Source organism: Rutilus rutilus (assembly GCF_951802725.1).
Source record: "Rutilus rutilus genome assembly, chromosome: 11".
NCBI classification, from domain to species: Eukaryota; Metazoa; Chordata; class Actinopteri; order Cypriniformes; family Leuciscidae; genus Rutilus; species Rutilus rutilus.
Genome location: NC_140216.1, coordinates 32333048 through 32405136, shown reverse-complemented (window position 1 = coordinate 32405136; position 72089 = coordinate 32333048). Strand labels below are relative to the sequence as shown.

The following is a 72089-nucleotide window of genomic DNA, read 5'->3' as shown; positions in this document are numbered from 1 at the left end:
TGTGGATGTGACACTGGATGTGGATAGCAATACAAAAGACGTAACCTCCTTACTGATATGTAACAGTGCATTGGTACAGTGTGGTTCTAAACACTACCAAATGGCTTCAGCTTGTAACAATAGCCTAACCTTACCTGTATCCCACCTCGTAAGTGTTTTGGGTAAAACTTTATTTTACAGGGTCCTTGTAACATGTTACATGTAGTTACTGTAGTAATGCAGAATTACATGCAACTAACCCTAAACCAACCCCAATTCCAAACCCTATAAGTACATGTTGTTAATTATTGTTAATTACATTTTATAATTGTATAATTGTATATTGTATAATGTATAATTACACTGCAACACAGGCACCTTAAAATAAAGTTTTGCTATAATACAGCATGAACACAAAGTACATTGTACTTATTTTCTGACGTAGCCTAAGATAAGTCAAATCAAGTTAAGTCACCTTTATTTATATAGCGCTTTTTTAAATACAGATTGTTTCAAAGCAGCTTTACAGAGAAAACAGGAAACTAATGCAACAAAGTTTGTTTCTGGTGTACAGCAGATCTAGAAGAAAATAGTGTCATAGTCAAGCTTAAGTAAGTTTAGTGATGGTTAATTTTTGTTGTAAAAAAGTTAATTTTATTATATATTCATTAAAAAGTACAGACTCCTAATATAAAGTATGACCAAGTAGGCCAATGAAGACCAAGCTGACCAGTGAAATAGCTTCACCTATATGGGTGTCTTAGGCCATCATTTTGGTGTAATTGAGTGGCAGTTTCTCTCTGCAGATGATGAGGTTGTGAGATGTGACAGCCTGGGAAGGAATACACAATTAAGTTTAGAGTTATAGTGGGTCTCTTCAATTTGTTTATGTAAAAATTATTATTTGAAAAGTAGCAAAAATAGACAATGAGCCATTTACAATATAACAGTGAAAGGAAAAAGTGATATAAAGTCAGGGGAAGACTTTTTTTAATATATTTTTTTATTTTTTACTGGGTATGTTTATGTCTATATTTTGCAAATTTGCTCTGTCGCCGATCGAGACAGGGGTAGCTGCAGCTTGGAGTAATGGGCGTGGCGAGAGGTAGGGGCGTGGCAAGAGGTAGGGGCGTGGCAAGAGGTTTCTCATTGGTCAAAGGAGTTTCCTCCTGGACAGAGTCAGAGCCATAGAGAGAAAGTTGCGACACTGCAATGGCGGCTCGTGGAGCCTCTCAATATTTCCCGAAAGCAGCAGCAGCGCGGTAGAACAGACCGTTTGTGATGCACTTTTAAAAGGTAAGACGTTTAAAGAATAAGATTGTATATTATCAGTACATCTGAATCAAATTAACTTGTGTATTAAAGCATGCTAGTTTACTATAGCTCTCTAAATTTAATTAGTAGTTTTAGGGGACGTTATCAGATAAAAGAAAGGTCACTGGATAAAGTTAGTAGTGCATAACAAACCACGAACAGCCTAATGGTTAAAACCGTTCTATTAATGCATTTTATTAAACTATGTTTGAGTAACAAAAACGTATGGGTGGAGTTTTTTAGGCGTGTTTCTGTAAGCTACCTGTCTATATTATGTTTCAGCTCAGCTGATTTTTGGATTGATGGGAAAGGGAAATGGAAGTTTATTCGTGAGATTAAAAACAATGCTTAAAAGCAGCAAGCCATTTACAAAAACAAATCACACTAGACTAAATGGGGAATAATACTAAATACCACAACATGTAATATATGCTACTATAATTTGTCCCGTTTTTGTCTCCTTTATCTCTTTCAACACAAGAAGCAGAAAGGGATTCAGTGGATCCTGAAGACTCCCTGCACTGACGCTGTACCCTCACCTTCAGTTTCAACTCCTTGGATTTTAGAAGACTTTCCTTGCTCCTTATTTTTAATAAACATTAAACTTCCCAGTGTTGGTCTTTGTGAAAAAGTTCAGATGCACCCAAGTATGATTAGTGCACAATATAGCATAAAATGTTTAGTTCTGTTTAGACTGCTCCTCCTGCTGACTCGAGCATATTTACTCTGTGTCGGACACTACAAGAACAACATAGAGGAAATGACAGACTGAGTACCGTAGAAAGGTCCCATATAGGGACTGTGGGAGGTCTGGGAGGATTCAGTCTCTTAGCTCCTCTAAGGAAGCGAATGACTAAATCGTTCCTTCCAATAGACTGGCCAAGCGTGGTCGAAGAGAACACTGCTAAGGCCGCTACATAGACTTTGAGCGTGGAAGGGGACCTGCCCTTATCCAACAGCTCCTGTAGGAAGGAGAGAACCTCCGTCACACCGCAATGCAGGGGTGACACACCACGAGCTGTGCACCAGCTAGAAAACACAGACCATTTGGAGGCATAGAGACGTCGCGTAGACGGAGCTCTGGCCTGCGTAATAGTGTTTAACACTCCCTGTGGGAGGTCAGCGGGTACCCGTTGATGGCCCACACATGGAGGGACCACAGCTCTGGGTGAGGATGCCAGATCGAGCCGTTGGCTTGAGAGAGGAGATCCCTCCTCAGAGGCACTGGCCACGGGGCGGTGCTTGCTAACTGCATCACAATTGGGAACCAAGGTTGGCTCGTCCAAAGTGGGGCTACAAGCAGCACTGAGCATCTTTCTTCCCTGACCCGTTCTACCACCTGAGTCAGGAGGGAGACGGGGGGAAAAGCGTAGAGAGGACGGCGAGGCCACTCGTGGGTCAGCGCGTCCTTGCTCTTCGAGAAAAATTCTGGACAGTGAGCGTTTTCTTGAGACGCGAACAGGTCTACTTCCGCTCTGCCGAATTTCTTCCACAGCAGCTGGACTGTCTGTGGGTGCAAAGACCATTCTCCTGTCGGAACCTGGTTCCTGGACAGTCTGTCTGGCCCTATATTTAGGAGCCCTGGCACGTGCGCTGCTCTCAGATTTATGTAGGACACCACTGAGACGTTGTCTGAACGTATTAGCACGTGGTGTCCCTTTATCAGGGGACAAAAGCGCGTGAGCGCTTTGCTCACTGCCAACATTTCGAGGCAGTTGATATGTAGGAGCTTCTCCTGCTTTGACCATTGGCCAAAAAGCGGTCTGCCCTCGAGCAGCGCTCCCCATCCCGAGGTGGATGCGTCCGTGGACACCACCATCACTCTCGAGGAAGTCCCCAGGCTTACACCTGATTGGTACCAGTCTTTTGCCTCCCAAGGTTTCAAAGCTGCAATGCACGCTTGATTGACCTTGAAGCGAAGCCGACCGGAGGCCCACGCTGTGCGTGGCACTCTCTCTCTGAGCCAGAACTGCAGTGGGCGCATGCGCAGAAGGCCCAACTGGAGAACTGATGATGCTGAGGCCATCAGACCTAGCATCCTTTGAAATGTCTTGAGAGGGACTATCGCGCCGCAGCGGAACGAGCCGGCTGCGCGCCGAATGTCCAGTGTGCGCTGAGATGACAGGCGTGCTGTCATTAGCAGCGAGTTCAGTTCTATTCCCAGAAAAGATATAATCTGTCTGGGGAATAGCGAGCTCTTTTCCCAGTTCACTGCGAGACCGAGATTCTCGAGGTGATCGAGTAAAATGGTCCTGTGCTCCACGAGCTCCGAGTGAGATTGGGCTAGAATCAGCCAGTCGTCTAAATAGTTCAGCACTCGTATACACCGCAGTCTGAGGGGTGCGAGCGCTGCGTCCATGCACTTCGTAAATGTACGGGGTGCCAGGGAGGGACAAGCCGAAAGGCAGGACTGTGTACTGATATGCCTGGCCCTCGAAGGCGAATCTCAAAAATCGCCTGTGACGTGACGCTATCTGTATTTGAAAATACGCGTCCTTTAGATCTATTGACACAAACCAGTCCCCTCGGCGGACATGCGCGAGGATTTTTCTGGTCGTGAGCATCCTGAACTGGCGCTTCACAAGCGCTCTGTTCAGCTGCCGCAGATCTAGTATGGGTCTGAGACCCCCGTCTTTCTTGGGCACCAGGAAGTATCTGCTGTAAAGCCCCCCTTCGCTTTGAGCTTGAGATAGGGGTTCTATAGCCCCTTTGCTCAACAGTTTCAGAATCTCGGCTCGAAGTAGATGAGCTACTTTCGATTCTACCGTGGTCTCGACGCGCGCCATGTAGCGGCGAGGGCGCCGGCGAAACTGCAGCAAATAGCCTTCTTTTATGATGTTCAGCACCCATCTTGAAACCCCGGGAAGCTTTTCCCACGCAAGTGCGCGAGTAGCTAGGGGCTGGATGCGAAGCACGCTCCGATCGGCTCGCGATACAGCGGCTTCGGTGTGCTGTGACATAAGCGTCGCGCTCATGACATCTGAGGCAGGGGGCGCGCTGATAACAGCGGGCAGAATGCCCGCGCTCGACTCCTCTGTAGTGTTTAACTGAGAGGGGGAGGGCTGGGCTAGTTCCATGTCTGTGTGTGGGCGTGGGCGCAGGGCAGCGGGCACATACACCACTTTTACAGCATTGCTCGCGTGAGCAGAGCGTATGCATACTGGTCTTGTATTTACAGAGACCGTGAGACATGTGGGAAGTAGCGTTTGTGGGCACTGGGTAGTGGACACGTTTGCTACGTTTAATGCGCAATCGATCTGAGTCGATTTTATGTGCGCGAGCCCTGTGTGAAGGGCTGTGCTTGTGTGTAGGAATGGGCACTGAGTAGTGGGCATTTTTTCTACAAATGAAACACCATCGGCCGTGGCCGGGACACCAGAAAATACACTCTTTAAGGGATTTATCTGGGTAGCCGTAAAAACGGCTTTTTTGTGCAGGCAAGCGGGCAATGGAACCGGCTTGTTGGCTGCTAAATACGCTGGACCAGTCACATTTCCTGGAACTGGACGAGCGGCAAGCTTTGGTGGAAGTCCGGCCGCAGCGGGACTTGGACACCGTCGCTTTCCTAGGCGTGCTAGGACGATTTCGGGGCCTCTGGCTTCAACGCAACCTTTGGCCGCGGGCCACGCGGGGCGGGGCGGGGCGGGGCGGCGGCTGGATGAGCGAGAGCGCGGTCTCGAGCTCTGGGTCTGGCGGCGTTGTGAAGAGGAGGCAGTGGGCGGAGGCTTAGGCTGTGAGCTCTGAGCAGACGGTTTCGCACGGCCTGCTGCAGAACTGGAGCGCTTCGGGAGGAAGTGCCTCATGGCCTGGGTCACTTTCTGCACCTCAGCGAACCTATCGGCGAAGTCTTTGACCGAGGTTCCAAAGAGGCCGGCAGGGGAAAGCGGCGCGCCGAGGAACGCGGTGCGCTCTGACTCAGACATGTCCGAGAGCGTCAGCCACAGATGTCTCTCAGACACGGTGAGCGAGGCCATGCTCCGTCCAATGGCCTGTGCTGCCGACTTGGTAGCACGGAGAGCGAGGTCTGTAGCGCTCCTCAGGTCCGGCACGCAGATTGCGTCAGGTCCTTTCTCATCCAGCTTGCGGAGGAGATCGGCCTGGTATATCTGGAGCATGGCCATGGTGTGCAACGTTGACGCGGCCTGCCCGGCGGCGGAGAAAGGGCGGCGGAGCAGGGCTGACGTCGTGCGGCAGGCTTGAGGGCAGCGCCATCTTAGCACGCCGTCCGGCGGAGGGCGGGCATAAGTGCGCTGCAATAGTCTCTTCGACCGGCGGCAGGGAGTGGTAGCCTCTGTTCTTTGCGTCGTCGACAGCGGAGAACGCCAAAGAAACAGAGGATCGTGTCCTGGCAGAAAAAGGGGAGCTCCAAGACTTAGCGACTTCTTCATGAAGCTCAGGAAGAAAAGGCGCTGGCTTGGATGCAGGTGAAGTGCGCTCCCCAGGCAGGAAGTAGCCGTCCAGCCGGTTGTGAGCAGGGTGCTCAGGCGTAATCCACTCGAGGCCGAGGCTCGCCGTGGCCTGAGTGAGTACGCGCATGAACTCCGCCTCAATGCTTGCTCTCTTCCCCGTTGAAGCACGGGCAGGGGGGGCGGGATCCTCAGAGCTCGCCCAATCCTCACTGCCTGATGCTAAGAGAGAGCAGGAATCCCCCTCTCGCAGCAGCACGTCGATCTCATCAGCGTCGTCGACAGAAGCGGTGGCAGACCGCGGCCGCTGTCCGTCCGGAAGTGATGCTGATGAAACCGGAGAAGCAGGCGGGCGCACCAGCGAGCTTTGACGGCTGGGAGAGGGCTCCGGGATTCGCTGAGCGCGGCGTTTTTTATGGCGCGGCACAACAGCAGTTGTGGGCGCAGTCTCGTGAATAATGGCAAGCGAGTCCTCAGAGTCGCTAATGGCAACAGCTCGCAGTGAGGGCAGCCGCCGTCAGCGAGCGCGAGAGCTGCGTGATCTTGACCCAGGCAGGAAGCGCATATAACATGGCGGTCCGCGTCGCTGAGTGAGGCTCTGCACGAGCCGCAGGAAGGCATCTTAAAAAAGACGCAGCTCTTTTAGACAGTGTGTGTCGCGCCGGCGAACACACACACAGTGCAGAGAAAAAGGATATAGGCGCTGGATAGCGCAGCAGGAAGGCGGTGAAGGCGGCGCGGCCAGCAGCTTCGTCGACTCGTCCCGCTGAAGTGCTTCTTCAACAGCGCGGCTTCTTCTCGGATCCAGCGATGTGAGTTGCTTCGCTGAAGGATGAAAAATCAGAGAAATAATGCCTGCGAGCGGTATTTATAGACCTAAGCCACGCCCGTTTCGGCGGGACGTGACGCAGAGGGCGCGAAGCGCCCTCATTGGGTCTGACGTCACTCTAGGTCTCGCTCGATAGGCTTAAGCAGTTGCCAGCAGACCAGCCAATAGGCGCGCGAGCTGCCTTGCCTATGTCTGTATGCTGCCGCAACGCGTTTTACATTAATACAAAATTAAGGATAATTTTTTGGCTTCAGTATTCTCGTGGAAAAGGATTTTCCCGGAATGAGTTTTGACTTAGAACACAAGCCTTTGATGACAAATTCTATTGACGTTTCAAAAACATTTATTGTAAAAATGACAACTGAATAAATGTTTTTTGGATAAAATGGTGTTTGTTTTGCTTAATTGATTAATGCCACTTAAAAGAAGTTTATTAAACCGTTTTTACTTCATTTTATAATTATATGGTGAGTATTTGATCAAACACGTATATATGTATGCCTTTATACAGCAAAAACATTTGCTGTACCATTATTATAAAAATAACATTACTATTAGTTTGTATGTACTTTAAATGAAAGTACAAAACTAGTATGACTTTAATAGTGTCAGGAGACATTTTTTTCTTTAAAATAATAATTTAATTTGTTTTTTAATGATTTAATAAAAAAAGTCGCGGTGGTGATGACGTCATGTAACCCGCGCCCTAAATTTCGAAGGTAACGTACTTTTGAATGTATTCTCAATATCATTATTGCTATTTTCACAGTGAAAGAAATGTATTTGGTCTTGTATAATTGTTTGTTGGCCAAAAGTGATTAAGTTTATGGCTCGCTTTTATGCGGATCAGGAAGCTTTCGCGTCCGCCCCATTCCTTTCCGACCTCCTGGCACGCCCATTGCTCCAGCCTGCAGTTACCTCTACCAGCGCCGATCAGCACAGTAGAGGAAATTCCGCGTAGTAACATGTGACGTTGAATCGTGTTGGAATTTGTACTGGCTGGGAATTCAGAGCTTGTTTAGGCGGCGTAGACTACAGACCCTTTACTGTCTATGCTACAGACATCTTTAACCAGTTCGAAAATTAAGATCGACGTTTGTTACAAATATTAAAAATGATTTCTCTAAAACGTTTTTTTCATCTAATAAGAGTTATCTTTCAGGACTAAGAATGCTGGTATTAGTGATTCTGCTTCTCGGAGTTCATCTCGCATATGCTGGTGAGTAGCTATAGTCTTGGTTATTTTCATTTTACAGTAGGCTATAGCCTATAGTGCCAGTGTAAGCTTTCTCTTATAAAGTATAGTGTCATTGTATGATACGTCTCGTATCTGATATCTTGAAAGAGACCTTTATAAAGAGCATAAAGACAAGAGTTTTGTTATTGACATTTTTCCCGGAAATAGCCTGCATGGAACACATTTTAATAGCATTAAATATTCTTATTTAATATTCCGTAAAAAAAAAAACAATAATACATGTAGGCTAATTTATTATTATTATTATTATTTTCTAAATTTTTATGTAGGTTATTTTAGATCGTATTTAGATATTTCAATTTTGATGCCATATGAAATATTTTAATGAGGGAAAAACAGCACGTGAACAAAAAATATTATTTGATTAGTAGCCATAGGCCTATAATGTTTTATTTTATCAAATAAACATTGTATTTGTGGCTTTATTGTTTTTGGGTTTGTTTTTAAATGACCAGGCTAGGCTCATCCATCAAACATTGATGGTTCGGCTATGTTTTGTTAGTAAAAGATAACAATGTTGTGGCCAAAACAGCTATCTTCTGTTTCGGGGAGATGGTTCTGAAGGGCTGAAAGTAGTGTACAAAACAGACGTTTAATAAGCGCTTAATTCTCTGATGGCACGTTTTGAATGTTATTGCCCAGAACACGGATAAGCTTGTCAGGTTTGTGGACACCAGCTCTGGGTTGACAATATTAGCCTAATTTCTCGATTTTAATTGGTAGGCCTAATGATGGATTCTGAATTGCTAAAACACACTTCTCAAAACTATCATCCACTTTGTAAAAACCTTAAACACAAAACCAGATCTTCAAACTTACATTCAGAGAACCTCTGGCTCCTCTGACAAAATCAAACAATTGCCTTAAAACCATTTTATCTGTGCTCAAAATCAAACAATGCTTTCAGATCATGCACTGAAAAAACGAGTTTGTTTAAAAAACCGAGAACACAGAATCCAAAGCATGCAGTTACAGAAAAAAAGTATATTGTTACAAAGTAAACACATTTTTGCAATTATGCAAAAAAACATAGCAATGACAACTTACAGTAGTAAGATGAATAAATTGTATACTGTATGCACTGCAGTATTTTGCTGAATATTGTATAGTATTGAATGTCTGTATATTCAGCACTTGCATACTGTGAAAATGACCCAACTGCAAAAGCCAAAAAGGTTACAGTAAAAAACTGTACATGAAAAGCATGTTACAATATAGTACATTAAGAAGAGTTGCGCAACTGCAAAATCAGAGCGAGAGAGATTATATTCTGCTTCAGCGTCATGTCTTTCGGTTGGGTCCGGCCGGAGAATGTCGTCTCTGCAGGAAAAGGGAAAAACCTTAAAGCCAGATCCAGCCTTGACAGCATCCAGCCTTGCTCTTCCTCATCCTCTTCCTGCTTGTTCACCAGCTCTTACACGTACTCTTCCTCCTCTCCATCTTATATTGTTTCCATCCATTGTTGGTCTCAACATTCAGTGCAACATTTTGAGTCAGTTTTGGGACTCTGAACTGACTTGTATTATGTACAGTTGGTTTGGTCACATCATTAGAATTGTGTGAACAATTTTGAGTCATTGTGTGTAAACGATGACAACTCTGTTTAACTTTTGCCTGCCTGTGTTTAGCATTTTGAAACATAAGTGCATCACTGTAGAGTTTTGCAAAAAAGAATGCATGAGATTTGCAAACAGTGTTTTAACTACATGAACCTGTTTAATGTTTTACAGAAAGAGATAGAGACAGAAAGAGATTTATTCAACAGATCGGTTTAGACCATTTTGAATTTGGTACAGAAAATGGGATAAAGTGTTTTAGTAATTCAGAAAAACTGTAACTATTTGGCCAGTTGTATGATGTATGTGTATTGGTGTGTTAAGAGTTTAGAAAAAGTACTTTAAGTATTGGTAAACGATTAGCAATTGAAAAAAAGGTACGTTTACACAATAACTGTAGAGCTCCCATTAGATCTGCAAAAACAGCTCTACCAAATTATCTTTCAATTACGGGGGTGAAGGAATCAATGGTTGTCATTATCGTGGCATTGATTTTTTCCCCCTTCTTTTTCTTTTTTCTCTCAGGAACACATTCCCTGCAATACTTCTACACGGCAACATCTGGTGTACCAAATTTTCCAGAGTTTGTGTCAGTAGGAATTGTAGATGGACACACTTTCACATATTATGACAGTATTATTCACAGAATGATAACCAGGCAAGAGTGGATGGCTAAATCTGTGGGAGAAGACTACTGGAACACAGAGACTCAGATCTCAGTTATGACTGAACAAGCCTTCAAGAACCACATCAATGTTGCCAAAGGTCGCTTTAATCAGACTGGAGGTGAGCGCTGCTGTATGCGCTGCTACAAAGTCCAGAAAAGAACATTCTATGTATTTTATTTACACCCCCATCAATAATAAACAAACAAATAAATAAATAAAGGGATTTTATTGCCCAGGAGAGTATTGATTAATATGCAAGATTGGCATAAATAATTTTCTAATACTCTTTTTTTCTAAGACTTTTTTACAAATATGCAATATGAATTATTACTCAGTATTACTTACATTTACTCTGTTTAGGTTAATTTGTTTGCAAAGTATTTCGTTTTGCCCCTTTGTGCATTACTAGCAACAGAGGGATTGTGGAATATTCATTAATTTATTATTTGACTCTGACTGTAAACAAAAAGAATCTGCCACATTATTGCCAATTTATTGCAAAAAAGGTTATTTGCTGCACAGTATGATTTGTAAATGCTCTTTTATGCAACCGGTAAAGACAACAAATTCAGTCAGTTAACTCACAATTCAGCTCAAATATTATATATTCATTTTTTTTATATAAAATGGGGGCCAAAATACCAAAAATATTTTCTGTCACATTAATTTGATTCTGAGTCAGACATGATACATTCAAACCATCTCTTTTCCTCAGGTGTGCACACATTCCAGCAAATGTTGGGTTGTGAGTGGGATGATCAGACTGGAGCAACAGATGCGTTCCGGCAGTTTGGATATGATTGAGAGGACTTTCTGTCTCTGGATTGGAAGGAGCTAAGATATATTTCCCCAGTGCAGCAAGCAATGCCCACAGTACAGAAGTGGAACAAGGACATAGCTGATCTTGAATATGAAAAACATTACTTCAGCTCTGTGTGCATTGAGTGGTTGAAGAAGTATGTGGAGTATGGAAAGAGCAGTCTAGAGAAAACAGGTACATCAGTTCTTATCCAGCATTGAACCTATAGCCCTACATGTTTTGTTAAACAATCTTGTACAGTAGACATTGTAAAAAAAAATCATATTTTAAAATGCAGTTTTATTTATTTCAAGGTAGATCGTTGTGATTATTTTAAGTGATTCAGATCATGTGGTTGGTGAATAATTAAGTTAATAATCTTTAAATGGATTACTGCACAAATGTTCAGGAGGAGCATGTTCATCTAATCCTGTCGATTAAACTGGCTGGAAAACTATAAGATATGCAGATATGTAGGCATTATGTGTTGTAGTGGCTAAGCTCAGTGTTCAGTTACTGTAAGGATCTATTTTCTTAAATGAAGAGGTTTGTTGCAACGACCCCCAGAGCTGGTGACTGTTAGTCTGCTGATTTGAGCCCTATGCCCCTGATCAAACCCTAGGTTATCATTTAGCATTAAAGCATTAGTTAAAAGATTACTTGTGTGTTTATTTACTCGATGTGACAAAGTTATATTGTAGACCAGGCACTGCAGGAAGACTGACAGTAGCCGAATTTTGAGATCATTAGAATCTGGATAAGCAGCTGTTTAGAGATAGATAGACGAATCTGATCTTCCTGTTAGAGCACAAATCCATGGCTGACCTAGAGGACTTTACTGTTGTCAAGCGTATCAAAATGGGTATGTTTTGATAAATTACTAGTCTGGCTGGGATGACAAGGAGTTCTGTGTTCGTTCTAAATATTGAAATTCTAAAGAAAATTATTACATAGAGTGAATATACAAAACTTTATTCTTGCTTCTGCCTTAGTTGAGAAAAGAGCTGTTAAAGCAAAATCTTTAGCAGACTCTTATAGTGCTGGTATTTATCTGGACAGTTCCACCACACTTCTACTACACATTATACAATGAACTGGATGAAGACCAACATTCACAGTGTGGTTGTGGTTTATAATTGGAAAGACCTCAAAATTGTGTGGCATGACGCGTCTCTCTCTCTCTCTCTCTCTCTCTCTCTCTCTCTCTCTCTCTCTCTCTCTCTCTCTCTCTCTCTCTCTCTCTCTCTCTCTCTCTCTCTCTCTCTCCAGTCTCTCCTCAGGTGTCTCTGTTGCAGAAGTCTTCCTCTTCTTCAGTGACGTGTCATGCTACAGGTTTTTACCCCAGTGGAGTAACAATCTCCTGGATGAAGAATGGAGAAGAGCATTATGAGGATGTGGATCTTGGAGAACTTCTTCCCAACGAGGACGGAACCTTCCAGAAGACGAGCACCCTCAGAGTTACACCTGATGAATGGAAGAACAACCAGTTCAGCTGTGTGGTGGAACATCAGGGCAAGAGTGTGACAGATTGTGGGACCTGCATAATTCCGGGTGAGACAAATTAGATGAGTGAACTACGAATGTAGTCCCTCCTGTGATCCCCACTTTTGAGTCTGTTTAAGGTCTTGACTCGCCAGAAAATAAATCCATAAATCTTTTTCATTAAAAACAGACCAATGCTTTATTAACAAGGATGAGGTCCCATGGCATGGATTATTGTATAATGTTTCCTGGGGTGCCCTTAAAATTTTAGCATGTTTTTAGATCAAAATTTTTAATAATTTAGAAATAAAAGGCATTTTTCCTAGCCTGATTTTAGCCTCTGATATTAAACGCTCTGTTTGAAGGGGCGTGTCTGCTGTGCCTGTGAGACTTCAGTGTAAACGCCCACTGCTGTGATTGGCTGACATGTCCGCATGTGAAATAGCTAGCATTACATGTAGAACTCTCTCTAAAACTTTTACTATTACAGCTTGTAGAATTTAAAATAATCCAAGATATTTTAAATGAACAAAGATATTTGCTTGACTGTTTTTCTACCCCCTCTTTCAGAGACAATGACCATTTGGAGTTCCTAAGGCACAGAGGGGCTGATAGTGATCTAGGCATGCAGGCCAAATGTTTGTACTTTGGGGGGTCGATGAATTGTCACACCTTTAGTACAGTGGTGGAACTGTAATTATCTGATTGGTCAGTTTGAATGTCTCACATTTGGGTTTTAGTCACATGGTCAAGGAAAGGATAAAACAAGATTGAAACTGTTGCTCTGGCTCTTTGATGCTCTGGCTATCTTCGTCTCTGGGTCCCTTTCTTGGGGGCTCTCTCTCTCTCTCTTTCTCTCTCTCTCTCTCTCTCTCTCTCTCTCTCTCTCAGGTAACATTTTTCACATATGCTGGGTACATTTAATAATATAAGTTATCATCATTTCAAACATTTATTTTGTAACTATTTTAAGTGTAACCATAACCATATTTTGTCATTAAACCTTTTCAATTGCAACTAATGTGCTAACTAGTTTTGTTTTGGTATTGACTTTGAAGTGCTACATATTGCAATACAATATCGTCACTATCTATAGCAACGCTCTCCCACAAATATTAAGCTATTGTAACTGCACTTATTTCCGTCGTTGGTATAAGTGGCAGTGGGTGGTTAAAGACAAGAAATGTGCAGTTTTCTACCATCTTGCCAATAACGTTTCTTTAGTCATTCGGCAGTTCTTGCAGCTTGAACCACTGCAGGAATTCCACCCTTACAGATGGTGCCGAAACCCGGGATCCCTTGCAGTGTGTTTTCTGAAATTCACTTTGATCAGAATGAGGACATTTTTTCACAGTTAATTTTGTGAATGGATTAAAGCTGATCTTCTGACCATGGAATGGGTAAGTCTGTTTTCATTGTTTAATGGTATAGGAAATGTCTCCATTTGCATGAATTGAATGAAACAGAATTTAGAAGGTTTTGAATAGCTTTAATAGTCCCATTACTGTATAATTTGTAAATATTGTGAATATTCAGAACTCCTCGGGGATGGAAGGGAAAAAATCTGATAATAGTGATGTATTGTTTGCTTTATGGAGCAAAAAAGTTGAGCCTACCTTGAGTAAACTCAAGAAAGAGTACATTGGAATTAAATGTCCAGATGAGGAAATGCTCCAATGGTGGGACACAATAGGCAAACATCAAAAGAAATCAAAACATGCTGAAATAATTGAGGCTTTAAACTTCATAAGTTTTACACATCTACGTGAGTTAACAACATGTCTATCTTCAAGTATAGATGCTAAATGTAAAGAAGTGCAATCTAAAAATGCAGAGGCACTAAAGTCTGAGGCAAAGATTCAAGATCTTCAAACACAGCTAGATAAATTGCTAGCTGAGCAGTTTGCCCTGACTGAAAAGTGTAAAAATCACAAAGAGACCATTGCAGAACTCAAGGCTAAGCTAAATGCTAAATTGTCTCCCAAAATGCTTAACAGCGATGGGACTAAGAAGCATGTTCACTTCTTAGAGGAGGTGACTAGCTCTAATGAATCTGAAACGTTTAGTTCAGAAAATGCATGTGCAACTGACCAAGAAAGTGTGCCTATTTCAGTTCTTAAGGTGATGCAACACCATAATAGCGCAGAGTCATGTACCAGAACGCATGGTGTGCAAGCATTAGAGAGTCGCGAAAACCCTGAAACTCCAGGAGAATGTAGCAAACATCCCTATGGTAAAGAAAGCAGGTTTTGCAGTTCCTGTCAGAAAATAGGCCATAAAGAGGGAAAATGCTGGTCACTGGGAAGGGGTAGACCTCCTCCTTATTTTCAGAAAAATAGTAAACCACTTTCTAAGGGCAAAAATCAGAGATCTGCACATACAGGTAAAACTCTTAGTGCGTTAACTGCTTTGTTCATGCAAGGCCTTCAGCTATTAACTTCACTTGCTAGTGGGTTAGTAGCCCAATAGCAAGAAGTTTAATATCCAAATTGCAATGATCCTGTTTGTATTTTCAAATGTGTAATTGTGCGTAACACATTGTGCTCATAGAACACACTTTATAGTTGTTTGTGCTACATGTGCACATAGGCTAATTAAGTTTATTCTTTAAAACACATGAATGCTTTACTGTAAGTGTTGTATGAAACACTTAGGTTAAAAGGCTGTAGATGCTAAGAATTCTAGGCCATGTATCTTGTGTAAACTGAATAATTGTTGCACTGGAATTGCATAGCAATTTCAAGTTGCATGTGTGACTATATTGAATTTGTTTGTCTCCTTAGTGGAAAACTCTGCTATTTTTCCATATAGCTGCAGTGAAACCACGTAAAGGAGCACAGAATTGCCATGTGGCCACAATGTTAATCACGATTTGCATTAACCATGAAAATGCTTTCCTCACAACAGGATTGAGTAACTCTGTACTTTGCACTTTTATCATGCTTCTCAACTGAAACATTGGTGTTGGAAGATTTTGAGCCAGATCACACCTCATACTCACAATCTCAGGCTGGCTCCCTGTTACAACAACAGGACCAAATTTGCATCACAATTGTAAAACCTCCTCACCTTTGTTTTGGGGCATGATGAATTTACACATAGCCACAGGTAAATGCAGCCACATAATCTGATCCCACACAAAGTCAAATCTGCATCTGATTCTGCCTCACAAAATTAATGCATACAATGTTATTTAAGTCTTTACATCTAGACTGAATTATAACTGTGAATTGCATCTAGTAATTGTTTGTTTTGTTTTTCTTTGGATTTACTTTATCACTTAAGTAATCATTGTCTCACCAAGTTAAATTTTTAAATTGAATGTCAGTATTTCTCATTTTTACCCAAGTACAAATATTTGTATTCTCATTCATGCATTTGAAACATTTCTGAAACTGATTTGATTTTTGCTTATTTGTATTTTGTCCATTTTACTTGCAACAATGTTTTGGACATTCATTCAATTGAATCTCTGTGTTTGGTTACACTGAATATTTTGCTGATACTCTTCATAGAATGGGGTTTTTAACCAGCATTTGTTGTTTTGTTGAAATGCAATTTATTTAAATGTTTCCAGAAACAGTGTAAGAGCTTGTTAGATCTTATTTTATTCTCCCTTGACCATATTTTTAAGTACATCAATTTAAGGGCTTTTTGCCAGAGACTAATTTTAATCTGACCATATCAAACCTCTGACCAATGTCAAATGCCATGTGCCTGCTTTTGCTGTTTGTTGTGCTATATGCTCTTTTAAGATAACAGGATCCCTGCAAGCAAAGTTCACATCCTGTGACCCGTCTTATAAAGAAGAACCAGCGTTCCCAGAGTCAGTGCCTGTTCTTGTGCAGGTGTGAAGTGTTCGATGGATGATTTGCATATCTATGAACGGTGCAACACCATTTGTTGGAGCCTTCCTCATGCAGGGCTGAAGGAGAACAAAGACTGAACATTGACCAACTGAGATTGCAACAAGCCTGGACGAAAAGTCTGAAGATACAACTAAACGCAACAGAAAGCATGTCTTTATGGATTGTGTCACCTTTGGACTCCATGTGTTTGGCCAACGGTGCCAAGGGGGGAATTGTAGAATTTAAAATAATCCAAGATATTTTAAATGAACAAAGATATTTGCTTGACTGTTTTTCTACCCCCTCTTTCAGAGACAATGACCATTTGGAGTTCCTAAGGCACAGAGGGGCTGATAGTGATCTAGGCATGCAGGCCAAATGTTTGTACTTTGGGGGGTCGATGAATTGTCACACCTTTAGTACAGTGGTGGAACTGTAATTATCTGATTGGTCAGTTTGAATGTCTCACATTTGGGTTTTAGTCACATGGTCAAGGAAAGGATAAAACAAGATTGAAACTGTTGCTCTGGCTCTTTGATGCTCTGGCTATCTTCGTCTCTGGGTCCCTTTCTTGGGGGCTCTCTCTCTCTCTCTCTCTCTTTCTCTCTCTCTCTCTCTCTCTCTCTCTCTCTCTCTCTCAGGTAACATTTTTCACATATGCTGGGTACATTTAATAATATAAGTTATCATCATTTCAAACATTTATTTTGTAACTATTTTAAGTGTAACCATAACCATATTTTGTCATTAAACCTTTTCAATTGCAACTAATGTGCTAACTAGTTTTGTTTTGGTATTGACTTTGAAGTGCTACATATTGCAATACAATATCGTCACTATCTATAGCAACGCTCTCCCACAAATATTAAGCTATTGTAACTGCACTTATTTCCGTCGTTGGTATAAGTGGCAGTGGGTGGTTAAAGACAAGAAATGTGCAGTTTTCTACCATCTTGCCAATAACGTTTCTTTAGTCATTCGGCAGTTCTTGCAGCTTGAACCACTGCAGGAATTCCACCCTTACACAGCTATTATACATTTTTAATATTACAGCTATCGAGATGAACGAATCGTGAGAAGTTTAAGTATTTAGATCTATTCCCATCACATAAAAGGTTGCAGTGATGAGCATTGAGCAGATGACAGCCTGTTGATCACGTGAATGAAGATCTTATGATTGCAATGCAGTTTCTGCACTCTCACTAATGATTTCACCAATGCAAACATGAGGTAAGTACAGTAAGAGATTCGTTGTGCAGTGTGACAGCATCGATTTCATAATGAGTTTTGGCAAGTGTCCAGATAAACTCGCGCTGTGTGATTGACAGCTTGCCGATTGGAAAGGGATTGTTCTTTGATCGCTTTCTGTATATATTTTATATACAGCAACTGCCATGCTTCGCTCGTTTGCAAGCCATGATGTCTCTCGAGGAAAAAACAATATCGTGCTAGTGTAGCTCATTTTCTCATGGGTGGGCAAAATTCTCTTTGCGGACAAAGCAGATAAATGGGAGGTAACCTTTGCCCTTATGACGACATAGGGGGACGATTCCAGATTCGCCTGGAGCGTCTGAGCTTTCATTTTCTCAAAGGCGAAGCAGGATACCCAGGGCTTGATTTACACCTATCACAATTTCTAGCCACTGGGGGACCAAAGGCAGGCTAGGGGAACTCATATTAATGTTAAAAAACCTCAAAGTGAAATTTTCATGCCATGGGACCTTTAAAATTAAGAATGAAATGGGTGAATTTAGATTATTTCTCAAAGAAATATGTCGTGAGTGTGGTCATTCTCAGTCACAGTTTGGCTTCTTCTCTTTAACAAACTTCTTGACCTGCAGAGAAGAAACAATTACAAAACAAACAATAGAGCACAAACACAATATGATTATTCCTGTATTGTTTTTATAAAGCTGCAGATTGTCAGTGTGCTGTTAATATACACACGCACTGCTGATCACAGTCACACACACTGTTTGAGATTTTCCCCCAGTTCTGGTTAGTAGCATTATCAGGCTCTTTGAGTAATCTGGAGTTTTCCTCTGATCAAACAGGAAGAGTAGATTCTGTTCCCATCGTGCCGATTGTTGGTGTTGTTGCTGCTGTCGTCCTGTTGATCGCCATTGGTGTCGTTGGGTATGTGGTGTACAAGAAGAAACAAGGTGAGGACACAGTTTTAGGCCATACAAAGTCTGAAATACCTTAAATAATACATAATAAATATTGTTTCTGACTTTAAATTCAAATTGCATTGCATTTGTGTGCTGTAAAGCAGGTCTTGTGGTTGAATATTAGAAGATAAAAATATATTAGTGCTGTCAAATCGATTAATCGCAACTGACAAAAAAAGTTTTTGTGTGTGTATATATGTCACAATTATGTTCTGTCTTGTCTGCACCTGTTCTTGTTAGTCCCTGATTAGTTAATCTTCCTCTACCTGTGTTTAGGTAGTTTCCCCATTTCATCCTGTGTATAAGTATTTTCTATACTCCCTGTTATGTTCAGTCTCTGGTCGGTTCTCGTTAATGTCAGAGGTGGTTGTGTCTCTCCTGCCTGAGTTCAACCAGTAAAAGACTTTGTTCAACTACCATTATTGGTGGGCAGATCGAGGCTTGGTGAAACACTGAAACAGTAGAAGCAAATGTGCCGTATTGTGTCGATGCTTCGAAAGGACACCCGTTTCCAAGGAGACCTCTAGTGGTCAGAACAGTGTAAATACAAGAGAGAAAAAAAAAAAAAAACGGGCCAAGCTTGCATAAAAACACCTTTTACAAATCTATTGCAAAAGTTTTATTGAAAGTAAAATCTTTCAAACGGAATTATCTAATCATCTAATAAGATTATCAAGTGTATATAGGCTTATGTTCTTTTATCAATTGTCATGTTTTGTTTGTTTTATAAATGGCTTAGCTAAACAGGTGTGAAGTAGATATCCCGCTGGGTAAAACACACACACATGCTCCCTTACCACACCGCACACATGTACTCACCACACTGCTTTTTCCGTCCTCCAATTTCCATCCGATTTTGACAGAGGGAGCGAGTCCTCAGATCTCATCTAATCACCACCACAACAAACAACTCTATTATATATTAATTCTATTTTTTATTTTATTTAAAACAACTCAAACAGACCTATAAACATTTGGATACTGCATTAAACAAATTCTTAAAGGGAAAAATAAATAAATAAACAAATAAATTAACTCCACAGCTGATTCCAAGTGATCAAGGTCTTAGCACGTTCCAATTCAGCCCATTGCAGTTTCCGCCAGTAGTGGGCACTCGTGCATCGTGCAATGACGTACATCCAAGTGAACGAGACGGAGGGAAGTTAGCGAGTAAAGGGCATGACAATTTTGGACTGGAACGCAGCATGGCTGGTGGCACCAGGGGGGCAGGGTTTCATAAAATATTGAAGTTTCTCCGGGCGCCGCCATTGATTAGCGGACCCTCACCTGCTGTTAGCATGCCATTGACTCCCATTCATTTTGGCGTCACTTTGACAGCTAATAACTTTACATCTGAGGCGTTTAAAGACTCCATTTGTCCATTATTTATTTCTAAAGAAACACGAAAATGTATAAAAGGCTCCATTACCTTGTATCTTACGTTATGGCCCCGTAGAAGCAGTTTTTGTAAAAATAGGATAACGATTGCGTCATAACCACGCGACTCTCTGTCGCACAGTAGAGAGATTACCGTATGGACAGGAGGAGAAGCTCGCGGGCAATCGGGGGGACGTGGAGGCAAAGTGACAAAATAATTAATCAGAATACTTAACAAAAGTTGCTCCTGCTCCAAGCTCATGGACACCTCCTACTCACACTCTCCGTCTCTGCAAGTGTCGGAAGGGAATGATTCAGATTTCTCTTGGCACAGCTACTAGAAGACAGACGGTTTGCTCACGTTACATCTATGTCGTCAAGCTCAGCTTGAGTCTGCGCAGTACGGTCAGCCATCAGGAAGTGAGAGCTTCTAATTGACTTCACTTTTCTCTGTTGAATCCAGTGGGGTCGCTGTGTCCAGTTTATATACTGTCTATGGGCCAGACTCAAATTTGGCACTTGTTTAACCAAGTCGGACGTGAGCGTGCAACTGTGGTGCCGTGAGCGATTTATTGAAGCGAGTATATTGAGGATACCCTTTGTGAATATTTTATTTATATATTTTGGTCATCTTTATTAGTTTATTGTTTCTTTGTCACTTTGTATTTTGGGGTTTTGAAGCTACACTGTAAATATCTTCACCCCAGCACTCGTGGAGTTTCTTTTGTATATAACTTTTGGTGCTGACAATAAATTACACCTTGCACAACAGTGCTGTTTTGGGTAGAGCCATTAACGGGCCCTCATGTTTCCCAAATCAGATCTTCGGGGGTCGCTTTGTAACAACAGGCCAATAAGACTATAAACTACCATTATTCATTTTAATTATTCTAATGTCCAAGTGAAACATCTACAAATGTATAAAACTAATCAGAGATCAGGTAAAACCCACAGACACTTATTCATTGATTCATGGGTTGACAGAGATCATCATCAAGTGTTTCAAAACGTTTCGGAGCGGTAATGATGTAATAAAGCCTCGTTTATTGAAATCACATGACTCTGGGAGTTTGATACACGCTCAGAACCATCGATTCGGAACAAAAGATTTGTAAAGGCTTTGAAGGTTCATGAAGCATTGTTTTGAAATTGCCATCACTAACTACCACCAAGACGTTACTATATAGATAGATTAATCATGATTACTCAATTTGACAGCATATATATATTTATAACATAAATTTTATAACATAAATTTTATAACATATATATATATATATATATATATATATATATGTTGTAAAATTTATGTTTTAAATATTTATTTATAACATTTATTACACACACACACATATATGTATATGTTCTTCTTTCCTTTGTATGTGGTGTTCATTGATTGAAATTGCTGAAAATGATTGAAACTTCTTACTTTTATGATTGCTGAACATCTCACTTTAATGATTGTTTTACAGGCATTAATCCTTCCTATGGTAAGTTCCTCATAAACACAAATCATAAAATTATAACAAAAAACAAGTTCTGCCATTGGTCATGATGTGGTTAATTAGTATCTTCATATCTAAATCATTAATATCTTCATATCTAAATCATTAATGTAATGTTTTGATAATGTAAAATAATACAGTAAATAAAACAGAAGTTTGTCCTAAATATTTTGTCTCTAATATGAACTTATAAATATGATATGACTGTGACAGTGACTGCTGTGCTGATCTAGTCTTGTATGAGCTGTGTGATGTTTTTATTTTAATGTTTTCTGTTTCAGGTTCTGATGACGGTTCGATCAGCTCAGCTTAACCACAAGCATAAAGACGTGTGTGTTCTCGTTCATCAGTCCAACTGTCTAAGTCGTGTGAAATGAATGAAATGTAACATGTTTCTTCTGGAGACTGGACATGTGGGAGAAATCAAGTAAAAAAAAAAAAAGGATGCTTGTCGTGCTGCCCATCTTACAAAAATGCACATTAACACTCAGAGAGAGAGAGAGAGACAGAGACACAGAGAGAGAGAGACAGAGACACAGAGAGAGAGAGACAGAGAGACAGAGACAGAGAGAGAGAGAGACAGAGACAGAGAGTCATAGATTTCTGGGATTTATCTATTTGTTATAAATTAAATACATCTAAGTAATGTTTTTGTTTCTTCACACTTTCTCATCATAGAATGAACATGTTGAAATACAACTCATTGTTCACAGAACCTAAATCAGAAAATGTGTATATTTCTCTTTAGTGACGAAGAAAACAAAGAACACAAATCACTGATTGACAGGGTTGATTGACTTGTAGGATTTGAGAAAATGTATTTGTTTGTTTTTTATTTTTTTATTTTTTTCAAATTGCTTAGACAATAAAAGCTGAACTTGAGGCTCACTCTGTGAAACCATTCACTCGTACCGAATCTTCAGACCTAGTCTGCAAAACTACAAGCACATTATACACTTTACACTCAGTTTGCTATTGTAAAACAAACTTTTTTGCAAAACTCTAAACTCAGTTCTCTACAATACACACATAATTCAAAACTAACAGCTCTTTTGTTTCATTTAGAAAACACTGCCATTTAAATGGCACATTCATTTACTGATGACCTACACTCAATGATCATGTGTGAAAACACTTCCACATAAATTGATAACTTACAAATCAAAACTCAGTGTTTTGTGGAATATATAATTTTGACCCCCTTGAATTTCTGTTTGACTTTCTGACTTTTGACCTGGCTTGCATATTAAGTGTGTGTGTGTGTGTGTGTGTGTGTGTGTGTGTGTGTGTGTGTGTGTGTGTGTGTGTATATATATATATATATATACATACATACATACACATACAAGATACAATATACAATATATATTTCGCAGCAGTTTCACAATAGTTACAAATTCAAATTCTGCTGTAAAGCAGTTCTAACAAGCCAATAGTGTCATTATTCAGCTCAGTCAGTTCAGTATTGATTCAGTTCAGTTCCATAACTGTGAAATTCATCAGTACTGTATATACAGTGTATTTGCGCACATACATATGTGTGACTAACTCCTGTAACTCCACTGCACACTGAACAAGCAAAAGACACAAGATAGTGTTTTACGATTTTTTTACATCTGTGTGCATGTGTCTAATCAGTTGATGTTTGTGTGTAGAGTTACTATGCAAAAACATCATTTTTAGTTAAAATAGTTTAGAATTTTTCAAATAGTTTTTGAAATAGCTTTTTCAAGAGATGTCTGATGTTTTGCATGTTGTGTGTGTGTTTTGTGTTTTTTGTGTAGAGTTTCAAGAAATGGAGCTATGGTTTCAGAAATTATGTGTAAGCAATTTAAAAAAACTCCAATATATACAAATGTATACAAATAGTTATTAATTCATTGTCACTGTAATTAGCACAATTATTATTGTTTAATAAGCTCAGTGAAGACATTAAAGTTAAATGTTTATTAGGTTTAAATAGTTCTCACTTTAGATTAGAAAATGGGAAAATGTCATTAGGTGTTTTAAACCAACCTTTATTAGACATTAACTGCATTCATATTCAGTGTTCCTTAAAATGTTTACAAATACATTACAGTTTTTCTCAATTGCTAAAACGTAATTTCTGAAACCTTGCTCCATTTTCTGAAAACATTAAACTCAAAACCTCATCTTCAAGCACTATTTACAAAACCTCTGACTCTTTCTTTCGAAATATGATTACAGGTCTAGTCATTTTCTGTTTTTAAGAAGGGGAAATAGTGCACCGTAAAAAGTGTGAACGTGCCATTGTTACTTCAAAGAATTATTTCTACCTGATCTGACCTGTGAAAATGACAGGAAACATATATTTTTACTTCAAAAAGCAAAATACGTGAATAGAACTTTCTATTAACAATAATGTATAGTCATTTATGTAAATTAATTTAGATGTGTCTGATTAATAGGACTTGCTGCTTTTTGATTCTAAACTAAACTCAAGTGGCACTGAGAATTGAGTAAGAGTCAAACATAAGTTACTCTGAAAATGTTAATTGGGAAATTGAGAGATGAAACCATGTTGACCATTGATTAATTCCTTTCTGTGTAAAGCAATTTGAATTACCATAGTGTATGAAATGTGCTATAAATAAACTTGCCTTGCCTTGCCTTTACCCCACAGTCAATTTTAGTCTCGTAAATTTAAATCATATGAAAACAAGTTACTCCAACAATGCAGGTATTTATAGCATATTTTGTTGGTGCTCAAAGTTGAAATTAGAATTGAATAAATAGCAACAACAAGTTTTACTACAAGCATAATTCATTTACCACAAACTGTTCTTTGTGTGTCCCCATGACACCAGTACTGAACTTCATCACTATCTGATGGACAGATTCTAAGGCAACAGACTATTGATACAATAAATCACAATTTGTAAATAAAATTATTGAAATTAAAATGTAATTTCACTGTCTTTTTAGTATGTTTCCAAAATGCTGTATTGCACTAAATTTGTCCCTACACTTTCTGTTGAACCCTCTTTATGTTACGACTAAGGACAAAAAACAAAACCTAAACAGGGGCTAAATGTGTCCTCCAAAATAAGCAGATTAAGATATTTTTTTATTTGCTAAAAAAATTAAGCACAGAAAATGCAATTCAAAGAATGTTTTTTTGATTTGAGAAGTTTCATTTTTATTGTGTCAGATATAATAGTAAATCAGTAAATTTTGCATGAATGAGAGATCAAGATTATGAAACCCTATTAAGAACATTATAATAATATTTTATGGTTGTGTTTCATTTTTTACAATTGCTAACAAGCGTATATCAACACTTAAAGTACTTATTCTAAACTTAGCACAGCAACAAACATACATCACACAATTTGCCAAATAGTAAATTTTCTGTGCAAAACCACATTTCGTGAAATAAATACGAACTCTACATTTCTAAATGCTAAAAACCTTTTTCTACATATAGCCTACTAACTCTACCAAAACACAGCAAACCTGACTCAAAATGTAATAATTTTGTCAAAACATTAGCACTAGTTTTCTATCCAACATGAACATATAGTCAATCACACCACAATGACTGTCAAAATACTAACAATGGCATTACAAAAACTGCATTACTTGTCATGTTTCAGGTCTACCTGCAGACAATATGAAATCCATAGTTTTTTTATAATTAATTTTCCTTTTACTGAAAGCCATTCTACATTTTTGGTTGAGTGTTGAATGTGTGCATTCTTGGAAACATATCTAAAAGTGAACGAGTTATTACTGTCACGGCCGGCTCGCGAGCCGCGACAAAGAAGGAGACAACACGTTGGATCTTGCTCAAAAGGATAACATTTATTAAGTAAGAATAATAAAATAAGATAAAGACGAGACGAAAAGCAAGCAAACAAACAACAGAATCCAAAGACGCAAACGGCACGAGGATGGGAGAGCGCGCCCCGTCACAGCCGAAGGGAGCTGCTTTAATTGCCGGCAACAGCTCCAACACAGGTGTAACTCCTTAGTCAATAATGGCGTACTCACTCCAGCTCCATCTACTAATGACGTATTCACTCCAACTCCATCCTGTAAACCAAACAAAGAAAAACACACAAACCACAAATATAACCCATACTGGGTTCATAACACCTTCCCCCATAGAAGAGGGTTTACATTTATGAAACCCAACCTTAACCCGATAACTCCCCACATTACTGTATAACACCAACTTCATCTTACTTACAATCTCCTCAGCAACTACGGCCCTGTAGAAGCAACTTAAGAGAGTAAAGCAAAGCAAGACAACACTGTTTGTCGACAGTTAAGAAGAGTAAGGAGCTCTAGACAATGCGTCTGCCACCACATTGTCAATACCTTTGATGTGTCGAATTTCAAGAGCATATGACTGCAGAAAAAGGCACCAACGAGTCAAACGTTGATTTGGGCACCGCAAAGAATGTAAATAAATAAGTGGATTGTGGTCAGTGTACACGACCAAAGAATCTGACACCGATCCCACATATACCTCAAAATGATGTAGGGCCCAAATCAGCGCTAAGGCCTCTTTCTCAATCACCGAATAATTTAACTGATAAGAAGTGAACTTCTTTGAAAAATAACTCACGGAACGGTGAATTCCCTCATCATCAGCTTGTAACAATACAGCTCCCGCACCCACGTTGCTAGCATCCACACACAACCTAAAAGGGCGGTCAAATTTAGGAGCTGCTAACACAGGAGCGGAAGTAAGCAGTAATTTAGCTGCCTCAAAAGCTTCCTGACAGACAGAAGTCCAGATAAACTCGGCTTTTGCCTTCAGCAGATCAGTGAGTGGGGCTACCACGGTGGAGAAATTCCTACAAAATCCCCGATAGTAACCCACTAACCCCAAAAAACGCATCAACTCCTTTTTGGTGGAAGGAAAAGGAAATTGATCAATGGCCTCAACCTTGGCCCGAACTGGACGCACACGACCCTGTCCAACGACCTTACCCAAGTAAGTCACGGTGGCCTTGGCAAACTCACATTTGGCCAAATTGACGGTCAGGCCAGCCTCAACAAAACGAGAGAACAGATCTGCAATACGACTCAAGTGCTGCTCCCATGAATCACTAAAAACCACCACATCATCTAAATAAACCGCGACTCCCTCCAATCCCGAAACAACCCTATTCATAAGTCGCTGAAACGTTGCAGGCGCATTTCTGAGACCAAAACTCATAACATTATAAGAAAATAACCCCTCAGATGTAATAAAGGAAGAGATTTCTTGAGCCCTTGGGGTCAACGGAACCTGCCAGTAGCCCTTGAGCAGATCGAACTTACTTACAAATTTCGCTGCCCCAACCCGATCAACACAATCCTCAATACGAGGAAGTGGAAAAGAGTCTGGTTTCGTCACTTTATTTACTTTCCTATAATCGGTACAAAACCGATAAGTTCCATCAGGTTTACTGACAAGCAAGCAGGGAGATGCCCAGCTTGAAAATGATGGCCGTGCAATGTCATGATCTAGCATATATTGAACTTCAGCAACCAGATGTAAGAGTTTATTTGGGGACACACGATAAAAATGTTGGCGAATGGGCTCAGCATCCCCAACATCAATATCGTGCTCCGCCCAATGTGTACACGAGGGTACATCACCAAATAAAGAGACATGATGATTAATAAGAGCAACCAAGTCGGCACGTTCACTCTCTGTTAAATGGGTCAACATTTTGTGCAAATTTTTCAAAGTCTCTGAATTTTTAAGACGTCCCAACAGCACTGTATCTTCGGGGAAAGAAACCCCTTCATCAATTCCCTCTTCCAACGTAACAGGTGAAATGCTCTCAACTAACAGTGCAAGTTTCACATCTGTTATGGTCTCTAAGGCTTTAGGAGAACGACAATAGTAGGGCTTCAACAAATTAATATGACACAACTGTGTTGACTTCCTTCTCTCTGGGGTGGCAATAAGATAGTTTAAGTCAGTAACTTGTTTCACCACTACATACGGACCAGTAAACCGAGCTTGAAATGGTGAACCCTCCACAGGTAACAGAGCCAACACTTGATCGCCAGGCATAAATTGTCGTTTCTCAGTTCGCCGATCATAAAGTGACTTCATACGTCCCTGTGACGAATGCAATTGATCTTTTGCCATCTTACCCGCTTCATACAATCTGCGCTTAAAGTCATTCACGTAACTTAACAAATTCCGAGGTGGTGTTCCTTCAGTCCAGTTATCGCGGAGCACAGCCAGCGGTCCCCGAACGGTATGCCCAAAGACCAGATCATTGGGACTAAAACGAGTACTTTCCTGGCTTACCTCACGCGCTGACAACATCAACCACGGCAATCCCTGCTCCCAATCTCCCCCCAGCTCTGTACAATAAGCACGCAATAGGGACTTCAGCGTCTGATGGAAGCGTTCTAAAGCCCCTTGGCTTTGGGCGTGATAAGCACTAGCTTTATTGTGCTTGATGTGCAACAGTTTCAAAACCTGTGAAAACAAATGAGACGTAAAATTAGAACCCTGATCACTTTGCACAATCTTCGGAATGCCAAAGATGGAAATGAACTGGGTCAGTGCCTTCACCACTGATTTTGCAGTGATTGTACGGAGGGGATAGGCCGCAGGATAACGAGTCGATGCACACATCACAGTGAGCAAATAAATACTACCTGATTTTGATCTAGGCAGTGGGCCTACACAATCGATAATCAAGTGCTCAAAAGGTGGACTAATAGCAGGAATAGGAAACAGTGGAGCAGGTTTGATCTTCTGATTCGGCTTGCCTGTTAATTGACAGGTATGACAAGTCTTGATGTACTTTGATACATCCTTCTTCAATTTAGGCCAAAAAAAATGACGAAGGATTCTGTCATAAGTCTTTCTTACCCCTAAATGTCCAGCAAGTTTATCATGAGACATCTCCAACACCAATGATCGATATTTCTCTGGAACTACCACCTGCAAGATAGGATCCCCAGCAAAGTCACTTCCATGAGGAATCCATTTCCTCACCAACATTCCATCCTGCAAAAGATAACCTTGAGCAACATGCCTAACTTCATCAGAAGACATCACACTCTCTAACAGTTTATGGAGAGAAGAATCAAGTTTTTGCTCCTTGATCAAATCAGAAGTAGAAACAGAAAAGTCATCAGGCAAGGAAATTGCTGGTCTACCCAAAGAATCAGATGTTAACCTTGGCTGTGCAGAGGTCATAGATCGAGTTACAGCGCAAGCAGTAAATACCTGTGGAAAGTTCGTGTTACTCTCGTCAGGACCCGGAAGGGGAAAAGATGAAACCACAGGAGGTGAAAAAGTCACAGGCCAAACCCTACCCCCAGCCAAATTATTCCCCAGGATTATATCCACCCCCTCCACTGGTAATGATGGACGCACTCCAATCACCACTTCTCCCTTCACAAGTTCAGACGACAACATAATTTTATGTAATGGGACAGACAGGACATTTAACCCAATTCCTCTAATAAGAACACTTGTCTCGGTATCACTCACAGAGGAAAATGGCAGCACATCCTGCAAAATAAAGGACTCCGAAGCCCCCGTGTCCCTCAGTATTGTTACTGGAACTTTTGTCTCTTTACCAACAAGCGACACGTGCCCGTAAGTAATAAAAGGTGCATACTCTCCATCTTTTAACTGGTTAACCGCTGTAGGCGATCTTTCTGAAGACAAGCCACCAGAACTTAACAATGGTGCTACAAGGCCTGCTGGTTTAACCCGGGGAACCTTTCCTTCTTTACTCTTAGCTTTGAGCACAGGGCACTCATTTTTCCAATGGCCTTTACCACGACAATAATTACAGACCAGAGATGAATCCCTGGGCACGCGATCAACTTCATCTTCAAAAACATCATCCCTTCTCCGAAAGTCAAAACTACTCTTGTGTGTTAAAATATAGTCATCAGCCAACTCAGCAGCTTTAGCAGTTGTTTCAGCTTTCTGCTCATTTATGTATGTTGCTATTCGAGCAGGGACAGAGTTCTTAAACTGTTCAAGCACAATTAAGTTAGCCAACTCTTCAAACGTGGTTACCTCAGATGCCATACACCAGCGGTTAAATGCAGTAGTGAGCTCTCTAGCAAACTCCACATGAGCCTCCTTTCCACCCTTAGACAATGTTCTAAATTTTTGTCGGTACGCTTCTGGTACTAACTCATAAGTTTTTAAAACTGCCGCTTTAACGGTATCGTAATCATCACAGTCTGCAAGTGAAAGGGCAGTATATGCTTCTTGAGCCCTGCCAGTGAGCACACATTGTAAAAGCAGTGTACGTTCCTTGCTAGGCCAATTTCTTGCCTCCGCTATTCGCTCAAACAATGTAAAAAAGGTATCTGGGTCTCGCTCGTTAAACTTAGGCATTAACCTCAAATTTCCAGCAGTGTCAAACACTTGAGAAGCACCCTGCAAAGCATCAGCTGAACCACTTAGCCCACCTTCTCTCATTATCTCCAAACGGTATTTCTGCAGCTCAACAGTAGTCTGCTCATTTCTAGTTTTCTCACGCTCTACTTCCAATTTCAAACGTTCCTGTTCAAGCTGTAACAACAATAATCGTTCCTGTTGTTCAAAAGTTAAAGAGCCGACATTAGGTTTAACTTGACTGGTGTTATCTGACATTTCAAATAATACGGCCTTTTTTATTAGTCTTGTCTTAAGTACCTCCCTAATTGTACTATCCTTTAACCTCTTATCTCCAAGTTCAATTTCATAATGATCCGCAATTTCGAATAACTGATCTTTTGTACACGAATCAAGTAAACCTTCAGAAGGAGAACTAATGAACTCTTCGACAAGATTAGACATCTTCACCTCAAATGCACGTTACAAATAGAAGGAGTGTTTTACAAACCTCAGCAGGAGGAATAAAATGGTTCCCTCTCCCTAACTATAAAAATAATAACCTAACTAACTCAACCCTGTACTCTTCATGTGGCTACTGGTGAGGGGTATTTAAGCACCAACTCCCGCTGGTACAAAGAAAAGTAACCAGCACGCTGGCGACTAACTCATACCACGGATATGCACCCGAGACAACTGCTCTACTCACGGTCACCACACAAAAATAAAAAAAATTACATTACATCCACTTGTTCCAAAAGGGAACAAGCAGCTAAACCTAACCAGGGAACACAAATATTAAATATTCCTCCCACAAAAAGACCACAATCTCGTGCCGTTTCATCCCGGACGAGCCCCCATTTGTCACGGCCGGCTCGCGAGCCGCGACAAAGAAGGAGACAACACGTTGGATCTTGCTCAAAAGGATAACATTTATTAAGTAAGAATAATAAAATAAGATAAAGACGAGACGAAAAGCAAGCAAACAAACAACAGAATCCAAAGACGCAAACGGCACGAGGATGGGAGAGCGCGCCCCGTCACAGCCGAAGGGAGCTGCTTTAATTGCCGGCAACAGCTCCAACACTGGTGTAACTCCTTAGTCAATAATGGCGTACTCACTCCAGCTCCATCTACTAATGACGTATTCACTCCAACTCCATCCTGTAAACCAAACAAAGAAAAACACACAAACCACAAATATAACCCATACTGGGTTCATAACATTACTTTATAGAATGTTGTAGAAGAAAATGAGAAAGTAACAGAATTGCTCTGTCAGCCACTGGTCTAATGGGTCCCCTACAGAACTTCAGTTGTGTACCTCCATTAACCTTGTTACCTGTGGGTGGGGTGTTGATGGTGCACCCGTAGTAAGTGCCTTAACTGCCGTTTGCTCTGGACATCCCTTCTCTTACGCCCCTGTTGGGCTGACTTAGCACCAGTGGTGTAGGCTAGTCTACGTGATACGCAGGTATATGCCCAGAATATGCGTATACCCACTAGGAAAGGTCAAGGATTTTCATATAACCACTTAAAGACAGGTAAATCACAGTATACTCACTACAAAACTAGACTACACCACTGATTAGCACTCCCTCGTTCCGGCCGGAATTCACTATTCCTCCCTGTGTTCCTGATTTGTGTGCCCTGTCATTCAATAAAAGTTATTCCTGCAACTGATTCCTCTTTTACCACCCTGACAGCTATATAATAAAATGCAGTAGTCCACATCTGAAGTGTATCTCAACTTTTTATCAAAGTTATACATGAATTTTAAACGATACCCGTTCTTGTCTTAGGACAGCTTTTGATTAGCTTTTTTGATCCACTGCCAATAGTGTAAAGGGTAATTGTGAGTTTGCATCTCACAATTCAGTAAGTAAAAATTACAACCTGAATTCAGGAAAAATTGGGAAGTTTTTTATTATTATTATTTGAATAAAATTAAAACAAATAGACTTTCAAATCACATGGGCCAATATTTTATTCATAACAGAACATCGATAACATAACAAATGTTTAAACTGAGAAATTTTACAACTTTATGCACAAAATGAGCTCATTTCAAATTTGATGCCTGCTAGGTCTCAAAAAAGTTTGGATGGGGGCAACAAATGGCTGAAAAAGCAAGACATTTTTAAAAGATTCAGCTGGGAGAACATCTAGTAACTAATTACATTAATTGATATCAGGTCTGTAACATGATTAGCTATAAAAGGGATGTCTTAGAGAAGCAGAGTCTCTCAGAAGTAAAGATGGGCAGAGGTTCCAATCTGTGAAAGAGTGTGTAAAAAAGATTGAGGGATACTTTAAAAACAGTGTTCCTCAACATCAAATTGCAAAGGCTTTGCAAATCTCATCATCTACAGTGCATAACATCATCAAAATATTCAGAGAAACTGGAGAAATCTCTGTGTGTAAGGGACAAGGCCGAAGACCTTTATTGGATGCCCGTGGTCTTCGGGCCCTCAGACGACACTGCATCACTCATCGGCAGGATTGTGTCAATGACATTATTAAATGGGCCCAGGAATACTTCCAGAAACCAGTGTCGGTAAACACAATCCGCTGTGTCATCTGCAGATGTGCTGATCTAAAGCTCTATCATCCAAAAAAGAAGCCATTTGTGAACAGGGTCCAGAAGCACTGTCGTGTCCTGTGGGCCAAGGATTATTTAAAATGGACTATTTCAAAGTGGAAAAGTGTTCTATGGTCAGACGAGTCCAAATTTGACATTCTTGCTGGAAATCACAGACCACGTGTCTTCCTCCAGCATCTCTGATGGTATGGGCAGCTTGCATGTTTTGAAAGGCTCTATAAATGCTGAAAGGTGTATAAAGGTTTTAGAGCAACATGCTCCCCTCCAGACGACGTCTATTTCAGGGAAGGCCTTGTGTATTTCAGCAGGACAATGCAAAACCACACACTGCAGCTACAACAGCATAGCTTGGTCGTAGAAGAGTCCGGGTGCTGAATTGGCCTGATCTTTCACCTATAGAGAACATTTGGCGCATCATTAAACGAAAAATATGTCAAAGACGACCTCAAACTCTTCAGCAGCTGGAAATCTATATAAGGAAATAATGGGACCAAATTCCAACACCAAAACTCCAGACACTCATAACCTCGATGCCCAGACGTCTTCAAACTGTTTTGAAAAGAGGAGGAGATGCTACACAATGGTAAACATGCCCCCGTCCCAACTTTGAGATCTGTAACAGGCATAACATTTGAAATGAGCTCATTTTGTGCATAAAATTGTACAATTTCTCTGTTTATACATTTATGTTATCTAGGATCAGTGGACTTGGACCTTTAACACCCATTTGAGATTGCCCATTACCATTTTCCATCACTAACTCAGCAAATTGCACTGTTTCAGCCATATGTCTCAGGTCGCACCCAACTATCTGTACAGGATAAACCTCTGCCTTTTTGTACCTTCTCCCCTTTGTGGTAGCAAAAAACACATCCAAATTCTCCATTGAACTGTTTAAAGTTCTACACCATTGCCCTTGCAACTGCTGTGATAGAAATTTTACATTTAGATGTGTTCTTTTACTTTTAGATGTGTTTTTTACTTTTAGAAGTGTACAACTTGTATTAACATCTGTCACTTTATTTTTTCCTCATGAGCATTTAAAGAAATATATTCATATAAGCTAAAGCACGTTATTAAAGATATGTAACCAAGTTTTAGAAATGCATAAGTTAAGACAAGCTTGCAGGAACAAAATGTTTTGAGTTATAGGAGACTTAGTAGCAAAGAGACTAAGAGTACTCAAGTGACCTCTTGTTGGACTTAAAGTGTGAAAAGTATGTGCGTAGCTTAAGATCAAAAATAACGATAGACAAAAGGTGTGAATTTTGAGCAGCAGCTAAAAACAGGAACTTGTATCTAGGCATGATATTGTTCTGTTTGGATATAATTTATGCAAGACAAAGATTTTGGACGAGATGCCTCCTTTTAAGGTAAACGAATGGTGAAGCCTAACCAGGATGTGTTTTGTGTATATAAGCTGGGCAAAAAGCAGAAGTCGGAACCTTCCCATACCAGATGCGTTCTGTATGAGAATGTCAATTTCTTGCAAGAAATAAAGATCTTTATAACTTTTGAAATCTCCAGCTGTCTTCCAATTATTATTTAAAGTTGAGAAAGAATTTCCACCACAAATGGTGACGAGGAGGGATTCGCAAAGCTGATGACCTCCGTGGACGAAGCAATTGACTGAACATCCCAAAGACAAGAAGTCTATGGCTCCATACCCCGACGCTAAAACTGCAAGGGAGGGGAGAATTGTAGATACCACGGCAGGCCTAGGTGGACGCGATCCCGAATAAAGAACCAAGCTGCAAAAAGCACGGTGAGAGAAAATTAGGGTTTGAGAATAAATTTGAAAGTAATTTCTCAAATGCCAGGTGTTAATTGGTTTCCCAGAAGGGCCAGAGTTTGGAGAATAAACCGGAAAGTAATTCTCAAACGTCTAGACAAGGTGCGGTTTGGAAAAAGCTGAAAGTGATTTTCAAACATTTAATAAGGCCTTTGTCTGGGAAAAAGACCTAGCATCGACGGATGTGGGCATTTTTGAAAGTCCTAGATTGACGGATTTAGGCCGGCGTGGTGGCAACGCTGGGAAAGGATTAACACAGTAAATATAGTGCGTGTGAGCACGCGACTGGGAAATTTTAAATACGATACTAAAAAAAAATTAAATACGCAAATATAAATACCGTCGAGTATGATAATGATAAAGAATTGGAGACAGTGGATTTCTCAAAAGGGTGGCATCATAGGATACCACAGTTAATTAATGTGTGTTTAATGTAAGCATAAGTGTTTAATGTCTGAGTGTAAGCCATCTGCAAAAGACAAAGGAAAATTGGACAAAAAACAAGTCCAAAAAGATACAGAAAGAAGATAATTATGACTTTGATGGTCGAATTATAGATGTATGGTTAAATGAGGCAATTACCAGACAAAGAAGACAGATAAATGCAGCATTAGCAACCATTAGAGAGTGCAATGAGAGACAAAGGCAGAGGAAGCCAGAAAGAGGAAGCCAGAAAAAACTTTACTAAACTCTGTTTCTAATTCTTCCGAGGAAATGAGATGCATGAAAACCCGCCTGGGTGAGGACGACCGCTGTCCGGCTCCCTACTCCCCCTACCAACCACCACCAACAGTGGTCCTCCATGAACCACAAAGACAACCAGGAGCAATGGGAGGTCAAGATCAAGACAAAGACAAAGAAGAAGAGGGAACGAGTCTGCAAGCAAGACCACCAAGACACCCTGAACATCGAAGCTTGCTAGGTTCGATCACCCTGCCCTCTGCTCCTCCAGACTACACTCCTCCATCTGCAAAATTCGTAAATATTCACCAACCCAAAGAGAAGCACAGGCCAGACAATCAAAGATAAGTACGTATGAAAGATATCTGAAAACTGTTTTTTTGGACGGTCTGGACCCTGAAACAGGGAAAAAGGTCAAAATAGCGTCTGGAAGAAATCCGGCGACATGCAACGCATCAACAACAGCTGCTGAGAGACCAAGCCAAGAACAAACAGAAAAAGATTGACAAAGACACTCTACTGGCTCTGTTGAAGATTGGGTGGAGGAGGACGTGGAATGGGTGACCGACCTGCAATGGACCCTGAAGTTTGTTATAATTGTGGGCGAAAAGGACACTGGAGAAATGACTGTCCGGATCCTTCAAAGAACAGAGGATTCCAACAGCCACCAGAGCCACAAGGAGATTGAAAGAAGGAGGGGGAGGGGAGCGACGGGGAAGGGTCTGACTCCCAGGTGGTAAATATGTTTAATCTTATCTCTTTTTTCTGCTCCTTGCAATGAAGAAAATATGCTTGCTGTTTCTTGCAATGAAGAAAATTCGCTTGCTGATACTGAACGAATGTATAAAGCATTTGCAAAATTACCAATGATTGATATCAGTATCGAGGGTAGGAAAATTAAGGTTCTAAATTGACAGTGGAGTGAAGAACTCAGTAATTAAAAATGAACAATTGCCTGGTTTAATTGTATTATCTGGAAAATGGGCAACCTCCAGAAGTGCCACAGGGCATCTGGTAAAGGAACCATATATAGCAGATTTGTCTTGTCAGATTGGTGATCGCTCGTTTTCTCATGCTTTTCTTGTGACTAATACCTGTCCTTGTAATCTTCTGAGAAGAGATTTGATGTGTAAACTGAAGCTGAATTTGTATTGTGATGACAGTGGCCTCACTGCTGATATGAGCATGGTGCGAATGCCATGTTTGTTTTTGAATGGAGCACTCCTCAGTGTGGTTTGCAAAACAAAGCCACAGATAGGATGTCTCCTGACCATGATTTCATGGAAGAAAGTGATTTTGCATTGCACATGTCATGTTAGCAGTGAGCCAGATGAAATGTTTGCTGAAAAATGGTCTGAACTACAGATTGAGGAACTGAAAACCTCGGAGTTAATTTGGTCAGATAAATGGTGTGCTGTGAAGGTTGAATTGACTGATAGCCAAGCATCACTGAATGATGTGGGGGGGGGGAAGTCCCTCACATCTCTTTAGCTAAACCACAGACTGCAGAGTGGAGAGGCATTGGGGTTTTTTTGTGAAACAATGTGACTCACTAAAAGATTGGTGGCTGACAAAATGTGTGGCCATCTGAGAGCACAGGGTTTTACAAACAATCACTACTACTATAAGAAAAATATTAAGGTAATCAGAACTGTTAAAGTGATGAATAAATAGTACTATATGAATTGCACGTGTTTTAAATATTATATTTTTTTATATGAAGGCGTCTAGAATTTGTATCCCGTTATCCCTGGGAGACGGTGTGGAAAAACAATGTTTTCTAATTATAAGCGTTTGAAATCACATGCTGTCATCATCAGGGATACGAGATAGAAATGTTTTTTATTTTGTCCATGGATCAAAGATTGTGTGAAGATTTTCAAATCTTCTTTTGAATAGCTTATGAGCAACAACAAAAAGTTGGGAAATTGAAATTGTGCAAAGAATGACAAATTGCATTTGGGAAATTAAAACGGATTCTCTCAACTGCAGTTGTAGGTCTATACGATTTCTATTTAAAAGTGTTTAATCTATTTGATTTTGAAAAGTTAGGTTTACATTCACTGTGTTAAACTCAAACACATGGCGACTGCATCGGACAACTGAGAATTGATATCGTAACGTACAGACACTGTCGCAAGGGGAATGCCACAGTGTGTCTACGTTCAGTAGTTTCTGTCGTCGTCGAACTTTGTTACCGTTCATATTTGGTGGTATTCCACTCCTAATATATGTTCCCCATTCAGTTCATAAACTGCTAAGGCAGACAAGAATGAATGAATGAATGAATGAATGAATGAATCTCTGGCCAGAGAGGTGTGTGTGGAGTGTGTGAAAGTGGGTGTGTGAATTATGGTGTTGAGAGACATAAATGATGTCAATCAAAACAGCTGTATCTAAAAAATTAAAATATGACCCAACAGGGAAGAAAATATTCCCAATAAAATAACAACCATGGATGATTTTGACTAATTATCCTGAGCTGGGTTATTGTTGTGGTAGAAATAAACAATGCCACACACGTACAGCGTATAACTTTGGGAAGGAAGAGAGCAAGCTAGCTTGCCCTGTCCACCCAATACTTAACGTTTTACTTTTTACAGGATGTCATGATGGATCTCATCGAACAGAACTGATTCTGTTCCAAATGTATAAAATATTGTCTTGTTACTGTTTAACATGAAATTTTACAGGTCTCATCGGAAAATAGGACGACCGGCCAGACAAGCAGACGAGTCTGGCGACATGATACATGTTGTCACTAACAAAAATACTTAAGGTCTCCATTCACAGGTTGTTTTTTGGGGTTCACTCCACAAACAAGGTCCCATCTGGGGTGCGGTGACACCTCCGCCCAAGCATATCGACTTAAACTACACCAACCAGCCTGAGCCAAACGCCAACCAGCCCTCAGCAACCCCAAACGCAGACACCAACGACAACGCACAGCGTAAAGTGAGGGACAAAGGAAGTGCTAGTTTTAACTTTCCTCCCTTGCCAACGTGGGATAAGCCCATTGCAACGTTTCGCAAAGAATCACCCTGGTGAAGATGGAACGTCCATGGGGCAACGAGGTGATCAACACATCTGGAGGAAGATGTGAACCAACTAATGTTTTAAGCGTAGTATAATAATTAATTTTGTGTGATTTTTATTGATGTTTTATTTGTTTTAATCAAACTATACTGTAGGACTTGAGTATTTAGATCTCATGATTTGAACAATTACTGATTAATTTGAAAATATTTCAGGTACTCGTAAACTGAGAAGAGGAAAATCTCTTAATTCTGTAGAGTATAGGGACTTTAAATAGGGTCATTACTGTAAAGATAATAAATAATCTAGGGACTATTTTTGAAGAAACTTAAGGGGTTTAGAACCCTAATTCAGATATCATAGATGCTAAAAAATAATAATTGTTCTCTAATAAGAGAGGATAAGTTACTTTGCTGGACTAGGTCCGAATAGATAATAGGGTAAACTTCTATAGCGATGAATGAATGACTAAATTAAATATTTTTTAGGTGTTTCCATTTGTTAAAATAGCAAAAGAAAAACTTTCAAAAGGAGATTGATTTTGGGAAACATATTTAATTTCTGGATTATTAGTTAAAGAAGTTACCAGTGTGATTATTGAAATGTTCCTTTCATGTATTGTCTAATGTTTGTATTTGATATCTGAGAGGTGACTGCGGGTCTATCTATCTAGGAATACAGTAACAGTGCTTGCTTATTTAGCCCGGCTTCCAGAAATGAAATATGGTTTTGTTTTGTTGAGAAAGGTCTTCAACGAATTAAAGCAAATTATGTAGGGGGCACAAAGTTAAAACCTAGACCAAGAACAATGTAACACAAACATGTTAGATTTAAACTGAAATGAATCTCAACAGTTAGAACATTTCAGTGAAATAGAATATTTGCTCATAAAGCAAAATTCTAAAAAGCTTTCTTAATTCAGAATGAAGTTACAGATTTAATGATCTGGATCAATGGATCCATTATGAATTAATTCCGCATTGCCAACAAATAGAGGCAGGACATGTTAATTCTGGAAAAATAGGATTTTAGGATAGATTTTAAAATTAATGACATTGTTTGAAACAAAATAATATAATTATTGATATTTGTGTTAAGGATAAAAATGAAAGTATTCTAGAACTTTTTGGTTAGATTTTATTACACAGATCCTTAAATAGATCTGACTAAGTAAAACAATCGCCTGCTTGAATTAAAAGCTAGTAAAATATGGTTAAGAAAAATGGTTAATCAGCAGTATCTAAAGGCCTAATAGATCAAAGTGATTCGAAATTTAGCAAAGGATAATGAAACTTGATTCAAAGTTAAAAGGCAATGTACTATGGTATGGAGAAGTAAATGTCAAATTTTGTGTATGTTCTTTGAATGAACATGGGGTGGATTGTGATAGAAATTTTACATTTAGATGTGTTCTTTTACTTTTAGATGTGTTTTTTACTTTTAGAAGTGTACAACTTGTATTAACATCTGTCACTTTATTTTTTCCTCATGAGCATTTAAAGAAATATATTCATATAAGCTAAAGCACGTTATTAAAGATATGTAACCAAGTTTTAGAAATGCATAAGTTAAGACAAGCTTGCAGGAACAAAATGTTTTGAGTTATAGGAGACTTAGTAGCAAAGAGACTAAGAGTACTCAAGTGACCTCTTGTTGGACTTAAAGTGTGAAAAGTATGTGCGTAGCTTAAGATCAAAAATAACGATAGACAAAAGGTGTGAATTTTGAGCAGCAGCTAAAAACAGGAACTTGTATCTAGGCATGATATTGTTCTGTTTGGATATAATTTATGCAAGACAAAGATTTTGGACGAGATGCCTCCTTTTAAGGTAAACGAATGGTGAAGCCTAACCAGGATGTGTTTTGTGTATATAATGGGCAAAAAGCAGAAGTCGGAACCTTCCCATACCAGATGCGTTCTGTATGAGAATGTCAATTTCTTGCAAGAAATAAAGATCTTTATAACTTTTGAAATCTCCAGCTGTCTTCCAATTATTATTTAAAGTTGAGAAAGAATTTCCACCACACTGCTTCACAAATACATATTTTAGCTGTTACTTTGGTGTGATGTTCTGACCCAGTTTCATCTTTCCAACAGAATCCTGTGTCCCCTAGTTTTTGAAGTTCGTGGATGAATGGGGTAAAGAAACTTTGAACCTGGGGTTTTCCTTTGCCGAACCATAACGTATGCAATAGAACATTTTTACATCGATCCACAAATGGAAGTTCATTGATATTACACAGAATGGGCCAAATTGAAGTCTTTGATGAGTTGAACACAGGGGAGCCATCACAGTTGAAGGTTAGCGTGATACTGTCAGTGTGTACTCCCTGTGTCTCGCGTCTATATTCCGTTCCAGTGTTGATATCAGAAACACAGGCACCTCTTGTGAAATGTTTCCGTAGCTTTGATTGTACATGGACCAGGGTATTTCTTAGCTGAACCTTAAGTGGCATGACAAGGAAATAGTATGCCTTCTCAAGTAGACCTTTTTTGTTGAAGCTCTGCTGGCACACTCCACACTTATTACCGGGTTCAACACCAAGGTAGTTTGAACAGCTAGGACAGTAAAAATGAATCTCTGTCTTGTCATTGTAATCAAGAAAGTGTTTCTTTAAAATCCAAACTGACTTTGGCACACATCCAGGCACCACAAAGTTTAGGAGCTCCAGGAGGTCTTTGGTCGCTGATTTTGACAGGCCATGCTTCAGGATGAATGCCAAGAGAAGAAGGAGAGCCCCCATTGTAACTGAAGAACCAGCGTAAATTTTCTTTTCATCATTGAAGTTAGGGTCAAAAACATGCTCCTAATAAAGGATTACAAAGGAAAATATATTTATTACAATCCAATCATAATATATCAATACCAAACAAAAGAAATAATTAAGACAATGGACTAGAATTGCTGCTGGATCACATACAGGTGCTCTTTTCAGGTGGATGAAATGATTATCGGTTTAATGATAAACCATGGTAAAAATCCCGACAGTTGTTATTACCGTACACATTTTAATTACCATGATACGGTTACTGCGCTATCATAAACTCACGGCAAAAACTGTATTTTTATTTGTAGTTTTCAATATAAAACTTGTTGAAATGGTTTCAGTGTGTGTATCAGTACATTTTAATCTTTTTCGGCACATTTTTACAATACCGTGATAATACTGATAACCGTGATAATTTTGGTCACTATAATCGTGATATGAAATTTTCATGGCAATAAAGTGACCAACACACTGTGACCAACATAGGACCTACAGTTGGAGCCTTGGATTGTTTTTGAAGGAGACTTGGATTTGTATTTTGAGAGCAGATTTTATCCATGCAATGAGCCCTTCACATGATGGAAAAATAAATTGTTACTTTCAATGTTTACACAAAATAAGCACATAAGGCTATTTGGTAAAACAAAAACAAAACCACTGGATCTTCTGAAGTATCGTCGTCAGATGGAACTGAGTTAGTCTGTTCTTCGTGCTATAATACAGAAGTTGCAAAATACAGAAAGGTATTTATGACCATATCCAGTCCTATATTAAAGCCAGGTGCAAAAGAGCACTTTCATTGCATTTTCGGTGGAGAAAAATGCAGCAAGTAGCCACATACTGAATTGTAGTTGCAGAATTTTTAATTTAACTGAGCAGGTAATATTTTGACCCTACCATGTCATCAAGAACATGGTTAGCATACGAAAGGGCAAGGTATAGGCACAGACTTATGTAGTGCTGATGTCATAGTCACAATGTCAAAAACACACAGCAGCAAAGCAGATGTGGAAAAAAAATCACAATAAATCTATAACATTTTTAAAAGAGATTTTTAGAAAGGGGGACTACAGACCCCACTAACTATTAGAAAAGAAATCCTCCCTTTACCATCAGTTTCTAATCAGTGGAGTGTAATTAATCTTGTACTGTCATCTCTATGCTGCAAGAGCTTTTGTCAAATGGAGAATACCACATGGATGATGATTTCTGAAGCTTCAACTATACTGATATAGACTGTTAACGTTAATGTAGTTACCTGTTTTAAGTGGTTGTCTCGAGTCGGATGCCAAAGAGCGTGCAAGCTTACAGCAACGCCCACAAAACACAACATTAGAGGTCTGAAATATTATTATGATATGTGTAAAAATATTTTCGGTTAATTTTGAAACTATAGCGGAGCAAATTAGACTGCGGCGGGCCGCCATGGTCTCGTTGATTAATGGGAAACACTGCTACTAAATTTGTGGGCCGTCCTACTCCTTTGACCTACTATGTGTTTTTTGACATTGTACCTTCTGTTTTTCAAAATTTGCTTGTTTGATGACGCAAGTAATTTTGTCCATATATAAACCTTGCCCTTTCTTATATTAATCGCTGTTGATGACAATGTAGGATCAAAACATTACCTGCTCAGTCCTGAACAAATATCTAAAAAAAAATTCTGCTGATATAATTGAGTGTGCAGTAAATTAATAACACCACCAGAAACACTAATATATTATTTGCTGAACTGTTTTTTTGTCAGATACATTTTTGCCTATCTAATAATGTAAACAATCCTACATACCATTACATCTTCGCCTGCACTCTCATCTGAAGTGTTTGTGCCTCCCTCAACATGCTGTAATAGAAGAACACAAGAAGTCACATGTAAGCCAAACACCAGTGAGTTCAGTTTGTCTCTCCTAAGTGGAACAATTACTGCATGACAAAAAAAAAAAAACTGTACCGATTTCATGCAGTGGATCCTCCCCTCTGTCATCTGATGGCCCACTTGACAGGTGATCAGCCTGAGAGACAGGAAAAGGCTGAATGGCATATCCTGATAAGATGATTTTATTATTTGTAACATGACTTTTTTTGTCTCTATAATACATGACAGGCTCACACACCATTGGATCTTCATCTGAGGCTTCATCATCAGATGAGTTTGTATTCTCATCATCGTAGGAAACTGTGTTATTGTCCCTCACAGCAATCTGCAGCACAAGTCAAACATTTTAAAAGGAGAACAATGCAACTCATGTGTCCTATGTGAACAACAACAACAACAACAATCACTGTGCATGTTGTAGCCTACTGTTTCATGGTGTTGATCTATTCCTGTGTGGTCTGCTGGCCTCCCCAGTTGATAATCACCCTGAGAAACAGAAACGGTAGAATGTGATTCAACTTATGCTATAGCGATTTCTGTTTTTAATAATAATAATAATAATAATAATAATAATAATGAAACAATCATACACACCATTACATCTTCGCCTGCATTCTCATTTGAAGAGTTTGTGCCTCCGTCAGCATGCTGTAATACAAGAGCAGAGAACTGAAATGAGGACATCTATTGTTTTACTTATGTTAAGGATAAACTTTGTGACTTTTAACACAAATGTTTTTTTAAATCGCATGCTACATGACTCTAACCAGTCACATAGTAAATTCTGGATGGGCTGATGTCTGCAGGAGGATGAAGATCAGACATGATCTCTTCACTGTAAGCTTCAGTTCTGATGAACATTAGAGATTTCTCTTTATTCATTGGCATTGAGAAACCTCCTCCATGACCACCCGTCCCTCTTTGCGTTGTATAGGCCTACCGCACAGCATTTTCACCCCGTGTGCTCGTCGCATATTGAGATAGGCATAATGTTCCGCATTTTCATCAGTCTGTTGGTTTTTAATTATCATATTAAAAAAAACGTGCATGCGTTCTTTTGTATTTTAAGAAAGCATTTAATTAATTTATTAATTATTTTTGCGGCTTAGTTTTTCACCTTTATTTAACAGCGCTTCGACAGAAGTACAAGGCCTACAACCGTTTTTTTTAAATCCTGGTTGAAAAGAAATAAATAGCCTAAATGCCTGCTATGTTGTGACGGCTGCCATCAAAATGTGGAGCGGTTATGATTAGTTCCATGTGTTCCCTGTCAGAAAACAAATGGATAATTCGGTAAATTTTAATTTTAATTTAACAGAATTTATCAACTTGCCTGCTGTGGTTGTTAAATCCTTTCTAAGTTTTTGGTTTAATATAGCCTATTCTTAAGACTGTCAACGAGCTAATTTCATGTTGTTTTATATTTTACAACATCTCAGTGATGTTGAATTTAAATGACGTAAAATAAAGACATGTTATGTTACATTGTGATGTAATGGTGTTTGTTTTCTGGAAGGGACTAAAGAACTAAGTATTTTTATCTGCTGAAAGGCAGAATACAAATGTTTTTATTAAGTTATATACATTATATAACATATATTTTTAGACACTATATAACAGTTTCAGGTTATGTTTTAGCGTTGGTTACATGCACACAAACAATTCTTCCCACATTTGGTTTGTTTGATGGTGGTCACCCTACTCCATGACCCAGGCTTCTATAGCCTACAAACCAGCACTCCAGAAAAGCTGCAAGATAAGAGATATTATGAGAATTGCGTTCATAAATCGTGAATTTGAGCCTTTATGAATAATAGTCTCCACTAGGTGGCATTCTAAGCCAAAAATAGCATTTCAAACTCCCCATACTGTGGACAAGAAGCTGGAGGTTTTTGCCATGATCACGTGGTTTCTCGGAACAGAGTGCAGTTCAGGACACAGGGAAATACCATCTCTTATTGTCTCTTGTAGTAGCTATAACAACAGATAACCAAACCTGTATAGCATGTGTAGTTATATTCATACATTTGTATATAATTTTCCAATGTATCGTTTTCCAGTGGTGAAGTTTGTGTAGCCTACCTTGTGTAACTTGCTCAAAAGTAGATTTGTAGCCTAGAAATATTTTTGAAAGAGAGTAATTTAGTTGGTGTGTCATTCAGGAGAATGTTTACTTTGTCTGCCTCTTGGCAAAACTTTGTGCCTTGTTTAAAATTGAGGTTTTGAGTTTTATATATGGCTACTCATAAGTAGGCCTATAATGCACAAATGCAGCTATTTACAGACATTTCATTGTAGGCTATGTTTATCATACATAATTAAGAAAAAAAATGTAAAGTACAGTGTATCTTCCATAATGGAAGAATTAGCTGTCTGGAGTGCTTCATCACAAACAATTTTGTAAATGTTTATATATAAACCCAGTGTATGATACAGTTATACTGATGCATTTGAAATTCTAACACACTAGATCTTGTCCTTGGTTTTATGGTCCATTCTTAGGCCAGCTTCTCAGCATGAAATGATAAATTCACAATACCCTAAAGCAGGTTAATGAATTAAGAGTCAGACAGTGAATTTTCACCCACATTTATATATTTTTTTGTATAGGCCTATATAAATAAAAAAATATATAGGCCTACAAAATATAATTTTAATATATAATGTAGGCTACTGGACGACAAAAGTTGTAATTACTAAATTGTATAATGTATGTAGCCTATCTTGAAAAAATATTTATCCGTTTACTTGTTTACACAACAACTAAAGAAAAAAAACATCATGCTACTGAAAGTTTGTGTTTTATTTGTGGAATTTTGTATGTTTCCCTTTGTATTAAAAACAAAACAAATCTGGCTAAAATGTGCAACAATATGCATATATGAGATTAGCTAAACATCTGGTGGAGTTTGATCAATATTTGGTTGACCTTAACTTTATCAGTTGAGACTTTTATAGACGTAATAAGTAATATGTCTATTAAACAGAATAGTCGAAGTGCTGCATTACAGTAGCCTAGTTTTAGTTTGAAAAACATTTAAAATCATATTTTCAAAAATTACATTTGGGTATGACTAGCATTTGTATCCCTCAAAGATGAAAAAAGACAAGTTGGGAATGGGATTGAAACACATTTGATCCACCTTTTTGGGAGAATATGTTTCCCTCAATGGTGGCAAAGGTACATTTTTTTATTTTAATTTCGATTTCGGCAAACAACCCAGTGCATGAAACTCATCATAGAGACTGATGACGTCGATTCTCTCCAGAATATCTATTGGCTGCCGCTTCAAGAGCTATATAAATGTGTGTGTGTATGTGTGTGTGTCACAGGGATATTCGCCACTTGCCAGTATACAGACGGGCATTGAGTGTCTAAAACCAGACAAACTAATTCTTGTATAAGGTTTTGTTTTTATTCAGAAAAGTAAACATGCGGACCGCTAATGTTGCTCTTCTGCTCATCGGGATACACCTCGTTTATGCTGGTGAGTAGATGGTTTGACCGACGGTTTAGTGAAATTCCATGATTTCATCCATAAAGTTAATTATATTTAAGTGTTAATGTTGCGATTGTCACACAGGATTAAAAATAATCCTTAAAAGATTTTAAAAAACGTCATGTTGGCTATCTCTGTTCGCTGACAAGACAAGTTGCCTGTTTTTAAACAATGGAATTTAATTTTGAAGACTAGTCTGGACTAACTTTAAGTGACCATTTCTTAGTTAACAGATTTAAGCAAGAGCATAATGTTCAGAAAAACGGACTTAATCTGACTTAAATATGGATTTGAGCTTCACCCATTATTAGCAACGACATATCAGTTGACTGTGAGCACTTCTAACCTGAATATTAAGTAACTTAGGCTAATAGAAATAGAAACCATGCAGTAGTTGCTGCTGGAGTAGCCTGCATGTGTGTCGTAAATGAGTACGAATTTGTGAAATAGCCTATTGCTAGGCCTATATGTACAGATTTAATGTAATGTAGGCCTATAGCCATACATAACCGATTACTCACAACTTGTTTCTGCTGTTAAACATGTTTCATGCCTCGTAGAGATTAATTAGTAGAGACATTTTCAATTTCGATTGACCCGAAGTTGTTCACGTAGTCAACTGTAGACCGTCCTTACCTAAAGTGAGTTTCGAACGTTTTAGTTTGAGAGTCGTACACTCGTTTTTCTTTTCTTTTTTCATGTGTAATGCAAGAGCTGGTAAGATTTCATCACGTAATGTTCTTTACGTTTTTTTATTTTTAGGTTTGCAAACAATTTATGTACAGATAATAATAATTTTATGCAGTTTGCCTATTGTTTTAAATAATTGTTTTAATAACAGTTATTTGGTTATTGTTTTTTTATATAAATTTTTTTTTATTAAATTATGACTGATTTGCAATACTGTGACAAGAGCAAGCTTAGATGACAAGGCAACCGGCTATGTTGAGACTGAGCTATACATTTGCATGGGAAATAATGATGCTTCTGTTTTCTACTGATGATTTTATGCTAAATGATGTATTTCGAGTATTTTTAGATTAATCGCACATTGACTGTACATATTTCGCCTTCAGTCTTATAGGGTAGATTATATTAAATATCTAATAATTTTATTTTAAATGCATAAAAATAATAAAAAAACACATTTTAAATACTTTTTCTGGTATGTTTTCATAATAAGGATAATTCTACATTTGCTGAGGGGTACATGAAAAACTGTATTGTACTGTAAACTGTAACATTTTAAAGATTGCAATTAATGTATTCTTTAAAATGTTTACCGTAATGCAGTTTTTCTTCTGTTGCTTTGGTATATTTCTCAAATTATTCTTGACATTTTGCAAACTATTTCTTAAAACGATTCATACATATACAGCACAATACAGTGGTTTACTGCAAAAGCTTGTAACTTGCTCAAAATCCTTAGTTAATTTTTCCAACATAAATTTTTGTCAATTAACAATATCCGTATCAACAGAATGACAAGTCCTTGTGTCATTGATCGCACAGATAAATATTTAGTTATGTTGTCAACAACAGTATACTCTATATTTTCTTATGCTATAAATATGGCTATAGTTTGGATGACAATGACTGAAAATGCACACGGCTGCAGTTTTTCTATAAGGCAACAGTTTCAACAGTTGAAAGTTACACAACCCTTTTAACTGTACACTACTCTAAAAAAAATATTGTTGCAATTAGCTATCACAAACAACTTAAAAATTTGCATTTTAATAACTTTTCTGGATTTAACTAGAGATAGTTGTCACTTCTTATTACATGTACACTAATTAAGACGAGACCATTTTACAGCACAAAGAAAATAAGTAGCCTACGAAATACAGATACAAATAAACACCCCTTATAAGGCAAAACTGTAAATGCAGTCTTTCTACACCTCCTGATGTCCTGGCCAAAGATTCTCATCAACATCACAGTGGATATCTTCACTTGCAATGAAGTGCTGAAATAATCTTTTGGAATGTCGGATCAGCCACATTCCCATTCGTTAGTGGAGATCAAGATTCACCAGTGAGGAGTTAATTAATTTAGGACACATTTACAAAAAATAAAGCATAATAGAAATGCAAATATGCTTGACAGATGATGACAGTCTATATGTTTTGGTGGGTAAGACTAGAATAATATGTTTTGACTCAACTAGTATAATATAATTTGATCAACATTTCAGAAAATTGTACATAATAAAGCATTGGTAATTTGTTCAAAAGAATAAGCAATTGTTTTTTTTGTGCAGAGTAGATGATGTGGAGGTTGAACAGGCAGTTTTGAGAAGTTCAATTAAATCTGAGTAATGTATCAAAGCGACTGAGGAGGTTATTGAGGTTACTATAATGTTATTCCAGAGTTTTTTTTTTTTTTTTTTGCTGTTGACACTAGAGGGCAGTGTAGGATATATTACCGGTAACTATTATTAGTGTATGCTTTGAGTTGCAACAGGCAGTTTACAGAAAAAAGTTTCTTAAATTTATGTAATTATATAATCTGCCATCAGTTCTGCAAAAATTGCTATACCAAATTATCTTTTGATAAAAGAGTGTGAGGGGAATCTCAATTATTGTTGTCATTATAGAGGCATTAAGGTTTTCAACTGTTTCTTTTTTCTTTCAGGAAAACATTCCCTGCAATACTTCTACACGGCAACATCAGGTTTACCAAATTTTCCACAGTTTGTGACGGTTGGAATTGTAGACGAACAACCTTTCACATATTATGACAGTAACATTCGCAGAGAGACTCCTAGGCAAGACTGGATGGCTAAATCTGTGGGAGAAGACTACTGGGAGAGGAACACTCAGGCCTCAATTGGGTCTGAACAAGCCTTCATGAACAACATCAATGTTGCCAAAGATCGCTTTAATCAGACTGGAGGTGAGCACTACTATATGATATACAATTCCAGTAAAAAAAAAATTATGTATTTTTAAACAAACAAATAATTCAACAAATGAAGGGATGTTATTCCTGAGGGGAGTAATGATTTACTAAACAAGGTTAGCATGAACATTCTTCTAGTAATCGGATCTTTTACAAACTTCTAATATATTATTAAGTTTATATTAATGTGGTTGCAAAGCATTTCTTTATGTTCTTTCGTGCATTTTATTTCTGCACATACGATTTTTAGAAGTATCTGGTTTGAACACAAAAGATTTGACCTGAAACACGTTTATTAACTGTTGGTATTGTAGTCTGTGCAACTACATTTCACTTGTGTCACGGACGGTGGTTGACAATAGGCACATGACGATGAAGATGAATGTTAAAGTAAACACTTTTAATAGATAATCCAACAGGTATCCACAGGACAAGGCATAAACTGAACTACCACACACAACCAGACGAGACTGCACAATGAAACAGAACAGAACTTAAGTACATGTGATAATGACAGAGATAATTTGTGCTCAGCTGAACATAATGGGTAACCAACACAACAAACGACTAACTCAGACAGAGGGTGATTAAACACAAAAAGTCCAAACTAACCGAACTGTGACAACTTGTTACAAGAAAAGAGAAAGGGCAGTATATTATGTAAGGAATAATTGATGATGGGCCGTTAAATAATTAGAAACTAATACACCCCCGAGATGGTAATGAATAAAGAATTAAAATGTATAAACACTGATCCATTCATTATCCTTTAGAATTAATTCATTTTCTAGATACTTTCAACAAATTCATCTCTCCTACTTCGTCTGTTTTGAAACAACACAGTGTTAAACAAAACAATGTGTTTAGCAACATTAAAAGTTTGAGTTAAGAAACATACTAATGCCAAACTGAATGAATTGTAAGTCTACTGTGTGCTTCATGTGAGGATAACTATATGCTAACAAAACAATTTTTTTATAATTATTTATACTTAAATATACAATAGTATAATATCTATAAAATAAATTTAAGATTATTTATTTTATTGACTATATTTTCTAGCTGATCAGAGTAATGGTTTTCCCTCAGTAAATTATGAAAACTCATTGACTGTTCAGAGAGCCACAACTGTTCAAACTCCAATGGAAACTCCAACTGGCAAACATTATTTTATAACCAGATACAAATATAGCTAGACGCACGTCTTTCTGACTGTCTGTCGAACTCGTCTTTCAGACGAGTTTTTGTCAAGGCAGAATTAAAGTTTAACTTGAACTTCAACTATCTAGTTTAGATCAATCAAATGCAAATTTGGTTTGATTTTAATATCATGTAACCAGAGTAGGGAAAACTGTTCTTTTTACTGTCTCCATCCGTTTATACATAGTAAAGGGATACAAGAGTGTTAAAGAAGGTCAATAGATGAGCAAGGACGGGAATCTTAAAGAATTTAACAATTCTGTTTCTGAGACACGGTTCCAGTTCATTAACCCAGGGCTCGCAAAATTTCAAAATCGCTGGTAGCCCTTCGGGCAGGCACTCTTCAGATTTTGGTAGCCCGAAATGAATTTTACTAGCCCAGATAAAAAGACAATTTTATTAATGTAGAAAATTGGTTAGGAGTCAAACCAATGATTCAAAAAAAATTTCAAACCACAAAATATCAACAAATATGCATCTGGTTCTAACTAAACTGAACGGTGTGTGACCAGTATAGAACATGAATCAGTTTGTGTGTGTGGCTCAGCCCCCAGTTGAGGGTATGATAAAATAAAAAAGTAACACTTTAGTTTAGGGTCTAATGCTCACTATTAAGTTTCATTAACATGCAGATGGCAGTGTTTTATCATCACGGAGGTCCCGAATGTGAGATATGCTAGTTAGGGGGGTTCAGGGGCACCCCTGAGAAAATTTGATTTCTCTGATCTACATATGTGCATTTTAAGATGTTTTGGATATTTGGAAATTGGATAACAATAGCTTTAAAACCATGTAAGTGGGCAGCTGATTATTTTTCTCTCCTCATCAGCATCACACTTCTATTCTCTTAGTTTTTCTCTTGCTCTGTCTCTTCCCCTCCTAAAGCTGAGCTTTGACCGATAGAGGCTTTTCATTTTTGTCTGTCAGTGAAGTAAACTTAGGGTCAACTGATAGGTTGATTTATGAATCATTTTCTCAGATGCATTAATTTACTGAAAGCTACTAGGAAAGCTAGGTAGCCTAACTAAGTTTATTAAATTCATTTACAGTATGTACACATTCATTATTGATCTTATTCCTAATACAGGGCTTTATAATCAAAGAGGTCCTACATTTAAGGTTATTAGGGGGTTCAAATTTTTTATTTCTCTGATATGTCCATTTCAAGACGTTTGAAGGCCAAAAAAGGATAATAAATAGCTTTAAAACAATGTCAGTGGGCAGTAGATTGTGTCAATACCTGCTCTCACTTCTTATCCATCACTCTCTTTTTCTCTCAGTCTCCTCATCTTGCCCTGTCTCTTCCCCACCTAAACCTGAACTTTTTTAATTTACTGAAGGCTACAAATTGTATATTAATTCTCAACATGTACACATTCATTATTAATCTTGTGCCTAACATGAAAACGGCTTTGTTAATGCTAATGTCCCCTCACAATGACAGTAAACTAATTATTAGTCACGTTATATAGGCCTATTTTCAGTCCAAAATGGCGAAATTCGACAAAAGTATATTCGTTTGTCTGATTATTTTTGTCATTCGTTTCACATTTATGACCTAAAAAAGCTGTCAAATATGAAATGTTTAGTTTAGCTACTTACATCTTATCTCGCACTTGGCTGTAAACTGAAGCGTCAGTCGCTCTGCTCAAATTCGCGCTCTGCAGCTTCTTGTGAACATAATTAAAGCCCGCCTACAGCTTTCTGACGTGCGCTCTGCTCGGCGCCGCTGCGGATTGAAGATGAAGAACGCGCTGAATCTGATTATAACGAGACTGAAGCGAACACTATTTCAGATAGCCCGTCGGGCAGGCCGGTTATGCATTTTGGTAGCCCGACTGGAAAACACAATAGCCCCGGGACGTCGGGCAGGCGATTTTGCGAGCCCTGTAACCGATCCATTAATGATTCTTCTTTAAGAATAATTGATCCTAACTACAATAAATAAACATACTAAACAAAAACAATTCTACTTTTGGCAGCATTTCTTTTTTATTTAAAGTACCATTTATTATGACAGAATGCTATTCCTAATGTGTGTCTTAAACAACCAGTCAGTAACTGATTTAAGTCACACACTAAAATACACACAATACAGTCACGGTTCACAGTTTATTTTGATTGGATATGATGAAAATATAATTAATCCGCTGCAGTGAATAAGTCAACAACTGCTGCGACTGATTCAGTCAGTGAGAGATTCATTCAAACCGATAATTCAGAGCGGTTCATAAGAGTCACTGATTCGTGAGTCAGATTACACTGATCGCTCAGTTTGTTTGCTGTCGTGTTCGAGAACATCGCAATAGAAATCGATGTAAAAAAAGTATATTTAATAGGCTACTCGATCAAAAGAGTTAACACAACTACAAGCCAAGTATACTTTGAATAATTAAAATTTTAAGTATATCTCGATCAAAAGATTGAGTACAAGTATAGGCCAAAAATACTTGGACTTTTCTCTCAGTATAAGTCAAGTACACGTAGACTGAAAGTATGCTCTCTTCTTTTTAGTTGAAAAGAAGTATACTAATAGAATACTTGAATAAACTTCTTTTCCATGCTTATTTGATTTACTCTAAGCTATTCCACCCGAAAGTTTGTTACTATATAAAGCTGAACATGTTAGTTTATAAGACGGTGTGTAATATTATGTTTTAAAAAAAGTATTTAATAAGCTACTCAATCAAAATAGTAAACACAAGTACAAGCCAAGAATACTTAGAATACTTAATTATACTTTTAAGTATATCTCGATCAACAAGTAGAGGCCAAATATACTTAGACTTTTCTGTCAGTATAAGTCAAGTATACTTAAGTGCAATTTGAAGTATATTTCTGAGAAGTACATAAAGTATATTTCTGAGAAGTATATAAAAAGTAGACTGAAAGTATTCTTTCTTATTTTTAGTTTAAAAGAAGTATGCTAATAGAACACTTGAATAAACTTCTTTTTCGTAAGGGAAATCATACTAGAATGTGGTAAATCATGGTAAACTATGGTAAATCATGCTAGAACATGCTAGCGACGTGGTAAATCGTGTTAACATCATGCTACCAACATGCTAATCATATTAGCATAATGCTTGCAACATGCTAATCGGGCTAACATCATGTTAATCATGCTAGCAACATGCTAATCGTGCTAACATCATGTTAATCTTGCTAGCATCATGCTAACAACATACTATTCATGCTAGCATCATGCTAGCAACATTATAATCATGCTAGCATAATGCTAGCAACATGCTAATAATGCTAGCATTGTGTTAAAAACATGCTAGCAAAATGGTAATCATGTTAGCATAATGCTAGCAACACGCTAACTCTGTTAACATTCTAGTTTAATATTATTATTCCACCCTGAAGATCTTCATGATTGTGATCAATGTGTCCTGTTGTTTTTGTTCTTGCTGAGCAAAACCAGTTTCTAAAATGCTCTCGATCTTTTGAGCAGAAACCACAGCAAACCAATTTAACAGAAATGAATTATTAAAATATAAATGAATAATGATTTATTATACTTATTTATACAATTATTTTGATAAAAATACTCAAATACATATGATTAAATAAAATATAATTAATAATAGATTAATTAACATAGAGGCCGTTACAGTTATTTGTGTGTTGCTTTCTTGAAAAGAAAGATAAAAACTCAAGTACTGTTCTAGTACGCATCATTATTTCATGATTGTATTTACACACACAGTTTCTCACATCTTCATTTTAATACTGTGGATGAACTCCAGATGAAACGCTGTTCATTCATTTATCTGGGATTCAAGAAATCTCTCGCTTTTTCCCCACATATGTTTTAGTCAATCTTCTGCTCATCAGAAGTGTGAGTTCACACACACGTACAGTAGAGGAACACTGATGTTGATCTGCTGAACTCAGTGTGTGTAGAAGAGTCTCCTGCAGAGTTCAGCTCCAGCTCTGCTCTCACACACACCGGACTGTCATTGTTCAGTAATCCTGAGACTGAGATCGGCTGATTCTGTGTGATTCAGTGCGACTGGAGCTCAACTCTGCAGGATGATGATGATCCTCCAGGAGTAGATCAAATACTGCTGATTTACACTGGTATTGTGGTAAAGTCGAGTCACTCTTAAACCGTGCGAAGAGTCTTAATAAGTATGATATCCTATTTAAGATTATTAATTGTATTGACTATACGTTTTCTTACTGATTAGACTAACGGTTTTCCAACAGCAGATTATAAAACTCTCAAAAATCCCATAGACAGAATTCAAACTCCAACTGTCAAAAAATTCAAATGTAACCAGACACACAAATGAAAGATTTTAATATCATGTAACAGAGTAAATCACCTCAGAAACTCTGCTCTCCGCTGTCGAGAAAACTGTCCTTTCTACTGTCTCCATCAGTTTAATCATAGTTGTGATGTCCGCCGTATGATGCATGATAGAAACACAAGACGAGATGAATATGCAAACTCACGTCAGACTTTACTCAACAGAAGCTCGCTAAGCATACAGACATAACCAAACAAACCCAGAGCATGGATTCAAAAACAGACCTCAATAATAGAACAAAGATGTCTGTTATCCTGATATACAACAATAGTAAAGAGATACAAGAGTGTAAAAGAAGCTCAATAGATGAGCAAGGACGGGAATCGTAAAGTTTAACAATTCTGTTTCTGAGAAACGGTTCCGGTTCATTAATCGATCCATTATGTCGCGTTTTGGTTTTGTTCATGTCATGTGATTCCCTGTTTGTCATGTGATCCTGCCATGCGTTCCCTTGTCTGACGTGTCGTGTTGTCATTGGTTCATTGTTCACAGGTGTCCCTTTCTTGTCATTAGTCTTGTGTGTATTTAAGCCCTCGTGTTTGTCATGTGTCTTTGTCAAGTTTTGTTCCACTGTTTGGTAAGCGTCATGTTTTGTTGTGAGTTCATGCCTCGCCACGCTTTTGTTTTATGTTTGATCTTCTGTTTCTAGATAAACGGCACTTGTGTTCTCATCTACACTTCCTCCAGTGGATCCCTTACACATTAATGATTCTTTACAAATAATTGATCCTAAGAATCAACAAACATACTAAACAAAACAATATTACTTTTGGCAACATTTCTTTTTTAATTAAAGTACCCTTTATTATGACAGAACGCTCTTCCTAATGTGTGTCTTTAACAGCCAGTCAGTAACTTCACTAATTTAAGTCACACAAGCCTAAAATACACACAACACAGCCACAGTTCACGTTTTTTTTTTTTTATTGGACGTGATGAAAATCATATTAATCCGCTTCAGTGAATAAGTCAACAACTGCTGCGACTGATTCAGTCAGTGAGAGATTCAGTCAAACCGATTCTTCAGAGCGGTTCATAAGAGTCATTGATTCGTGAGTCACATTACACTGATCTTTTGTTTTCGTACGTGATCGTATGTTTGCTGTCGTGTTCGAAAACATCACGTTGTGTGTTTATTGTCTTTGTGTTATTTCACATCTCTCTCATCATAATAAATCCAGACGATAAACTCACATCTCAGTTAAATAATCATTTCTTTTGCTGTGTCGCTGTAGATTCAGCGGATAGAAAACACTGTCAGAGTATTTCAGCACAGCGTCTGTCAGCATCAGTGGAGGACGAACCGACTGAATTCGTTCAGTTCTTTTTTGTAAGAAAAGAAACCAGTTAGAGATCTGTCTTAGAGACAGAGGAGAAAAGTGAAGGTTCAGATGAGCTGAAGTGATGCGACAGGACGTCCTGCTGAATGAAATCATGATTGGCTTTTCAAACTATCTATTTTATATGAATCACAGGAGCTTTACGACATCAAGCGTGTTTTATATTGTGTCTCTGTCGTGGTTCCTCGGAATAAGATTGTTCTTCTGTGGTAGTTTCAGTCGCTGCTGAAGCTCAGGATCAGATGTGATTCGTCAGACGTCAGGCTGGAAATAAGGGCTGCTTTACTCTTATTAGAGAAGCAGAACGATGGTTGATCAGTTATTTGTTATTGATCAGAAGGACACAGAAGATAACATCCTCCACACAATCAGATCAGTCATTCTCAGTTCTCTGAACCTCCATCAGGGTTTGTCTTTCTGTTAGCAGTCGCTCTGACTGTCGTGTTTGATAGAACCTGCAACAATTCACTCATTTATTTCACAGAAATCTGCAGTGAGCATTTAATCAATAGATACACGTCATTATGTGTATTATGTTTTTCTCTATCACAGTGTGACTTTCCATTGGATTCTGTTGTTTTTATACTGAGCTGATGATATTTTCTATAGGCTACCTTTAAAACCTAAACTTAAAGGGTTAGTTCACCCAAAAATGAAAGTTTTGTCATTTACTCACTCTCATGTCGTTCCAGAAGAATATTTACGCTGCTTTATAAGATAACCATCTTTTGGCCAAATTCTCACATGCGTCTTTCACAGAGAACACAATCCCATAATGCATTGTAAAATCCTTAGTGAAACAATCCACATAGTTCTGAAAATTATAAAACAAAATAGTTTCATCGAATTAAAAACGGATTATTTTACACAATATTTGTGTATGCATATTTATGTTTATTAGAGTATCACATTTGGCGATATGCTAACGACAAACTGAATGGATTGTGAGTTTCCACAGTTGAGCAGTGCTATATTTATGATGCGTGTGTTTCTGTCTATGTGTAGTGCATCCGAACCAGTCACTTATGAGTGTCCGTTTCATTCAGGATGCTGTCTATGTAGACTGAGATTCAGCTCGCTGTGTTTTAGATCAGAGTCCAGACGGACCCTACAGCGAATCAGAGCAGGGCAGTTGAGCAGCAGGACTGGTCTCACTTATATGTGGTGTTTTAGAGGCTGTTACTGATAATCCCCACCAGAACTATTAACTACCTTAACCAGCAGGACCAGCAACTAGACCAGCACTAACCTACAGAAACAAGCCAGATCCAGCGTCTGAACTCATGCAGGTCTGAGCGGCTCTCAACAGGGTTTCACTGTATCTGAGTGAGGAGAACGAGAGACAGAGACACAGCAGAACCTCAGAAGAGAGACAGAACAGAGCAGAACTTAGAGGAGAGAGACGGCTCCTGAAAGACAGACACGGAGAGACAGACAGCCGTCAGATTCACAGGAGATCAACAGGTGACAGTCGTAATTAATGACAAACTGTCATGATGTTTGAATGGCATTTAGTTCAGATGTCATGAGACTCCACGGGTCCCCATTGTGTGTGATACACGGCGATAAGGGCCGAAACAAAACACTGATGCCAAAAACTAGATATATAAAGACGGTGCGCTCGTATTACTATGATCGGGAGAAAGTGCAAAGCGCAATATGGCAGAATAAGTCCCGCCTTCTCAGTAAAAGAGCCAATCGCCAGTTGGTGAAGTCATGACGTCACTGCAGCTGCCGTTAGAAGCTCCGGTTGCTATAGAAACAGTCAGTGTTCTGAGACGAACGCTTACGACTGCGCATCGGCTGATCCAGCCTGGAAAATGCAGTTTTTGTCATGATTTGAGCGTTTAGAAACAACATTTATGAGACAGTTGTTGTCAGATTTCATTGGTGATTTAAAATATGAAGTTTAATCGTAAGCTTGGCGAACAGCTTTGGAGAATTTGATGTTCCCCCGTGTAAAGAGAGAGGAGCTGCGCTTGCGGGACTGAAGCCGCTGCTCGAGAGGCGTCTGAAAGATGGCCGCCGGTGAAATGACTCGCTGAAAGAGACTTCGCTGATGCAGAACACTGAACTGCTGCAACAGCACAACATGTTTCCATAGTTACTGTACGTTCATCAGCTGACCCTCTGTGAATATCAGTGAAAAATGACTTTTGTAAGAGATGGGGGGTGCGATGTTCCCCTCAGGGGCGAAACAGTGGCCGGAAAAATCCCATGCACTTTGCATTGCGGAAACTTTGACGGGTCATAGCTCTGAGCGAGGATTTCGCAGAAACGTGCGGTTTACCACAGTTGAAGAGGCTGGCAGGCTCTGTAAGAACATACCTCACAATGGGGTAAAAGTTGATAAATTGCTTAGGAATTTTGTATTGAACATAACTCTGGATCACAGTGTCATAGAGACAAGGGGGCGGGCTCATTTTACTCAGATGACCAATCAGTCTCTCAGGATCATTGTGAAGCTATCAAGCCACGCCCTAGCAACCATTTAGAGCACCATAGCAACAAGTTCCATAGACTTCCATTGAAAGAGATCAGAGGGATGTAGTGTCATAGAAACATGAGGGTGGTCTCGTTTGGCTCAGGGCATCAAACAGCCAATCATGAATCACCTCAACACTTCCTAGCCCCGCCCTAGCAACCGCTGTCGAGCACCTTAGCAACCAAAATCCAAAGAGGGATATCTTCCATTCTGACTGTCACAGAGGCATGGGAGTTGGTTTATATCATTCATACTGACAAGCAGCCTTTGGAGTTTCATCATTGGCAGCTCCCAAGCAACTCCATAGCAACCAAAGAGAGTACCCTAGCAACCGTTTAGCAAGACCTATATCTCTGCATCAAAACATTGTATAAAGATGGCGTTAGGCTCTTTTGACTAAATCATGGTAAATCATGCTAGAATGAGGTAAATCGTGGTAAATCATTCTAGAAACATGGTAAATCATACTACAATGTGGTAAATCGTGGTAAATCATGGTAAATCATTCTAGAACGTGGTATATCATAGTAAATCATACTAGAACAGAGTAAATCACTGTAAATCATCCTAGAACATGGTAAATCATGGTAAACTACGGTAAATCATGCTAGAATTATGGTAAACGATGCTAGAAACATGGTAAATCACAGTAAACTATAGTAAATCATGGTAACTATAGTAAATCATGGTAAACTGGTAAATCATGGTAAACCATGCTAGCAACGTAGTAAATCGTGTTAGCATCATGCTAGCAACATGCTAATCATGTTAACAGTATGCTAGCAACATGCTAATTGTGCTAACATCATGCTAATCATGCTAGCATTTGCTAAAAACATTAGCAACATGCTAATCATGCTAGCATCATGCTAGTAACATGTTAATAATGCTAGCATGATGCTAAAAACATGCTAGCAAAATGTTAGTCATGCTAGTAACATGCTAATAATGTTAGCATGATGTTAAAAACATGCTAGCATCATGTTAGCAAAATGCTAATCATGATAGCAACATGTTAATCATATTAGCATAAAGTTAACAACATGCTAATCGTGTTAGCATCTTGCTAAAAACATGCTAACCGAGTGCCAAATTTTGCCACTGCAAGCACCACTCACATTTTCTTCAGGAAATCTACATTCTAGTTTAAAATTATTTTTCCATACTGAAACTCTTGATGATTGTGAATTCTTGATGAATGATTAATCAATGTTTCCTGTTGTTTTTGTTCTTGCTGAGCAAAACCAGTTTCTAAAATGCCCTCTGTCTTTTGAGCAGAAACCACAACAAACCAATTTAACACAAATGAATTAATAAAATATAAATTAATAATGATTGATTATACTTATTTCTACAATTATTTTGATAAAAATACTAAAATACATATGATTAAATAAAATATAATTAATAATAGATAATTATATAGGCCGTTACAGTTATTTGTGTGTTGCTTTCTTGAAAAGAAAGATAAAAACTCAAGTACTGTTCTAGTACGCATCATTATTTCATGATTGTATTTACACACAGTTTCTCACATCTTCATTTTAATACTGTGGATGAACTCCAGACGAAACGCTGTTCATTCATTTATCTGTGATTCAAGAAATCTCTCGCCTTTTCCCCACAGATGTTTTAGTCAGTCTCCTTTTTAATCAGAAGTGTGAGTTCACACACACGTACAGTAGAGGAACATTGATGTTGATCTGCTGAACTCAGTGTGTGTAGAAGAGTATCCTGCAGAGTTCAGCTCCAGCTCTGCTCTCTCACACACACCGGACTGTCATTGTTCAGTAATCCTGAGACTGAGATCGGCTGATTCTGTGTGATTCAGTGAGACTGGAGCTCCCTGCATTCAAAATCTCTTCCACAAGAACTGATAAAGTTTGTTCTTGCACGTCAAGCAAGTTCGGTTGAGCTTCTGTTTATGTTCGCTGATCAATGTTTATATGTGAATAAAAGACTGAATTAAATCTGTTCATCATATAAAGCGATTATGTCTCTTCAGAAGACTTGGATTAAACAGCTCGATTCATATGGATTTATTTTATGATCTCTTCATTAATGTTTTGAACCGTCAGAGTTTTGGGTGAACAGTCTTTCAATGGAGGGACAGAAATCTCTCAGATTTCATTAAAAATATCTTCATTTGTGTTTCAAAGATAAACAAAGTCTTATGAGTTTGGAATGACATGAGGGGGAGTAATTGTTTTGTTTCCATGTTTTCTGGGTACTTTCCATAGACTGTTAAAAAATACCACTTCACATTTACGGTAAAAAACTGGCAGTTGTCGCTGTCATAAATTCCCTAAAAAAATACTGTCAATGTTTCCAGTTTTACAGGATGCCTGTATATTTTACAATTATAACCGTATATTTCATTTAGCGATATAATGTTAATATACTTACTTTAACTACCAAAATCTGCCTTTTCACCTTAAAATGCCCTGATAACATCACAATAATACAGGAGGCACAGTATAAAGACATTTCATCATAAGGCCTGTTCATAAAACATGGTCAACACTCGTATATTATAGACGGTGCACAGAGTCACACACAAACATGAAACACCTTCAGGGAAACACACACAACACTAAAATAATGCAATAAACATTAACTAAATAACATCAAATGTAACAAAACACACTAATGTACATTACTGATAACAAAAATAACAAGAAACTAAACTGTTTATAAAGAAAAACAATCAAAAAACATGTGACAGTACATAAAAAACATACATTTGACAGTATTTTACAATAAAATACATTTTCACTGTATGTGGTATCTATATATATTTATCTATCTATCTATTGATCTATCTTTCCATCACTATAAACAACCACCCTGAATAACCTAGCAACCACATAGCAACACCCCAGCAACCCCCCGGAGTCCCTAGCAATCACATAGCAACACACTAGCAACCACCCCAAGTACCTTAGTAACCACATAGCAACATCCTAGCAACCACCCATAATACCCTTTCACCTACATAGCAACCACCTAGCAAACACTCAGAACATCCTAGCAACCACATAGCAACCAACAAGAATGCCCTAGCTACTTCATAGCAAGACCTAGGCAAACGTCTAGAAACCATCCAGAACACCCTAGCAACTGCTTAGCAACCATGCAGAACACCCTAGCAACTGCCTAGAAACCACAAAGCAACACAATAGTAACCACCTAGCAACCATCCAGAACATCCTAGCAACGGCTATTAATGCCCTTGAAACCAAACTGAACACCATAGCAAATACATAGCAATCTATTTATTTGTCTGTCTGAGAACACAAATGTCAGGACATGTCAAAACACCTCCAGAGCCCAGAGGGTTAAAACCTTCAAACTTCAAGATTTTTAAAATACTGTTCTTCAAAATTCAAACTGCTTCAAACTTCAAGCTTTTTGAACAAAAAAAAAAATGTTCCCACAATATAATTTTTTTTTTTTTTTAAATCAGGTTTTACTATCATTGTGAGACATTTTGTCCCCACAATGTAGGGAATACCTGAACTCCACACACACCTACACAACACACTCACACACACTATCTCTCTCTCTCACACACACACACACCTACACAACAGACTCACTCACTCACACACACACACACACACACACACACACACACACACAAACTGTTTGTCTCTCTCTGATGTTTTAAAGCGCTCTCACTGTTGGTCATTCAGAGAGTAAAGAGTAAAACAGTGAATGTTTGTCACCTCGTCAATGACCAAACGAACACTCATTAATGTCACTGATGAGGGTCTGATATTGTCTGGTGTCTCTGTGTTGTGTTGTTCTTCTACATCTGTTCGGTCTTAATCATGAATCTAGTTCCTGTTAACCCTTTCCTGCCTGTGTTTTCTCCTCTGCACTGCTGATGGATGTCGTCTAGAGCTGTAGCTGGATTGCGGCACGTTCATTTATTCTTTTACTCCGACTGAACAAAGAAAAGTTGCTCTTCTTTCTAGAATCTACTCACATGAGACAGTCAAGGGTGAAATAGGTTTCCACAGTATCCCAGATTAAAAAAGAAAAGAAAATACGAACACATGAATCATACACAGGCTGGGGATTCTGTAGAATGAACTCTTATGAACTATTATTATGGTAAAGTTGAGTCACACATCAACAGTGTGAAGAGTCTTGATAATTTTGCTACGAGATCAACCAAAGGGAGTTTTGTAGCCATAGTTGGTTACTTTAGAGACATCTGCTCTGAAAAACTACTCTTTCTAATGTTTCTATGAGATTACTCATAATAAAAGAGAGAAAAAGAAGGGCAATGGATGAGTAGAGGTGGGAATTGTATAATGAGTTTAACAGTTCTGGTTCTGAGACACAGATCTGGTGCAGTGAATAATTCAACAATCACTTTAAGTCAGTGAGAGATTCAGTCAGACTGATCATTTAAAACAAAGACCAACTGATTAAAAAGAGACAGTTCATAAGAAGCATTTATTCCCATTATTATTGAATACACTTCTGCACATTATATGATTTGTGAATGCTCTTTTGTGGAACTAGTGAAGACATCACAATAAAAATGTTGTTTGTTTATTGTCTTTGTTTTATTTCTCAGTATCTGGTCTTTTTCTCTCATCATAATAAACTGACTTTTTTTTATAGAATGGAGGCTAAAAAAACTTGTTTGGACTTTCTGATTAACTGATGATTTTAATTTGATTGTATGAATTGATTAATTATTCAGATTCATTCAAACCGTCTCTCTTCCTCAGGTGTGCACACATTCCAGCAAATGTACGGCTGTGAATGGGATGATCAGACTGGAGCAACTGATGCGTTCCGGCAGTATGGATATGATGGAGAGGACCTTCTGTCTCTGGATTTTAAGGAGATGAGTTGGATTTCCCCAGTGCAGCAAGGAATCATCTCTGCACAGAAGTGGAACAAGGACAAAGGCTATATTGAGATTAACAGAAATTACTTCAGCACTGAGTGCATTGAGTGGGTGAAGAAGTACCTGCAGTATGGAAAGAGCAGCCTGCAAAGAAAAGGTACATCACTTCTTATCCAGCATTGATTATAAAGCCTTTCATGTTCTGTAAAAAAAATAATGTACACTAGACTTGTCATTGTAAAAAATAGTTTTGTCACTTGAGATATCTTACACTGCTGTAGTGTTCTTTCCTTCAGAGAAGATTGTTTTGTTTATTTTAAGCAATACAGATTATGTGGTTTGTTTATAGATATGAATTAAAATGTATTCTTTAAAAGATCCAGGAAAAGCATGTTAATCTAATCCCGTCAATTATGAACCGGCTAGAAAAGTATAAGCTAAAGTAGGCATTAAAGCTCAGTGTTCAGTTACAGGTTACTGTACAGACTCCTTAAGTTAAGAAAACCCTTAGATTACTTGTGTGTTTAGTTACTCGATGTGACAAAGTTTCATTGAAGACCAGAGACTGCAGGAAGACTGACAGTAGCCTAATTTTGAGATCATTAGAATCTGGATAAGCAGGTGCTTTAAAATTGTCTTGTTTGGGAGGACGTCAACATTGTGTGTTCTCTCTCTCTCTCTCTCTCTCTCTCTCTCTCTCTCTCTCTCTCGCTCTCTCTTCAGTCTCTCCTCAGGTGTCTCTGCTGCAGAAGTCTTCCTCTTCTTCAGTGACGTGTCATGCTACAGGTTTTTACCCCAGTGGAATAACAATCACCTGGATGAAGAATGGAGAAGAGCATCATGAGGATGTGGATCTTGGTGAACTTCTTCCCAATGAGGACGGAACCTTCCAGAAGACGAGCACCCTCAGAGTCACACCTGATGAGTGGAAGAACAACAAGTTCAGCTGTGTGGTGGAACATCAGGGTGAAATCAAGAAAGAGGATGAGGTCAGGACAAATGGAGGTGAGAGAAATGAGACGAGTGAACTACGGATGTAGTCCCTCCTGTGATCCCCACTTTTGAGTCTGTTTAGGGTCTTCACTCACCAGAAAATAAATCCAAAATAATAATTAAAAACAGACAAATGCTGTATTAACAAGGATGTTTATTAAAATTAAGAATGATATTAGGATGAAATTAGATTATTTCTCAAAGAAACTATGGCATGTGAGTGTGGTCATTCTCATTTTAAAGCTTGGCTTCTTCTCTTTAACAAACTTCTTGACCTGCAGAGAGGAAACAATCAATTGAGCACAAACACATATGATTATTCCTGTATTGTTTTTATAAAGCTGCAGATTGTCAGTGTGCTGTTAATATACACACGTACTGCTGATCACAGTCACACACACTGTTTGAGATTTTCCACCAGTGCTGGTTAGTAGCATTATCAGACTCTTTGAGTAATCTGAAGTTTTCCTCTGATCAGGAGATTCTGTTCCCATCATGCCGATTGTTGGTGTTGTTGTTGCTGTCGTCCTGTTGATCGCCATTGGTGTCGTTGGGTTTGTGGTGTATAAGAAGAAACAAGGTGAGGACACAGTTTAGGCCATACAAAGTCTGAAATCTCTTCAATAGCAAATAAGAAATATTAAATGTTGTTTGTGACTTAAACTAAATTGATTCTAGTCTTAGTTTTGATCATGTTAACTCTTGTTTGTTGAATATTAAAAGAGAAATATATGTTAGTGCTGTCAAATCGATTAATCACAAAAAACATTTGTGTGTGTGTAAATATATATATGTATAGATTAGATTAGATTAATCATGATTACTCGATTTGACAGCACTTATAAATATATATAAAATATTTATGTTCTACTTTCCTTTGGATTTGATGTTCATTGATTGAAATTGCTGAACTTAAAGCTCTCTTCTATGATTGTTTTACAGGCTTTAAACCTGTCAGTGGTAAGTTCCTCATAAACACAAATTATAAAAATTATTATAAAAACATGAGTTCTGCCCTTGGTCATGAAGTGGTTAATAGTAGTATCTTCATATATCTAAATCCATAATGTAATGTTTTGATAATGTGAAATAATACAGTAAGTAAAATAGAAGTTTGTCCTGAAACTTTTCTCTCTAATGTAGATCTTATATATATGATATGATATGATAGAGTGACTGCTGTGCTGATCTAGTCTTGTATGAGCTGTGTGTTGTTTTTATTTTAATGTTGTTTTGTGTTTTAGGTTCTGATGATGGTTCGAACAGCTCAGCTCATCCACAAGCATAAAGACGTGTGTGTTCTCGTTCATCAGTGCAACTCTCTCAGTCGTGTGAAATGAATGAAATGTAACATGTTTCTTCTGGCATTTTAGGAGACTGGACATGTGCGAGAAATCAAGTTGAAAAATAAAAATGCTGCCCATCTTGCTTACAAAAATGCGCTCTCACACACACACACACGCACACGCACGCACACACACACACACACACACACACACACACACACACACACAGAAAGAGAGAGAGAGACAGGGGGATTTCTGGGATTTCTATTTTATGGTTCTAAATTAATTACATCTAAAAAGAAATGTTTTTGTTTCTTCACACTTTCTGTTCATCTTATGGTTAACTTTTGAATTTTACCATGTAGAAATACAACTCATTCATTACAGAGCCTAAATTAGAAAATGTGTATATTTCTCTTTAGTGACAGAAGAAAGAACACAAATCACTGATTGACAGGGTTGATTGATTTGTAGGATTTAAGAAAATTGATTTGTAGGTTAGTGATGTCAGAACTGATCATTAAAAAGAAATCAGAAACCTGAAGTGTTTATAGTCAGCTGGTAGAGCAGCCTCTCAGATCTTCTTCATGTCTATGTGTTGTTTCTACAGGGATATTTACTGTGGGAGCTAGAATATGAATATGAAGTAAATCAGGGGAAGACTGCTAACTAGTCCTAGAAAATTGTTTATCTACTGCAACATTTAAATACATTTAATTAAACTTTAAAATGTAGATTGAATGATTTGTAAAATTTGTCTTTTCCGTCAATTAAATTAACCACTATGTAGATTTAACTTTTTATTGCTTGTATGGAATTATTGGGATTTTTTGTTTGTATATTTCCTTCTTTTTTGTTTCCTTATTATTTTTAGTTATTTAGATAAGCTGTAGTACAGAATAATAGTTGATTCTTGTTAAATAATCGTAAATAAACGCTGTACTATTGAACTTTTACATATGTCTGAACAGTAAAATACAGATATTTTCCTTTATTTGAGGTTTCTAAATCTAAATTATTTACATGAATGTTTTTCTTTGTATATCAGTTGCATTCAAAAAATTGTAATGCTGTTTTGATTCTTTCTAAATAAATAAACCTCACAAAACGAGCAAGTGGCAAATGTCTTTCACACTTTTCAAATAGCAGATTTAAAAAGAATTAAAATTAAAATGAATAAGCAAAAACAATGTTTTTTTTAAATCACCAATATTTTTTTAGGTTTCAGGATTTTATATACCAAACTTTGTATAAAGATGATTCTCAACTTTGTTATGAAAGATATAACAGAATTATTTTTTAATTTTTTTGCAATATGTGTGTAAAATTGTCATAAGCGAGTTTTCCCATTTTATACAATGTATCTATACATTCATTGTATCTAATTTGCATATTAATGTGTTCTTGGGGCAACATGTAATGAAAAAAAAGTGTAATAATGGTAGTAATTGGCTAGATTTTCATAATATCTAATATTTCGTAGGAATGGGGAATATTTCATAGTCCTAGTGTCCAATCAATACGTACACCAATACCTAGTATGTCTTGTTTCGTAACAGAAAGTCATATTTTGATTTGAAACCCCATTACAAATTCTTGAATTTAAAAAATTGTCAGATTTAAATGATAATTACAAAATATTATCATGTTTCCATAAATGTAATCACTAAATGAATGTCAGTCATTTTTAAAGTCATTTTAAAGGGAATTGTCATAGTGAAACTTCCAAATTTGGTAACTCTGAAAAGCCCTGAATATGCTCTTTTCAAGACATCCAGGCTTTAAACTGTGACATGTATGATGTCAGAGAAATTCACTACAATATAATGTCCATTATAGAGGAAAAAAAGTCTATACATGGGTCCCAGTAGGATATTTAGACACATTTATCTGAAAATGCCTTTAACTAGCAAAAACATTTTTCAGTTAAGTTCACAACGTAATTTCGGGAGGAGTGACCCTATCTAATCTTTCAATGAACTGCCGGAGCATAAAGCAGCCGCTCACCTCGTTCTGGCATCAGCAGTTTTGGCATCCCTCCACCTCTCCAACTCCACCAACATAATTTAGGCATCTTGTTACCATACTCATCACCCAAGCATTAGTAGTCCCACAGGGGGGTATATCTAAGCTGGAGTTGAAGCCGCTTCCTTGAGTTCCTCCATTGCGGACAGCAAGACAAATATGCCTAACCTTATTAGCTTAAAGATTATATGGGCAAAGGAACTTGTTAAGTGTGAACTGTGTGAAATACCAAATGTAATGATATTCTATATGTGTATGCTTCACATAAGTGACATTTTCTATAGTGATATATCAACACTGATTAACCAAACCATTAGACCAACATCTATCGTACTGATTTATCCCAAAGTAAATTTAATCTTGTAAAACTAAATCATATGAAAAAACTCGTATAAGGCATGTATTTATAGCATATTTTTAGCTATCGCTGTTGGTGCTCAAAGTTGAAATTAGAGATTAATGAAAAGCAACTGCAAGTTGTATACAAGCATGACTGATATAAGTACCAGTGCTGACCTTCATCACATTATTTGATTGACAGATTCTAATGCAAAAGACCTTTTAAAATAAAACACAATTTGTAAACTAAAATCTATCAATGGTATATTTAATTAATTATATAGATTACAACATATATCTAAATTTTTAAATTAAAATGAAAATGTCCTTTCACTATCTTTGTATTATTATAATTTTGTTAAAAAATGCCATATTGCACAAAATTTCGCTGCACTTTGTTTAACCCTTGTTAATGTTGCTACTAAGCACAATTTTTTTTTTTAAGGGGCTATATGTGTCCTGCAAAATAAGCCAATTAAGATAATTAATTTGCTTAAAAAGGTAAGTTAAAGTATAGAAAATACAATTCAGAAATATTACAAAGAATGCACCAAAAGTGTTTTTTGATTTGAGAAGAGTTTAATTGTCTCAGATATTATAATAAATCAGTGAGTTTTGAATGAGTGAGATCATATGTGATCAGAACATTCCCTTCTTATAGCGGTGGATTAACTCGGACACGTCCTCCTTACACACCTTGATCCAGCCGTCCTCCTGCATGTGGTAAACTAGAAGAGAAAACATGTGAAAACGAAATCTCTTAAACACAGAGCACATACACACATGCAACAACAATGAACATTAATGAATTAAGTAAATAATAATGTTCGACAGAAACACAAAAGTATTTTTGGGGACAAATAACAGATTTCTCCCAGCTTTAGGCTGAAAAAAAATGGCACATTACTGCAAGTAAATATGTTGTACCACCAAATGTATTTACAGTTAATCAAGTTTCACTTTTATTTCTAGCCAATTTGTAATACATTACAGGTACTTACGGTTGACCACACCACCAGAGTAAGCGTCTCTGTGTGTGGCATGAGCGATGCCACGCCGGCCCAGCTCATACGCCTCCTCCACAGTCATATCCTCACGATATCCACTGTCCACGACTCCATACGCATAACTGTTCCCACAGCCAGTGGAGAACATCCGGCCAGAGAGACGTGTGCCATTGTCATCCACATAGTACAGGCCTGGACCCTGATGTGAGGAAAATGATCATATGAACAACTGGAGATTACGTGTGTATGCATAATTGTTACACATGAGATCTTACCAAGAACTTTGCAATAATATTATTTATTGTATTAACTGTATTTAACTGTATTGTATTGTATTGTATAATATTATATGCTTAGACAGAACACCCTAAAAATATGCAAAAAACAACAACATTCACATTCAAACACACAGACTTCACCTGCTTGTCCCAGCCGCAGATCATACTCCCCATAGACAGACCCATGCCTCTGTATCCCAGCATCATGTTGCACAGGAGTTTGGAGGCTGCAGACACTGAGATCCTCTGCTTGTTGCGTAGTTTGTAAAGTCTGTTTTTAAAATACACCATACTTAAAACTACATAGTATTAATGAAGAATAGCTGTAAATATTGGGATCAACATAATGGGCTGCATTTGAAAACTGCATTTTCAATTATTGTAAATTGAAAATTTCAATTATTCAATTATCAAATATTAATATTTGATAGTTTTATAATGAACAGATAAAAATGTAAGCCTTTATTCTCAAGAAGTCAAATCAAATAAAAACACTGATCAACATACATTTACAGACTACATCAAATATGATGACATGATCTTCACAACATTAAGTTGCCATGCAAAAACCAATGAGATTTGACATTAGTTGACATTTGAGCAGGGCCGTAGCTGGGGTATCTGGGGCCTAGTATAGCCGGGGGCCCTCAGAATCGTCACCACCTTTTGACCCGCCAGTGATGGCCCTGCATTTTGAGGTTTATGTCGGCATGTTTAATGTAGTCTGTACATGCATGCATTGATCAGCGTTTTGATTTGATAGTGAATAAAGGCTTGAATTTTAATCAGTTCATTATACAAAATTTAGCTTAATACCTTTATGCCCTTTGGAGTTTAAAGTTTTTTGATCCCATTAACTTTCATTGTATGGAAAATGAAACAACCAAAACGTTCTTCAAAATACCTTTTTTGTGTGTTCAGAAAAAGAAAGACAGTCTTACGGGTTTGGAACAACATGACTGTGAGTAAATTATGACAGAATTTACATTTTCGGGTGAACTATCCTTTTAAATCTTTACTAATGCACTGATTATTTTCATTTTAAAATCTGTTCTTCTAATAATCTAACCAAAGCTTTAGACAGTACATTTTCTGACACAGCTGAACACAAACTGGTAACTTCATCCTTTGAGCAGATGCTCATCCCCTTCAGAAGCATGCTGAGACAGACCTGCACTCTTTAGCCAGCAGTCTCTCCCAGTACTGACAGTCTGCAGCGCTGCCCGACATGGTGCCCAGCAGGTAAGGGTTGATCTCAATCACTTTATTGGCCTCCTTTGATGCTGCAACACATTTGGAGAAACATCATGATATGGCAGATAAATACATGACTGACATGATGTTCACAATTGTTGTGATTTACTCTGAATCCTGTTATCAACATCAGCTTGCTATTGACTTAAGGAAGTGTTTTATACTCTTCAATGATGTATGGATGCTTACCGATGTATTTTCCAGCTGATGCTCTGGAGTCAACAGCCACGATGACTCCATGCCGGAACTTAAATGCCAGGGTTGTGGTGCCATGATTCAGATCTATGGAAACGCCATCCTCACAACTGCATGATTTCAGAAACTTAGAGGGCTGATGAGAACACAATATGTTACAGTGCATATATATACATGTTTTATATATATAATTGAATGTTTTTGCTGTTGCTGAGAGTCTGCCCCCCGTGTTTCAATAAGCAAATTTATCTGGGAGATAGAAGAAACATATTCTTGCCGTAGGCTATAAGCAAATAAAAAATATTTGAAATGTTGTTATAAATACCTATAACGTGCTACACAACAGCTGAAAATAGTCTACAAAACTAGAAAAATTATGGTTTATGGATATTTTTGGAATCAATCTGTTAAACATGCTATGTTTCAGTGCAATCTCATGCTTCTTACAATTTCACACAAATTGTTTGTTTTTATGTTGCCTTAGCGTAACGCCGTTATAATTTGCCTCTATGGTTTAGTAAAGAGTTTACTTTGATGATAAAGTTACTTACGTCGACTCCGACCGGTACTGCGAATTCCTGGCATTTGGTCCCAAAACTATAGTGATTTGACCCGTCGAGAAAATGCGTTTGCTTAAAGCCGAATTGTGACGCGGAATTATATTTATATCCACTTACATCCAAAAGAGCCATTCTTTTTATAAAGAAAGGGAAATTAAAGTAAATAAAACAGTAAAAGCGAAATAAGCTAACGTATTTTACACGAAGGAAATACGATTCCTCTACGGAAGACAATGATTTCGAAACCGAAAGATTTAGAGAAACTGTTTTAAATGTAGTTTCGATTACGACTAGAAAATAGCCTATATATGTTTAAAAAACTATACATATACGCTATCTACAAATAGCATCTGTACATTATGTACTTCTTTTTGCTTCTGTTGTTTAAAAGTATTTGATATTTATGATAATTTTGTGATTCTTTGAGGAAAGTGTTCTGTACACTGCTGGCTGACCAATAGGAGCGCGAGTCTTTCAGCGTCATCAGTATCTGTATAGATTCATCCGATGAAGGTTAAACAGGTGTAACATTTGGTATGGTAACCTAAATACGGAAACAAGTAGGGATGAGCGAGTACAGCATTATCTGTATCTGTATCTGTATCTGTTAACCATATGAATTATCTGTATCTGTATCTGTACTCGGACTGGGTGGGGCCTAACCCGGAAGTGGGCGGGATTTAACCCGGAAGTGGGTTGGGTTGTCTTGAAATGGGCGGGGCTTTAACCGGTATGTTATTTTAAGCATGCAATTGATATGGGTTGATCAGAAATTGTTATATTTATTGCTGAGTAGAAAACTATTTACATGACAGCATCAGCATTGAGCTTCAGATCAATGGTTTTGATCACGATAACAATCGCACTACAGAACAAGTTTTGCAACAATGAATACAACACATGCGGTTGCAATTATGAAGTAAAATGTAATGAACAAGAGTTTTCATCTCAACTAGGGCAGGGTGATATGGACCAAAAGTCATATCCCGATATATTTAGGCTGAATTTCGATATATGATATATATAGGCTATCCCGATATTTTTTTATTTTTCATGTTTTATTTTTTTCTAAATTTGTTGACACACACACTGAAGTACTGTCCCCCTTTACTTAACATAAATTGTAAGAATATGACTAATAGTAAAGACTAGTACTAATAAACATTGGTCTATGCTAAAGGTATTAAATAGCAGTCCCAAACTAGTTTTTGTTAAAGGAGTCATAACCTGCCATTTTCACTTTTCCACGATAATCAA

General features: G+C 38.1%; 3 protein-coding genes and 1 long non-coding RNA gene across 5 annotated transcripts; 3 read left to right on the top strand and 1 right to left on the bottom strand.

The window, feature by feature from the left end:
- The first annotated feature begins 1134 nt into the window (after positions 1 to 1134).
- On the top strand, positions 1135 to 1902 carry LOC311299715. The gene is made up of 2 exons (XR_014629186.1): positions 1135 to 1275; positions 1775 to 1902. It is a non-coding gene; the product is annotated as an uncharacterized lncRNA (long non-coding RNA).
- Positions 1903 to 7568: 5666 nt separating this feature from the next.
- LOC311300132 (major histocompatibility complex class I-related gene protein-like) lies at positions 7569 to 18345 on the top strand (the record flags this gene model as incomplete). The annotated part of the gene is given in 6 exon segments (XM_084424266.1): positions 7569 to 7747; positions 9868 to 10128; positions 10726 to 10811; positions 10815 to 11004; positions 12079 to 12360; positions 18194 to 18345. Coding segments are annotated over 6 exon segments (1020 nt in total). The 5' UTR covers positions 7569 to 7698.
- Positions 18346 to 45577: 27232 nt separating this feature from the next.
- On the top strand, positions 45578 to 66285 carry LOC311299701 (major histocompatibility complex class I-related gene protein-like). 2 transcript variants are annotated; one of them, XM_084423486.1, is made up of 8 exons: positions 45599 to 45765; positions 48415 to 48675; positions 62774 to 63052; positions 63619 to 63900; positions 64367 to 64468; positions 64831 to 64848; positions 65133 to 65180; positions 65262 to 66285. In XM_084423486.1, the coding sequence occupies exons 1-7, from the start codon at positions 45711 to 45713 to the stop codon at positions 65174 to 65176; spliced, it is 1041 nt and encodes a 346-aa protein (XP_084279612.1). In that variant the 5' UTR covers positions 45599 to 45710; the 3' UTR covers positions 65177 to 65180; positions 65262 to 66285. The 2 variants fall into 2 exon arrangements, with proteins under 2 accessions (XP_084279611.1, XP_084279612.1); XM_084423485.1 differs by having other exon boundaries at positions 45578 to 45765; positions 65133 to 66285.
- Positions 66286 to 68031: 1746 nt separating this feature from the next.
- Positions 68032 to 71497, bottom strand: psmb8a (proteasome 20S subunit beta 8A). Its single transcript, XM_084423494.1, has 6 exons — positions 70824 to 71497; positions 70267 to 70408; positions 69995 to 70106; positions 68965 to 69094; positions 68540 to 68744; positions 68032 to 68266 (listed from the first exon to the last, which is right to left on the bottom strand). The coding sequence occupies exons 1-6, from the start codon at positions 70962 to 70964 to the stop codon at positions 68178 to 68180; spliced, it is 819 nt and encodes a 272-aa protein (XP_084279620.1). The 5' UTR covers positions 70965 to 71497; the 3' UTR covers positions 68032 to 68177.
- Between the last annotated feature and the right edge of the window lie 592 nt (positions 71498 to 72089).

Excerpts from the sequence above, each read along its gene's own strand:
- LOC311299701 (XM_084423485.1), top strand. The coding sequence starts at position 45,711 with ATGCGGACCGCTAATGTTGCTCTTCTGCTCATCGGGATACACCTCGTT. Across the intron at positions 45,766-48,414 it reads GATACACCTCGTTTATGCTG|GAAAACATTCCCTGCAATAC; the intron begins GTGAGTAGATGG and ends TTTTTCTTTCAG. Across the intron at positions 48,676-62,773 it reads TCGCTTTAATCAGACTGGAG|GTGTGCACACATTCCAGCAA; the intron begins GTGAGCACTACT and ends TCTCTTCCTCAG.
- psmb8a (XM_084423494.1), bottom strand. The coding sequence starts at position 70,964 with ATGGCTCTTTTGGATGTAAGTGGATATAAATATAATTCCGCGTCACAA. Across the intron at positions 70,107-70,266 it reads ATCAGCTGGAAAATACATCG|CATCAAAGGAGGCCAATAAA; the intron begins GTAAGCATCCAT and ends AATGTGTTGCAG. Across the intron at positions 68,267-68,539 it reads CTCTGGTGGTGTGGTCAACC|TTTACCACATGCAGGAGGAC; the intron begins GTAAGTACCTGT and ends TTTCTCTTCTAG.